The 62,124-nt window shown below is 42.0% G+C and overlaps 2 protein-coding genes across 2 annotated transcripts; one reads left to right on the top strand and one right to left on the bottom strand.

Annotated features, from left to right (window-relative positions):
• Positions 1–5,337: 5,337 nt before the first annotated feature.
• RAB8B (RAB8B, member RAS oncogene family) lies at positions 5,338–42,605 on the bottom strand. The gene is made up of 8 exons (XM_033168044.1): positions 42,423–42,605; positions 18,388–18,448; positions 17,502–17,562; positions 15,544–15,621; positions 14,658–14,747; positions 12,484–12,549; positions 11,769–11,819; positions 5,338–9,226 (listed from the first exon to the last, which is right to left on the bottom strand). The coding sequence occupies exons 1-8, from the start codon at positions 42,544–42,546 to the stop codon at positions 9,134–9,136; spliced, it is 624 nt and encodes a 207-aa protein (XP_033023935.1). The 5' UTR covers positions 42,547–42,605; the 3' UTR covers positions 5,338–9,133.
• Positions 42,606–48,766: 6,161 nt separating this feature from the next.
• On the top strand, positions 48,767–60,727 carry RPS27L (ribosomal protein S27 like). The gene is made up of 4 exons (XM_033167395.1): positions 48,767–48,834; positions 54,443–54,551; positions 58,101–58,211; positions 59,534–60,727. The coding sequence occupies exons 1-4, from the start codon at positions 48,829–48,831 to the stop codon at positions 59,560–59,562; spliced, it is 255 nt and encodes an 84-aa protein (XP_033023286.1). The 5' UTR covers positions 48,767–48,828; the 3' UTR covers positions 59,563–60,727.
• The last annotated feature ends 1,397 nt before the right edge of the window (positions 60,728–62,124 follow it).

Here is a 62,124-nt window from a genome sequence, read left to right as displayed (position 1 = left end):
ACCTACAGGCAAAACAAAACAAAAAATAAAAAGTCCCTTCCAGTAGCACCTTATCAAGACCAACTAAGTTTGTTCTTGGTATGAGCTTTCGTGTGCATGCACACTTCTTCAGAAACATTACATGAAGTCAGTATAGTTGTAGCCAGCTAAAGGGATTCCTTCTTTTGGAAAGGCAGTATATACCAAAGTAATGTCAAAAAAGAACAAAAAGAATTGCCTGAGTGAAGAAAATGAAACATCTCACTTATACACACTGCAAAATGAAATAGCAGAGATCAACAGTTATGCATATACCTGCAGATAATTTATTTAACTGTAGCTACTTGCTCAACAGGAGCAAGATGTGTATTTCAAGACACATGGTCTATTTAGTTTTCCTTTTGAAACACTAAGGGGATGTGGCAGTCTCAAGGAGAAGCAATTTGATACCATCTAGTGGCAGAATCCTATATGGAGCAAAAAGTAAATATATTCTTAACTAAACTTTGACAAATTAGGACTAAGAATTTTGCTGAAACATCTGTTTTGTTTAGTGTATAGTGGAAGAACAAGAACTATTATGATAAGTTTTTAATGTGGCAACGCTTTGCACTTATATCTGGAAGCAAGCCCCATTTACACGCCACTTTCTTCCAAGCAGCTCAAGGTGGCACTCGTGGTTTTCCATATTTTTGGAGAAAAACCTCACTGAGTTAAATGGGACTTAATCCCAGGTAAATGTGCCCCACTGTATTCTTTGGGCATGATGTCTGTGGAGGATGTACACCCCATCTTTCCTCCACAGACATCACCCCCAAAGAATACAGTGGGACACATTTACCTGGGATTACCGGTAAATCCCATTTAACTCAGTGAGGTTTTTCTCCAAAAATATGGAAAACCACGAGTGCCACCTTGAGCTGCTTGAAGGAAAGTGGCGTATAAATGTGAATTTTACCCCCAGCCAGGTCTGAAGCAATATAAAAACAAACCTAAAAATCAAATAAGAAAGATCCCGAGACACATCTAGGATAACCTGGCGTGGGCTCCTTAGACTTTTCACACAGGCCCTTGGCAATCGCAGTGTGTGGAGCTGTGGAGGGTGTTCCATGCCCCTGTATTATCCATGGGCTCCACACAATGGGGTCTCATCTGAACCATCCCTTGCAGTTTCCTACTAGCATTTTAAATTTTCCAAAATGTTTTACAGTGTTGTTGCTTTTTATCCTCAACCACCTTGCAAACCATTTTAACAGAATGGCAGAAATGGACAAATCAGCAGATTTGCAGGTAGTTCATAGGAGGAATGTAAAATTTCACATTGACAAGTCTGTAGGAAAATGGGCCTCTTTGATCCATTTATTATTTGAATGTAACCTATGGGAGATGTCTGGCTTAAAAGACATTTATGGTTCAGTGTTGGACTAGGACCTGAGAGACCAGGGCTCAAATCCCTGTTCAGCCATGAAACCCACTGGGTGAACTTGGGCCAGTCACGGTCCCTCAGCCTAATCCACCTTGCAGGGTTGTTGAGAGGATAAAATAGGGAGCAGCCTAACCAGGTCCACCACCTTGGGCCCCCTTGGAGAAAAGGAGGGATAGAAGTGCAGCCCATCAACTTCTGCAAATTATGTTTTATATTGTTTTATTGTTGTACACGGCCCCGCTTTGATATGTGGTGGTACAGAAGTATTTTCTTAAATAGTTTGCTTTTCTGAATATTATTTATTCTTTTAACAAAATCTGGTTCTAACAAAGGCTGACTAAAGGAAACTCTGCAACGAGCAGGGCAAAAATTGCCGCTTATCGGTTTAGGCTTCACCTCACCTTGGCCGACTGACAGAGGATAGAGGGGGAATTCGATCCAGCACATATTTAAAGCAGAATCTCTCCAATCCACACTTTCCAAAACATGTGAAACATATCTGTCCTTCAACATTTGCACCTATCCTAATTTTCAATGCAGTTCTCCAGCCAACCACATTGCATCTGCTAGGGGAAAGTATGCATAGAAATGGAGATGTTAGTGAAAACAACATGCAAAAATGCATTCTATTAGGGGAAATGGCTTGCAGAGATGTATACATAGTTCTAACTGCATATTTAAAAAAAATAATTTTAATCCAACGAAACAGAGACCGCTTAAAATAAAGGTGTCATGTAACCATAACCATTTCAATTATTTAATAGTATTGTAAAGGATCATCTAGTTCAACCCCAGCAATGCAGGAATCTTTTCCCCAATGTGGAGCTCGAACCCACAACCCTGAGATTAAGAGTCTCATATGCTACTGAGTTATCCCAGCTATATAGTAGTAGTAGTAGTAGTACCTAGTAGTAGTTGTTGTTTACCACTCTTCAACAAAAACAAGACAGTAACCTCCCTCCCACAAACACATTTAAGAGCCATAGAATGTTAATCAGCCGACTGCCTGGCTGAAGAGAAATATTTTTGCTGAGCGCCTAAAGATTTTGCAAGCCACTGCAGAAAAGGCCCTGTTCTCAGGTTGCCACCTTCTGGACCTCTCATAGAGGAGGTACATGAAAGGCCTCAGATTATAATCACGGGGTCCGGGTCGGTTCATATTATTGTCATTGATAAAAATATGCCTTTCGAATATATGCTTGAACAGATATAATTTTATAAATTTTATTACGGGGTCATACTTGCAATAATGTCAGACCTCCTTCCCCTCTGGGACCCCCCCCCCCAGCTAATTAAGTGCTGCTGGAATGGTGCAGCCAGGTAGGTCCAGGGTGCTGTAAATACATAATTATGGGATGGGGTGCTGTGGCCACTGTCTACCTGCGAGGTTACCAATGCATGACTGAAGTAGCCAAATTCTTCCTATCCAGGAACAGGCATAGCTGTCAAACCAACTGAAGTCCAGAACCTTTAACCTTCCTGCTCTGTGAAAGGGTTTCAGCCATAAACTGATGAAACCTCAGCCCCAAACTCCTAATGACCATTCCCCACAGCTTCATATGTTCTGGCAGGGTTAAAAAAAACTGAGCACGATACTGTTAGAAAAGTCTTGAAGCCTACCAGAGTAGGGATATTCCTACTGTATGCAAGCATGCCTTTTGCCACTTCTTTTTAACACTACTCATTAGGCCCAAACTAGGTTAGCAATACATTAATATCAGATAAGCTACTGTTGTGGAATAGAGGGTTTTCAAACCACTGACTTCTGGCAGGCAGCCTTCACCAGCTGGAAGGGGATACTTTGGTGCTGTGTTACAGAAGGGAACCAAACACATGGGATTAAGTAGTAAAGACAGCAGCTTCTCTTACACTTAGAAGTCAGTGTAAATACCGGCACTTCTCTCTACTTCTAAGCTCAACACACAATATTATTCTCCCTACTCAGCCATGAACCCTACACCAAAGGATAAATGGACATAAATCTGATATCAGGAATCACAAGACAGAGAAACCAGTAGAACACTTCAGTCTCCCAGGACATTCTATACAAGATCTCAAAGTAGCTGTCTTTGTTGTTGTTCAGTTGTGTCAGACTCTTCATGACCCTATGGACCAGAGCACGCCAGGCACCCCTATCCTCATGCCAGTTGCTTCGAGAACACTCTCCAACCATCTCATCCTCTGCCGTCCCCTTCTCCTTGTGCCCTCCATCTTTCCCAACGTCAGGGTCTTTTCCAGGGAGTCTTCTCTTCTCATGAGGTGGCCAAAGTACTGGAGCTTCAACTTCAGGATCTGTCCTTCCAGTGAGTACTCAGGGCTGATTTCTTTAAGGATGGATAAGTTCGATCTTTTTGAAGTCCATGGGACTCCAGCACCATAATTCAAAAGCATCCATTCTTCGGCGATCAGTCTTCTTTTGTAGTAAGCTGTCTTACTACAAAGGAATTTCAAAAATAGACTGGAAAGAGAAGTTGCTGAATTGCAACTCATTACCAAACTTAAAACCATGGAGAAACCTGGTCTGAACAAAGACATTGGATTCTTATCTCATTATACAGGACAAAGCTATGTTTAGCCATCTCACCCCTTGCTTTTTCCTGTAAGACCAATTGTAGTCGTTAACAGTCGTCAACAGGTTTCCACACCTATCAGCCAATCACCCATTCCCACCACCCTTCTGAGTAATACCCCTCCCCACTCCCTCACTATATTTAAGGGTCTGGTGACTTCTGTTTCAGTGTATCTGAAGAAGTGTGCATGCACACAAAAGCTCATACCAAGAACAAACTTAGCTGGTCTCTAAGGTGCTACTGGAAGATTTTTTTTTTTTTATTTTTTTTTTTAAATTTTTGACTATGGCAGACCAACACGGCTACCTACCTGTAACTGGAGCCATGAAGCTGTTTAGGTCACTCTCACACTCAACCCAAACAAGATTATTGCCAAGATAAAATGGGAATGCCTCCAAATAAACGTAACAGAAAGAGCAGGGAAGTGAAAGCAAAACAAAATATATTGCTAGGCTGCAATCAAGTACTAGCTATCCTAGTACAGAAGTCTTTCAGCAAGCATGGAAATGTCTGCCAGTTTTCCTTTCCACTCCTTTCCAACTTTAGCCACTTATCTGAGGATTCAGCTGGGCTGCATGCTCCGAGCAGCTTTGTATATCAGTTACCCTGAATGGAATTTGCAAAAGGTTATCCTTTTGTTCACCAAAAGTAACAATATTGCGCTGTATTTCAAACCAGCAGTGACTGTACTAGCAGAATCCTGATATTAATGCAATATAGATGGAGACCATGTTTGTGTCAGTCACCTTTTACAGATTTTCACATTGGGATAAATTGAAGCAGGAAATAGTTCATTCACAGATGAGTGAAGAGAGAAATCTGTAGCTGAGAGGCAGAGTACACGATTTGCACATAGACAGCCCCAGATTCAGTTCTTGGCATCTTCTGACAAGGCTAGGGGGAAAAGCTATTGGAGACACAGTAAACAAAGGATAGGGAACCTCTGGCTCTCCAAATGCTGCAAGACAACTCCCATCAGCTCCAGCCAAGAGTTAGGGGTTGATGGGCATTGCCATTAAACATTTGGACAGGGATGTAGATCTAATATGTGTTACTTTTTCTGAGTGTAGTTCTGAAAATGGTGTGCGATCAGGGTTAAGCATAGATATGCCCTGAATTATTCAACAAAGGGTGTTCAATCAATCTATTCATTTTTGGGAGACAGTTGTCTCTTACCTTTTTTTACTCCCAATGGCATGCATCACGCAAAATGATAATGCACTACAGAACTTGTTTGATCACACTGTATATTTCATAAAAAACTTAACATTTAATTACGTAATTTTATTTGAGACGCAGTTATAAAAGAGTTCACTTGAAATAATACCCTTCCCCCTTTCTTTCTTTCTTTTCTTTTTTTAAACACAGTATCAATACACAGTTAATGATTAAGTTTACAAGTTAACCACATGACAAGTTCACATTATCTGCTGGAGCTTTTCCACCTTATGCTTTTGGAGTACTGATAAAATGTGCTTCACACGAGGCAGACTAATTATGTAAAAATTAGGCTCTTCTGAATCATGCTTTATTTCTCAGAATTTGGTATGTCTCATTAAAATTGTAAGTTCAAGGGAGAAACATGATATTTGGGCAGAAAAAATGTATTTGTAAGGCCATAGGAACACACTACAATTTCCCTAGAAGCTAGGGAAACTTATCTAAGAAGCCCTGTATTGAAATGTATTTTAAAATGAAAGACGTAAGACTAGAATATGGTGACACCAGACTTACTGTTAGTCCCTTCAGTCTTTAGCCTTACAAATATTGCACTCACTCTAAATCAAGCCTTTCCATAATTACCAAACACATTTGCACATTAATCTACTGTCACAAGCCTCTCAGGTTGTTACAGACCAAGTTGATGACAGAATTTAAAAAAGTCTAACACAACATCAATTTTGGCTAGCAGAATTAATGGACTTTATTCATTGAATTTGCAAGTAAGTGAGAAGTGGGAATGCACTTGGGACAGGTAAATACCCCATTTATTTTTTAAAAAACAACACTTCTCAAAAAAAGGCTAGCAAGTATTTTACAAGTATGGTACAGAGAGAACACCAAGTTCAAAAAGAGATTATATTTCATATGCCACACAGGAATCCAAGTCTAACCAGATGTATGAAACTTAAAACCAAGCATTTAAGCTATAAAATGTCAACTGGAGGAGAGACAATGCTTTGATGGATCAACAAGTTTAGCTAAGCACAGATGCATGTTTAAAAATTGCACTCTCTTTTTAGAAAGTCAGTAGTAAACGACAAAAAATTAAGAATGGGAAGAGTGTGTATGCTTTCTGCTCTGGAAAGCGTATCAAGGATTACCCTTCATTTAAATGGGTGAGTTCTGCAGAGCAAGGCCAAATGTGTTGCATCATGAGGAAAAGACAACAGTTGGGGGATCTAAACCAACTATTAGCCAAATGGAAGAATGTTGTCTTTTGCAGGGTTAACACCCAACACAAGACTTGTTCTGGGGTAAGAAATGTTTGCATCAAGCAATGAAGGCAAGGGCAGTCCCATACCAGCATAGTTTGCCTGTTTGCCTACAGCACTCAAGGAAATAAGCTGAAGTGGACAATCAGCTGATTTACACTGTAAAATGCAGTTTGACAAGGCATATTATTTGTAGAAAAATGGGCTAAATCAACCATTATGAAAAGTTTGAAGTGCAGCCATAGTACTGCTGCATAGGCTATACCAACATTTCCTTAAGACTAAAGTTGTTTCCGTATGAAACAAATATTTTCAGAACGTCAGCAGGGAACAGACTATTCTGTCACTAATATTTTGACAGGATAAAGCTAAATATTAACAATATTAACAATGAGAGAAAGTGAACTGTGTGTGGCATCCTTACACCAATCTTAAAGTGAATTTCCTATGGTCTTACTCAAATTATGTACATTTTAGCACAGCTAGAAGTAAGAAAATAGCAAGATTTTTTTTAAAATAAAACAGAGTAGATACCCCAATTTGCTGCTGCTTCAAGAAGCACTTTATATAAATTCAACTAGTTACAGGCTCTCTCAAAGGGAAGTTCATAGAGACTAAATGTTTGCACATAGAACCAAGATGTGAAGTATGATGCCAACAAAGAGGAAACACAAGCAAAGAAAATCTGCCAAAAGGAACCACAGAACTTGTCAGTTTTGGCTTTCAGACAAACCCCCTGAGATACAGATTACAATACAAAGAAGTCAGATGTGAAAAAAGATGGACATTCATCGTGGGTGGAGTCACACTTGCTCCCCAAAAAGCACTTTGTGTTATAAAGCAAGAACCACAACACTTTAGTCCAAGCATGGGACCCACAGCAATCAAGACATATTTGTGTTTTGCTGTTTAATATTCCTGCTGGATACACTCCTCTTTCCATGCATCAACCCAGATGCTGCAATCCAAGAGGTAATTGGAGCAATATTGTTAGGATTATAAACAGAGGGGCAAGAAGAGTGTGCAAAAATTCACAACTCCACAGGAATGTTTTTTTCTAACCCGCCCAACATAGAAACCAATGTTTTGTTACAGAGTGCCAGTGGGCAACCTATTCACCTTGAATGACGCAAGATATGCTTAGAATTATATTGACATTTGACCCTCTAAAACGAAGCAACATTGTGTGCCTATTTGGCTAGCTAATGGGACATGTTTCACAACAGCAGCTCATGGAGCTGTGGTGTCATCAAGGTTGTGTTGAGATAAGTTTTAACTTACAAAGGTCCATGTTTGGCACATCAATAGAACTAAAGCACCTGTATTTAAAGTAACTCAACATTTTATAAATAATTTAAATAGTGGTGAAATAGGCTGGTATGGGAGTCTCAGTTAAGTGAGAAAGGCAGCTAAGTTTTTATCTGTTCTAAATGTCTGAACCAACACCAGTTGCCTCAAGATTCATGGAAGGTCATTATCAGGAGGACAGTGACTATGCTTTTTGAAAAAGGGACTGAAAGCTAGAGGGGATAGTTACACATGTTGTGTGTGCTTTTTCTATTATTAAACAGGCTGAAACAGGAACCTTTATATACAGGAATAGTTGCATTTAACAGAGAACTGAGCGCCTTGCAGTTCAACTGAATACAGCATGAAATAGAAGTGAAATTGGACTGATGTAAGAGATACTGTAAGTGGTTCCAGTACACCTTCTGTACATAGAAATGCAACACCATACATTCAGGAAAAAAAGTTCATTTCCATATAAACAGATCTGTGTATTTGTCAAAAAAAGAGTGGCAAGCCCAAATAGAAATTTTAAGTGCCTGGGGTGTTAAGCTTTCCAGCACCAGGCTACAAAACCACATTTATGTTGCAGACATATTTCTATGCCTGAGAAAAATACTAGGGCCATATTCCAGGCCACCAGGTGTGGGGCTTTCAGCCCTCCTGCCCCTTCTTATTAAGTACACAAGGCAGTATGAGGAGCCACAGTGTTGGTGGGAAGTCATCTAGCCCTACATGCCATCTAGCCCTCCCTTTTGCCTTGACAGAGCACAAGTAAATTACACTGAGTTGAGGAGGGCAACTGGCTGGGGATATAGGAAGCACACAGAGCTCTAAGGGCCTCTCCTCTTATGATGCCCATGAATAATTGTAGGCAGAATTCTATTGGCTCTATGGCGACCCTCTGAGCATGGGTGCTGCATCTACGGCCATGCCCTCTGTATTCAGTGTGGGACCCAATCTACAGCTGGGGGAGAAATGCTAGGGAATGCTGGGGGGGGGGGAATACTACAGCTGGGGGGGAAATGCTAGGGAATGCTTACTAGAACGAAAAGAAAGAAAGCTAGCTGTGCAAAGACAAGTGTTAAGACTGTGCTCTAGCAGGCAACAGAGGGCAAATATGAGTGTGCAAAGAAAAACTGAGCAGCTTTTGAAGCAGGCAGTGAAACAAAGTAATAAAGAAGATTTAGCTCCTGCACATGTGTCTCTCAACTTCACAGCTTCCGTGTTTGAGAAGAGGGAGCCCGACTTGCTGAGAAGCAGAGCGAACCAAAATCCTTTTCTCTCTTGGTTTAGCACACTCTACATTCAAACAGAGCTCTCAGCAGCAGCCTGGTGGTAACAGCTCTGAGGCCAGGTGAGCCTGTGCTTTCAGAGAAGCAGGAAAAGGGTTTTCTCTCTCTCTAGGTATGCTGCAGTCTATTATTAGGAGTTCATCAAAGCAGTGTGCATCGAAAGAAGCTGCTCTTCTTTGATCTGTTTTCCATTATTTTCACTGGTCCACCTGCACCCGCTGAACTGTTGTCATTCTAAGGAGAGACATAAGAAGAAGAAGAAATAAGATGTATTATTGTCGTAGAATGAACAAATCCTTTGGAATTTTTTGCCTCCCCTCCAAACAAAACTCAAATCCAATGAAAAACTAGTACATAAATTGTACATTGTACGACTGTGTACTCAAAACAAGAGGTCAAGCAGTTGCCCACACAGGGCACAGAAGTGCACTTTGGAAAATTTGACGCTCCCTCCCCAGCTCTCACGCTCCCTCCCCAAAGCCAGCTAAGCGAGGAGCTAGGCTCTGTCAGAGTCCTAGAGCCCATATGCCTCCTTCCCAAAGCCCAGCTTCTCTTTTACCCAGCTTTGAGAAGGCAGCACAAGGGCAGCGGTGTGTGTGTGAAAGAGGCATCAAATGTTGGTGAGGGTCGCCAAAAGAGGTATTGAGGGCCATGCACTGGAATGCCCTGCTCTATACACCTCACTGCTCTAATAATGCCTCCTCCTTTGCTTAGGCTGTGTAATTCTGCCCTATCCGGAGTATTTAATCACAACTTACAGAGTTGCAGTAGTTACCTGCCCTCAGAGGTGGATGCCCGTTGCAGCCCTGCATGAGTCACTGTTCTGTGCTTGCTGAAGTTATGCCCGGAACAGAAACTCATGCAGACACAAGGGTTTGTGTGGGTGCTCAGGACCTCTTCAGGTGTAAGACTCCACAATTTTGATTCAGCTAGCGGGCATTTGGGAAATCATGGAAGAATGAATACACCTGCCTCACTGTAGTGAAAAGGAGCTTTGCAAAAGAGCAGCAGCAGATTCATGTGCAAATTCTATTCCTAAAGTTCATGAAAGAGAAGGTTCAGCTTGATTATGCCTCCTGTACATGGGCAGCCTTGCTTTCTTTGTGTCACTACATTTAAATCCTGGCCTTCCTCCCTTTGCAGATTAGGGTGGAAGACAGACAAGCCAAAAAATACAAAAAGGGTGGGGGCCTTAAAAACATCATACAAATTAATTCGGAATTCACAGTGCAGCAAACTAGGAATAATGACTCATCAGACATGTTCAAGTTTCCCCAAAGGACAGATAAGCAAGTGGGTCTTTAGCTGTCAGTACAATCAAGGTAGCACAGGTGGCAAAGGCAGTTCCATGCCAAGGGAGAAAACCTTATCCCAAATGGAGCAATGCCTGAGCAGGACAAATGGGGCCTCTTTCCCCTGTAGGAGGGAATCTAGCTTATTGGGTGGTTTTGAAAACAAACAGGAACAAAATTGCATCCCTTAGCAGTACAAGACAAGTGAAGCAGGTGGGGGAATCTCTAATGCAAAATTCAAAGAGCACTGCATCTGATTTTAACAGAGCACAATGCGGCAGGAAACTCTCCTGAGCAGACCTTTTCCAAAGAAATGGGAACTACATACTTCTGTTTTCTTGGACACTTCCCACGTGTTTCAGCAAGGCTTGTGCAGGAGCATTTCCTGGAGGATGGCGCGAGGGTTCAGACCTGCATGCTCTATTTTGCCACCTCTAATGCACCTAAGATCTAATGTCTTAATGGCAAGGCTGTCTCTGAGTCCAATGCTTAATGGAAAGGCATCATGAAGATGTGTGCACAAGTTCCCATTAAAAGGGCAAATGGTGTAGCACATCATTTACACTGTGGGGGTGGAGGCAGGAATCGGGGCTCCTTCAGATTGTGGTGCCTGACTTGCATCTTAAAGACCCAAATGCAAACTCACTGGCACTTAAGAGAGTCCTCTAAGGAAGACAAGCTGCAGCCATTTGGAAGTGGAAAGCCAAAAGGTTAAACAAAATACCTGTGGGATGTCACCAGATAAGCTCCAGTACCATTGCAGGCCAGTTCCAAGCTTTACAAATGTTTGGCTAGGGGCCTCCTAACTGCAAACCTTGAGAAGAAACTGTGCAGAATGTTCCTTTTGAGCATATGGAAAGGAATGTAATCTTCATATTCCCACTGCCATGTGCAACAATGGCACACTACATAATTTGTTCAAAATGTGCACAAAACAATGGTAAGAACGTCCTTTGTTTTGAGTTTGTTCTATGCTATAATGTTGTTTCCAGTTCCAAATGAAACAAAAAGCATTAGACTGATCAAGGAGTTCCTTTCTGTACAAAGTCAAGGATTCACGATGAAAGGAAGCATCTGGCAGAGTGAAGATGAGCCCAACAAGGACAAGTCTCTATCTCAGCTCCAGACTGAGGAAGATGGGAGCTTGTCACTGCTGAGTTCAGGTTCACAGGTGCCCCCAGCACCTCCCAAGCTCAGCGTATCACAGACAAGTTCCCACCTCTTTGGAGAAGAGAGGTATGTTTGAAAGTACAACAATTTTGCTGGCTAATATTGCCTGGCAAAACTGTGGAGATGGTATTCAACTTAAGTTTTTTTTTTTTTTACTCAAACCAGACCAACTGAAATTAATAAGCCTTACTTAGCCATGTTCATTAATTTGAATGGGTCGACTCACAGTAAAACATAGCTGAACACCACTCTGAATCTCAGAATTTGGTAGAAAATATACTAATTTTGAGATACAAATAATGAGAGAAACCAACCATTTTTTTGTTGAGTTTTGTCATGATATCCCGTGCAAGGGTGAAGAAAGCCTAGAACCAAGGAAAAAGGGAGAGTAATCAGAAACACCCCTGCAAATGAATCATCACATCTTACACATTTAAGAGTGCAGAGCGCTTTTTAAATAAATGAAAAGTACAATAATTCCTTTATTGGAGTTGAAAAATCTTTGTCCCATTAAACTTTTGGTCTTACAGGAACTGGCTTCTAAAAGGGATCTTTGCGACCTCAACATGCCTCAAAGTAAAAGCACTCTTTTATGGGCTCCCCAGAGCACTCCCACTTAATACTATGTTCTTGGCTCAAACAGGTCTTCTCTGGGTCTGAAAGGGTCACTCTGATCACCTGCTACCTGATCTTTTTCGCTGGAAATGCCTGGGATTGAACCTGGGCCCACCTGCATGCAGCAAAGCATGTGCTTTATCACATAACCGATCCCCACTTTTCCCTATGCCCATGGAAGCACTGCAAAAGAGGTACAAAGGACTCATGCTGCTTCCCCACATTACTCAGCAAGGTGTTAGTGGCCATACGAATAATCCCTGGCTAGCAAGGCAAACAAAGATTTGAACCCCACCCCAGAAGACCACACAAGAGCATCTGTGTAAGTATAGGACTTTGTTTAATGCATCTATAACACAACATCAGAAAATATTTTAACCACCAGGTGTTCACCAGGTTGTTAGCTACTCTTACCTCTTCCACATTTATGCTCGATTTTGCACTTGTCTCCAGAAATTTGATTCCATAATCAATTGCTAACTGCAAAGGTGTTAATAAGAACTCATTAGTGTTTTAAAAAGTGAATTTTCAACATGCTTCTAATTACGCAACAGCATGATAAAAAGCAGGAAGCAGAATGTATGGCTAAGTCAATGCTATCTCTATCACCTCCAAGCTGACATTCTTCCACTGGAATCCAAAGGGGCCAATGTGCAAAAGGTCCATGTAGCTGATGCACAAACAGGCTCATTTTCCCTTTAGGTGGCCTCACTTCTTGGAATATCATTTGGGCACCAGTGCTGGAATGGACTGAAGCATCCCGTGGGCACATAGAAGGCACCATGTGTCCCTCTGGGATGCAGCCTCTGCATTTACTTGTTACCTGCTGGATTTTATTTTTCATTTTCATTGATTTTGAAAAGCTAAAATATGCCAAGATGCTAGCATACTACCCAGCATGACAAGCAACACCAAATGGTGTTTTTAACCAGTTAAGGGTTCTTAGAAATGAGTGAGGCTCTAGAATTAAAACTGGAAATTACCTGAGTAACCGGAAAAACCTGAGTAACTGAGGCAATCTGAGATACTGGAAAACTGTCTTCTCTTGCCCATCATCTGCAGAATTCCACCCCTATTCCTTCCACCCCAGCAATCTAACAGAGCAGCTTCCTCCCATTGAACTGGTTTGTAAAATGTTCCCTCCCTGCCCCTTTCCATCACAGCTTTACTCCATTAGCTCCAATGGGAGAGGGATGGAATGGGCAGAATTGGGGCTGGGGTGCCAAGTTACCCTCCCCAAGTTACACACCACAGGAAATGTCTGTTTCCACCCTTTCCCACAGAACCAAATGGCAGAGATGGGGCATTCCTTTCAATTCAGATCAAGATCTGAACTGAATGCTAAAGGCTTGCATTGGTTTTGAAGTCTACTTTAATGAGTCCTTGAAGTTAGTTTTCAAGCCTGCATTAGGCGAACCTCAACATTTTGAGTTTTAATGCTAAAACTAAACAGATTCAAAACTGGTTCAAGACATATGGGTTGTGACCCGGATACAACCACAATAGAAACGAGAATATACAATTGATTTCAACTGGCACCTTTTAAAACTGTTTTCTATTCACAAAATAAGAATTAAAGTTAATGGCTGTCCAGCCTGCATGGTCGTGGGGCTTTGAAGGGTCTCATGTCCTGAATCTTTTGCTTGTTATCTGTGTTGCTGGGTCTTTAGTCTTGGGTATTTAAACTCTTGTGATTTAAACTCGTCTACTTGATGAACTTGATGGTTAGCATATTATGACCTACAGTCCTATTATGAATATTTCATCTCGGTAAGGTTGATTCTGAGATGCTCAAGGAAAACTGCTGTCTCAAGGGTAAAAAAGAAAAAAGAAAGGTAAAGGACCCCTGGACGGTTAAGTTCAGTCAAAGGCGACTATGGGTTGAGGCACTCATCTCACTTTTCAGGCCAAGGGAGCCAGCATTTGTCCACAGACAGCTTTCCAGCCAGCATGACTAAACTGCTTCTGGTGCAATGGGACACTGTGACGAGTGCCAGAGCACATGGAAATGCCTTTTACCTTCCTGCCAAAACAGTACCTATTTATCTACAGTGGTGCCCCGCTAGACGAATGCCTCGCTAGACGAAAAACTCGCTAGACGAAGGCATTCGTCTAGCGGAAGGCTGCCCCGCTAGACAAAAAAGTCTATGGGGCTGCCTCGCAAGACGAAAAATTTTCGTCTTTTTTTTCGTTTTGCGGAGCGCGGCTGTCATTGCCGCTCCGCAAGACGAAAAACCCGCTAGACGAAAATTTTCGCAGAACGAATTATTTTCGTCTAGCGGGGCACCACTGTACTTGCATTGGTATGCTTTTGAACTGCTAGGTTGGCAGAAGCTGGGACAGAGCAACAGAAGCTCACCCCGTCTCATGGATTCAAACCGTCAACCTTCCAATCGGCAAGCACAAGAGGCTCAGTGGTTTAGACCACAGCGTCACCTGCTTGCTCAGAGACCATCCCCAAATCAAAGTATTGAGAAAACTTTGCTTCTGTATCACTCATTGCCTCAAAATGAAAATGGGTGCAAGAAATAAAAGGGCATCAGGAAGGCGAAAAAATATCCAGAGAGTTCTGATCAAACTAGATTTACCTTTTCTCCTTTTTCTTTTGAAACTTGTCTTTTCTCATTCATATCACATTTATTACCCAGGATCATTCTTTCTACATCTGAAGATGCATGCTGAACAGAGGGAGAAACAGCAAGAACAGCCAAGTCACAAAATCTTGATATGCCAGATACATAACAAGAACTAAGCTATTCAGAGGCAACACAAAGCACAAATTCACACATTTTTAATTATATCAGGATAAAGCTAGCCATCTTTTGCTCATGAAGAACTGTCTGATTAATTCATCTCTTGAGACACCACTTCTTCCTTTAACTCTTGTCCTTTAAACTTTCATTGTTTCATTTTACAGAACAAGGACTGTGTCAAAATGCAGGGCCTCATGCTGGTGGTTAAATCAGCACCAAGTGGTAAAAAAGCTTCAGCTATGTGAGAAAATAAATACTGTAAAATTTAGCCCAGAGCTTAACAAAATGCTCAACAACTAGAAAGGGATCTCTAAGTGCCATTATTCAAAGATAAAAATTAGAATATTATCCAACCATGTATGCTCAAGAGTAGATAGACCATCAATATACACCATGGTAGTCCCCTTACATTTTTATTACCAAGTTCTTGTTTCATCTCTATCCCATTGGGGTGCAGGGGATACCCGCATCTAATACTGCCCAAAGAAAGCAGTCAGAATCAATTTATCCTTCCTTCCACCACTTTTTGTGTGTGGATTTACCTGATATCCTGTAAAAACATTTCACTTGAATCCTACCAGTGAATCAAAGTCACTTTGCCCCCCACTTCTCACTGACATGGCAGCAGCTGTCCAGATCACTGTGCAATTTAAGAGATGATGTTGGTGAAATTTCATGAAGCTAGCACTCAAAAGCTGGTTGTTCCCTTGTAGACACATACCTCTTCTATGTTTCTTATCCAGTTTTTAATGTTGTCGAAGGACTTCTCATTTGTGATATCATAAACCAGCATAATACCCTACAAAAAACAACAACAGAGTAAGAACGTAAGTGCTTGGCTGCTGAATTCAAGCCAAAGGACCATCAAGTTCAGCATCCTGTTCTCACAGTGGTCAACCATATACTAACATAAAAGCCTACAACCAGGAAACAATTCCCAATTGTATTCTGAAGCCAACAGCAATGATGTGAGCAGTGTTAGAAATTCCTCAGATGCCAGGCGCATTTTGTGACTGGCATGGGTCCAATTGTGACAACATGGAGATCTCTGGGTGCCAGGCTGGCGAGTGACATCTCCATCTGGCTGACCCCTCCAGCTTTCTTAAGCAGATAAGCAGAAGAGTTTATTTACTGCACCTATATCCCACCTTTTCCTCCAAGGAGCACATGATTCATCCCCTCCTCAGTTAATCCCTACAACAACCCTGTGAGGTAGGTTAAGAGGCTGTGACTGGCCCAAGGTCACCCAGTGAGCTTCATGACTAAGGATTTGAAGCTTGATCTTCCAGGTCCTAGTATGACACTCTAACCACTACACCACACTGGCTTCCTAGAATACTTCTGCTATGGGGCAGCTATAAAAATTAAGTAGGTAAATAAATATGGGGCAAAGAAAATGTCACTTTGAGAAGGATCTAAAATATTTTTCTTGAAGCTTCAATTTGTTTTATTCTGGTTTGTTTTATTTGATGTTTTATTGTGTTGTAAACTGCTTTTGAGATCTTTTGTTTAAAATGTAAAGTGGTATAGAAATGATGACAATAATGATAATAATAACAATAATAATAATTTTATTACCCCCCATAGTGCCTATACATTCTGTTGTGGCAGCTATAGCCTAGGTTTAACGTGTCATTTGGCAATTAGCTTGTATATCTGAATTTTTAACACTGGATGGGTGTTGGATTAAAACACAGCTTTCCAAACTGTGTCGTGACATGTTAGTATGTTGGCTGCAATGTGTTGCATGAATGCTCCCTGTGCTCCTTCCGGGGCTGGAAAGGGGTTAGTTTGCTAGATAAAACTGAAATACTGTGTCACAAAAATGATGCATGTCTAAAAGGTGTTTCACCAACATGAAAAGTTTGGAGAGCTCTGGACCAAAATACAAGATCTTCTGTGAAAAACTACTGCATTTTTCGCTCCATAAGACGCACTTTTTCCCTCCTGAAAAGTAAGGGGAAGCGTCTTATGGAGCGAATGGTGGTCCCTGGAGCTGAATTGCCCAGGGGCCAAAAGCAGATTGTGCTTTTTATTTTACAAAGAGGAAAGGGGGTGTTGAAAGGACCCCGCTCAGCAGCTGATCAGCAAGAGATCGGGAGAGAGATAAGAGTCCCTGCTCCCTTTCAGCCCTGCCCTCTTGCCCAGGCCTCCATTGTTGAATGTGCTGCAGGGGGAGGTTGTTTGTTTCCCCAGCGACATGTGACTGGCTGATTAGATTATCTGTCTGGAAACAGTAGAAACGGCTCCCTTTCCTTAAGATTTTTCAGAAATGTGAGTTGAACCCCATAAAAACGGGGGTTTTCCTCTTTGCTTTTCCCCCTTTGCAAAAGGAGCTTTGCTTTTCCCCCTTTGCAAAAAAAAGCTGCAAAACTTTTAGCTGATCCTCAAAAACACAGGGCTTTTAGAGGAGGAAAACCAGAAAAATATTTTTCTTCTTGTTTCCTCCTCTAAAAATGAGGTGTGCCCTAGGTTCCGATGCACCCTATGGAGCGAAAAATACGGTACTTCCATCATGATGTTTGGAAACAGGATTTTAGAAGACAGATACATGAAACAGCTCTTCTGTAAAGCAAGGCCAAATATTTATCTTCAACAGTGTATACTTGATAATCAAAAGTGAGATGCTGGTATCTTTTTAGAACAGTTGAAAAACTATGCATGAAAAAGAGCACTGACCATGGCTCCTCTGTAGTATGCAGTTGTAATGGTGCGGAATCTTTCCTGACCAGCAGTATCCCTGTAAACCAAAACAGATGTAAGAAATTGGGGGGGGGGATTGGAGAGGAATTCAGTGCTCACACCCCACCCCCATCCAATACTAATGCCCTTAATGAGAACCTTTCAATTTAAACATAAATGAGACAATTCTACAAGTGCCTTGCAACTACATTCTACGTTGGACAAGCACAATTAAGCAAAATGTTACAGCCTCATTCTCAATACATTTGCATTCAAAGTACAAGTTATGCAAAGCTGTATTTATAAGCAAGAAGGTTCTAGATTAGCCTTTCCCAACCCCTTCAAACTACAACCTCCATCAGCCCCAGCCAGTACAACCTGCAAAAAACTAGGCTGAAGGCTGATCTAGACAGCAGTTTTATAGCTAAATCCCTGACACATTTGGAAGCAAGCCTTACTTTTAATAGAAGTTACTGCCAAGTAAGCCCTTACATGTACAGTTTGGTTTTCATCCATGTGCACCATCTCCCCCAACTGTATGCATTTAATTAAATGGTAGTTTTATTAGTGCAATCTTTCCATTCCAAGTGCAGTGATCTCAGCTTCTACCTGTACATTCTCTTGCTAGGAAGGTGGACGATTGGAGCTGATTTTATAATGTGTGAGGAGATCCTCTCATGCTTGTTTGCTGAGTACATACAGGATGCTTCTTTAACAATCTTGGGAGGGAACTAAGTTTGTCTGTCATCACTGGGAGTACCCAGATGTTACAGCCTCTGGTTGTCACATTCAAGGCACTATGATTTTACTAGGAGTGTGAAATTTACAAACATGATCTGAAGTCTCTAGCTCCAGAGGCAAGTTGCATTTTTAAAAAACTTACCATATCTGTAGTTTGATTTTCTTCCCATCTAGTTCTATTGTTCTGATTTTAAAATCAATTCCTGAGGGAAAGATAGATTTGTGTTAATTAGGATTCTGCAGGTTTCTGCTGCTTTGCTCTCAAATTAGATATTGTCTATCATCGTGGTAGGCAGAGAGAACTCTGCAAATACTGAAGTTTAGAATTCTCAGTGTTACTTTATATGAAAGAGGACTTCCAGTCTCACACTTGCTGGGGTCCCGAGAAGTGTGAGTGGAGCTTCACTTTCACAACGGGAGACTTTCCTGCCTCTTCTGTGCAGAAGCAGCTGTAACCCAAAAGTCTTTGGTGGTAGACAGAAGTTCACTCTCACCAATGACTCTTGTTGTTAACAGGTTCCTTGCTGGGGATTGTGATATTTTCTCTGCCCCAGATTTTCCTGGAGAGCCATAGACTCCCCCACCCCACCCTATGGTTCCTACTCTACCCACTTCTAAAGAGTAAAGCCTGTCTGTTGCAGATATCATTCTGAAATTTAACAGGTTTCATCCCCTGAGAAGGGGTGACTATACCTGCAAATGACATCCAAATCTGGCAAAAAAAAAAATTCATTTTTTTTTTAAAAAGGTAAAGGGTGCCTACAACTTGACAGGCTTAATTCACTCTGGATGGGTTCCTCAAAATTTAATCCACTTCTGTGAAACTGGTAATTATATTGCTCTTTTTAAAATATCCATTACAGTGAATGGGAGGGAGAACAAAACTTTGTTTTTAACAGGTTTAATTTGGTTCTGAATAATGAGTAGAATTGGAAAGACACAGAGTGGCTCTGAAACAGATCTGGCTGCTTCCTAAAGCTGCATGTGTAAGTCTAAGCAGTCTTGCTTTCTAGCCATGCAGAATCCAAAAGGCAGTCATTTTACACATCATGAAGTGGCTAACGACCTCCAGTTAAACCTATCCCAAATCCATCCATGGAGACTATTCTCTGCCTACCTGGCTCCCCCCCCCCCCAAATAAAGTGATCAATGCTTCTCAACAAACAGTTCCAAAGAATTCCCAGTGTTAAAATCCATTGTACAAATTTATGTCAAGAGCATGAAGAGCTTGCATTTAATCATACTGAACAGTGTTAGAGATAAAATGTTTAGTATAGCAGAATGAAAATGGAATAAGCTATAGACATTTTCTGTACTGTGACTGAAGCTAACACGGTATTCATTCTGTTGCAATGCAATAAATTTCTGAGCCCTGGACTACTCCAGAAAGATCTAAAATGAGCAGTTAACTTCAAAAAATATAACTGAAGAGTTAACACCGGACAAGAGTCTTGACATGGCTTCTGCTACTAAAGATGGCATTTCACTCAAAACAGCTCACTTTTGTTGCTAAGTTCCACCTTTTCCTGTGTGCTCTTCCTCCCACAACTCTTGACTGATATGTAAAGTCTTATATCCTGCCTTTCATAAACATACTTAAAGCAGTGACCATTGCAATCACAGTAATCAGCACAAAATGGCAACACGTGTGAGTTTAAAGATAATTAATTTAGAAAAACTGAGACTTGGCTTGGCAGTCCACTTGCTGTTGACAACCAATATATTAGACATAGCATTGAGAGCTACTGGATGGCTGTCCTTACTTTCCCACCCCAATTTTAAAGCAATTTTTAAATTGTTTTTATCAAACATTTTCTGAGGTTGCAAAATTACATACATTGTCTTTATTTTCAGATTGTAAAGTCCTTTCTACAGATCAGTTATATTTGATGTGAGACTTTGATGCAGTAAAAGTTTGGGGGAGAAGATAGTTGGGGAGAGAGCGCAAGGTGGTGGGGGGGAGAAGGAGGTAGTAAACTTTCACTCTTTTACATAGTATATGTCAGGGGTCAGCAACCTTTTTCGGCCGTGGGCCAGCCCAGCGTCCCTCAGACCATGTGGTGGACCAGACTATATTTTGGAGGGGGGGAAATGAACGAATTCTTATGCCCCACATATAACCCAGAGATGCATTTTAAATAAAAGCACACATTCTACTCATGTAAAAACACGCTGATTCCTGGACCGTCTGCGGGCCGGATTGAGAAGGCGATTGGGCCTCATCTGGCCCCCGGGCCTTAGGCTGCCTACTCCTGGTAAATGTGCAAGGTTTTTGTGTCAGTTTCATGTCAGTAGGTTCTCTTTCTATTCATTTATTAGTTTTCATTGGTGTTGAGAGAGGTTGGGGGGCCCAGGGCATGGGTGGTTGCCTACAGTTTTGTGAATGAGTTTTGTTTGCATGGGTGGGGGTGAGTGAGTTGTTGTGTCAAGTTAGCCATATTGATTCATATGCTGTCAGTGGGTTCTTGTTGTCTTGTTTATAGCAAATTTGAGAATTTTTAACCTGGAGATAAGAACTATCTACTTAAAACATATTTCTCCTGCACACAGAATGGATTCCATCCCATAGAAAGGACTGGTGCCTATAAGCTTATGTTTAAGCCTACATCTGGTGTGCATAGATTATAAGCAACCTCTAAATTCTCTTAATCTAAATGTAGTGTGCGCCATAACATAGCAGTTGCAATCACTAACTAAATTCCTGTTCAAATTTGAGAAATGTACACAGGGTTCATGGGTTGTTGTTGTTGTTTTTTACACACACACTCTCTCTCTTTATGGGAACAATGGAAAGTCTTAGAACTACTTGCAGCTTTTAATGAGTGGCTAGAATGAGCCACCCGCTGACGTTTCTTTTGTTTCCTCACTTCAGCAACAGGAAGTGGTGAGCTGCTGCACCCATCAACAGCACAGGTCTGGTGACCGACTGCTTCCTGCTGCAGAAGTTGCATGAAGCATGAAATAAAGTGTTACACACTGAACAGCATGATACAGGAGGTTTCAGAGTTTAGCCAGGCAGCAGCTACAGTTATTTTGCATTTCCCATCCCCACTTGTGTGAGAAAGCTTTGGTCGCTAACTCGTAAATTGTGTGCCATGGCTGTAGTGCTGATATGCCATTAGGATAAAGAATAACTAAAAGGCTTGTGCAAGCCCAGGTACCTTCCTACAAAGACATTTGTTTCCTAAGTCTCTGCATGATCCAGCACTCTGGCCTTGCCTACACTAGGACAGATGACACTGCTCTGTCTGCATCAGGTATACTTAAATATTGCAACTACTCATGAGGCAGAGATGCCATATAATTGAACCACCCTGAGAATTAACCCATGCTTCCTCTCTGCAAATCCCTTTCACACCAGGAGTCATGCCCAGAACAGCAGCTGACAGAAACACAATGAGTGGGTGACTCTCTTACGAACACTAAACCTTTCAGTGTGTATGTTTAAGAGTGAATGTACCTCCAGTTTCTCCTCAGCTAAACAGTCTGCCTCAGGTATTGGAAGTCTGGAAAATGCTGATATAAGAAAAATCTGCCCTTATTCCCTTATGGGGTATACAAGAGCCCTTTTAGGTTCTCCATCAGTAGGAGAATATAACAGAGGCCAACCAGAGAAGATTGAGAAGCAAAGTCTTTATTATCGCAGTTGCAACAGGGTGTTTTGTAGGCAAAAGACCTCGAACAAGCTCCTATATAGACTTTTGAAATTGCCCCCCTCCAGCTCAAGACCACCCCTCCATACATTATACACACATCAGATTTACATCACAAATTGGGATGGTCAGAGGAGGTTGTGACGGATTGGCCCTAGGGTGGAGGAGTTATCACCTCCCGGCTCAGAAGGAGTTAATCCACCTTCAACTTAACTGACAGCTCATCCTTTGGGGATGGTCCCTCCCCCTTTAAAAGGAGGGAACAGCTGTTTTGACATGGGAGAAGAGGGAGGGTGTGTGTGGAGACAGGCAGGGGCGTTCGTAGCCCCTTGGCTGCCCGGGGCGGGAAGCCAAGAGGCACCCCTGGGGGGCGGGGCATCGCGGCGCGTGCGTGTGTCATGACGCACGCACGCGCGGCGATGGCCCAGCATCCCCGGGGGCGGGGCATCGCTGCGTGTGCGTCATGACGCACGCACACGCGGCGACGCCCCGCCCCCGGGGATGCCGGGCCGCCACTTCCGGAGCCTCGTTCGTGCAGCGCTGCTGCTCCCGGGGTGACGGAGGGAGCGGCGGCGCGTGGGAGTGGTGGGAGGGGGCGCCGCTTGTCACCCCACGCGCCGTCGCTCCCTCCGTCACCCCGGGAGCACCAGCACCGCACACACCCGTCGAGGGGCGGCCCGCCCCCACCGCCCCTGGAGACAGGGAAGAAGAAGGGTGTGGGGCCAGGATAGTGGTGGTTTAGGTTAGGATTAGTTTAACATGAAACTATAGATTGAAAGATGTTTCTGTATTACTACAACTAAGATTGTGAATGCATGAATCTTTACATCAACTATGTTCTCAAGAAAATAAAGTTCAGTTCTGTTTGATGCCAAGGAGGAATCATCATTATTGGTCCGGCAGGGTATCAAATCTCACAGAGGTGTGGACTCAAGAAAGGGCAAAACTTACCTGAGGAAAGGGAGGTGATAGTTTGTGTCCTAGAGTCACACAGAAAAGTGTTAGATGGTGAAAACCTAGAGTGCCACGAGGTTGCCAGAGTGGTGAGGCAAATCGATACAGTGGGGATCCGAGCTGAGTGAGGCCCTTTACTGTAGGCAAGAGGTTGTTCATTTAAGTAACCCAGAGTAGTGAGGATACCAGGCCACGAAAGATGGAATTAGGCTGTCATTACTAATAAGTCCTTGAAGTCAGAGGGGTTTGTTTTGGGGCAAACTGAGTTGGAGGGAGGGTTGGTTCCACCCATGTACCCTTTTGGACACAATTTTAGTAATTGAGGGGTGGGGTTCGTCACAGAGGTAACCTAAGAATTCTAACACCTTGACCCCTCCCAGACACACATTTCTGCAAAACAAAGGGTTTCCTGCCCTGGCTGGTAGGGCTATGGCCCATCATCTGGCACTCAGGCAGAGGGCTGCTCACCTCCTCCCTCCTGGCAGAGAAAACACTTGGTCAGCTGGGAGTCAAAAAATGGTGTCAGGCCTGTTGCTTCAGACATGTGGCCTTGTTTGCTTGGTACATTAATAAAAATTATTATGTATAAATAAAAGACCTTAATGTTCTTACAACAACGCTACTGAGGAACATTATGCCCAAGCAGAGGCGGATTGACCAAGAATCAAAGTAAAGAGAATGCCACTGGCAGAAGACTTAGGGCACATCTGGACCAAACACAAACAGCAGAATCCACAGGCAAGTTTTCCTGTGCAAGCTACAACTGAAATGAATGGGAATCTGCAGATGAACATATAAGTTCCCTCCCGCATAAGCCCCATTGTAGAATTTTCCAGAGGCTTCTGTCTTGTAGTGATTATGAAAGGGGCTGTGATTTAGATTTTCTGCTTCAGGTATTAAGCTGTATCAAGCCAGGCTAGTCAAGATTTAATGAGATTTTAAGACATTTGCAATACACTGCTCAGATGTCTTTTTCTGCTAAGCAAGATCAAAGATAGATCTATCAAGATATGGGATTATCTTCCCCACTGCAGAAAGTCATTGTCTCTTCAGATGTTAAATTAGGATCTCAAGAAAAATAAGCTACTAATGACTGGTATTTTGAATGGATTATTCTAGTGTATACATCTGCACAGAAACATGACAGCCCTACTGCACTCTTCCATTTTAGGAAGGAGAATCATAAGAGTTTGCAAACCTTTTCTGGATTTGTGTACACATAAGACTAATAATAACCAGCCAACAAGGACAATATTCCATGGACCTAAGGAACTAGGCTCTACTCTACAAAAATTATGCCACAGTAATGCATCTTTAAGGTGCCACTACAAGGCATGTTTCATATCTTATTTGTAGCCACACAGGATGGCTTTTGGTGCTAATTCTCAAAGGTCCAATCCCATCTTGAGCTGTATGACGGCCCCTCTGTCAGAAAGAACACAAGGTTAACACAGTCAAACCTTGGTTGTTGAACATAATCCGTTCCGGAAGCCCGTTCGGCTTCTGAAATGTTTGACAACCGAGGCACGGCTTCTGATTGGTTGCAGGAGCTTCCGGCACTGAAGCGGAAGCTGCATTGGACATTCAGCTTCCGAAAAACGTTCAAAAACCAGAACACTTACTTCCGGGTTTTCGGCATTTGGGAGCCGAAATGCTCCAAAACGGAGGCGTTTGGGATCCGAGGTTTGACTGTACACACACAGACCCACTGGCTATGATATTAGTTAGCTTCAAAACGAAACATGGTTCGAACAAACAGATTTCATTCAGCAGAATTAGCAACATGAACAGGTATTTGCTTTTAAAGAACAGATAAGAAATATAGGTCTACATAGCAAGTTTGTTTCTCTGAAGTACCGGTATCATCTGTTGCTCTCTCCCCCTGCCCCCCACTAAGGGGGCAGCCTCCTCACCATACATAACTCCACACAGTAGGTCCACAGCTTGTGCAGGGGTTTCGTTCTGCAAATCATTCCTAAAGTCAAAATTGTGTATAGTCAAAACCCATTGGGTTCAACGGCAGGTGGGATCACCTGTATGTTTCAGTTATACTTAGGAATGATTCTCATATGCAACACTAAATCCTACTGAGGGGTAGGGCTGAACAATATCTGATTTTTAACATCACGATATATCACTAGCTAAACATCGCGATATTTCAATATACCACGATATGTGAAATAAGGCTGGAGCTATGTAGAAGTGAATGTGGGAATGACCAGGCAACTTACTACTTACAGGTCTAACTTTAAAACAATATGCTTACCTTTAGCATATTGTTACAACTGTTATGTTATTGTGCTGTACCAATAATGTTTAACTTGGCATATTTTTTCCCTAAAATTAAAACTGTAGAAGGTATCAGCAGCATAGATCTCATACCCCCCTTTATTTTGTCACATCATAGGTAAGAGAATGTTCCCTAAAAAATGAATTACATTACTAAACAAGAAAAAAGTGTCACACTTTTAGATATTCAAATATAATTCAACATTGGGTCTTGATTGAATGTGTGAGAGCCTGAGGTTGAGAAAGCTGCTTCGGTCCCAAAAGCAAATACAGTACCTGGGGAGCAAAGGCCAGTGCACGTGCAGGGTGCTTCTTTTTTGTTTGTTTATGTTTTTACTGGAGAACAGGAGGAGGGACAGAAGGAGGAAAGTGGCTCCAAAAGTCCAGACTAGTAATGGACCAGCATTCTTAAGCAACCTACCAGAAAATTGGCTGCAGAGAGATTCTGGGGTTTGTTTGTTTTTTGCCAGCCAGCAAAAAGGCTGCTGCCATAGGCAGAGGAAACTGGAGGTGGAGTTAACGCTGCATGTGGTTTCTCAATCATTTCAGCCACAGCTAGTTCTTGTGATTCACTGCCTGCAGGAGGCAGAGAGGAGCTTGGGCTGAGTTAGCAAGGGCTGCACAGGACGAAGCATAGGCTTCCCCAGCTTCTCCAGTACCATGCTTGATTCACAATAAATTGCCAGGTCTTTTTTTTTTCCTTTAAAGGTTATCACGATCTTCTTTAAATATTGGTTTTAAACAATATACAGTGGTGCCCCGCTAGACGAATGCCTTGCTAGATGAAAAACTCGCTAGACGAACAGCATTCGTCTAGCGGAAGCCGCCCCGCAAGATGAAAAAGTCAATGGGGCTGCTTCGCAAGACGAAAAAATTTCGTCTTTTTTTTTTTCGTTTAGCAGAGAGCGGCTGTCATTGCCGCTTCGCTAGACGAAAAAAACCGCTAGACGAAAATAATTCATAGAACGAATTATTTTCGTCTAGCGGGGCACCACTGTATCATTGATATATTCCACAGGCCTACTGAGGGTGTGTGTGTGCGCGCGTTCATTTTCCATTTTACACATTACATCCATACAAGCCTTAGTCTTACATAGGCTTCCTGACTTATCTTCCATTGATATCCTATTTCAAATTCTTAGTTTTCTTAGGTACAACTCCTTACCTTTTCTCCTTCCCCCCTTTATTATTTCCTTTTTCTTTCCCTTTTTCTTGTCTACTGATTCTCATAGGCTTATCCTACTTGCCAGTTAACCTTGATACCACTCTTTACCGGTAAGTATTCTTCAAAAAGCTCTCACTTGCTTCTTGTTTTCTTTTCATCATAATTTCTTATTTTAGCTGTCAAGCTTGCTAACTCAACAAACTCTATTAACTTTTGCAACCACCGATCCTTTGTCGGAACAATCATTTCTTTCCAAATTTTTTTTTGGCATAAGTTATCTTTGCGGCCACAGTTACAGGTAGGTAGCCGTGTTGGTTCCTTCCAGTAGCACCTTAGAGACCAACTAAGTTTGTTCTTGGTATGAGCTTTCGTGTGCATGCACACTTCTTCAGATACACTGAAGCAGACCCTTATATATAGTGAGAGAGTGATGAGGGGTATTACTCAGAAGGGTGGTGGGAATGGGTGATTGACTGATGGGTATGGAAAACCTGTTGACCTCTGTTAACGACTGCAATTAGTCTTAAAGGAAAAAGCAAGGGGTGAGATGGCTAAAGATAGCTTTGTCATCTTGCGGCCAAAGTTGCATATAAAAATAGGTTCCTTGTTTTCTTAGGTATACCTTCCCCTATAATTGCCAGCAAGAAGGCTTCTGGCTTTTTAGGGAAGGTGAATTTAAACATCTTTCTGAGTTCCTCATATATCATTTCCCAGATTATTATTTTTTTTGCATACTTACATTGCCACCACATATGATATAGACAACCTTCTTTTTCTAAACAGTTCCAACATGCATTGGGTCCTCTCTTGTACATGTTGGTAAGTTTATTTGGCATCAGATACCAGGTGGCACTGTGGGTTAAACCACAGAGTCTAGGGCTTGCCGATCAGAAGGTCGGCAGTTCGAATCCCTGCAACGGGGTGAGCTCCTGTTGCTCGATCCCAGCTCCTGCCCACCTAGCAGTTTGAAAGCACGTCAAAGTGCAAGGAGATAAATAGGGACCACTCTGGCGGGAAGGTAAACGGCGTTTCCATGCGCTGCTCTGGTTCGCCAGAAGCGGCTTTATCATGCTGGCCACATGACCCGGAAGCTGTCTGCGGACAAACACCGGCTCCCTTGGCCTATAGAGCGAGATGAGCGCCACAACCCCAGAGTCGGAAACGACTGGACCTAATGGTCAGGGGTCCCTTTACCTTTAGCTTACCATCTATATACCATTTTGAAGATGTTCTCTTGAATTGCATAGGTGGCCGAAAATTTTATCGTGCCCTTCCATAGTTTTAACCATGCCGAAAGTTCAATGTTATATCCAATATCTGACACCCAGTGTATCATTGCCTCTTTCACTGATTCATCTTTAGTTTCCCATTCAAGTAGAGTTCTGTCTACTTTCAATTTTTTCTGTCATTTCCCAATATTATTTTCTCAAATTCCGATCCACCTTCTACAAACCCTTTTCCTTTGTCTCTTTTAAAAATCTTGTTTATTTGGAAATACTGGAACCAATCTCTGATGAGTCTTTTCAAAGTCTTACGAGTTATCGTTAAATTCAAGGAGGTCTTTTTATGTTCCCCAGTTTTCCTCCATGTTCAATTCTTTTTTACCACAACCGTATCCATTGGAGATATCCAACGTTAGATCTTCCTTTCTAACAATTCTCTCTGTTTTCCCCAAACATTATACACACTCCTCCTGATCACCTGGTTTAAAAAACCCTTATGTACTTTGATCTTATCATAATACAAATAGCTATGCCATGCAAACCTTAGGTCAAATCCTTCCAAGTCCAGAGTTCCTACATCCTTTAATTCCACTCACTCCTTTATCCACACTAAGCATGCACCCTCATAGTAAAATCTCAAATCGGGAAGTGAGAAACCCTCTCTATTCCTCTCGTCTATTAGTATTTTATACTTAATCCTTGGCTTTTTGCCTTGCCATATAAAATTTGTTAAGTCCTTTCCCCATTGTTTAAAACAATTAGTGTTAGCGATCATCAGCAATGATTGAAATAAAAAAATCATTTTTGGTAATATGTTCATCTTAATTGCCAATATTCTTCCCATCATAGATAAATTCATGCGGTTCTATTTTTTCATATCCTTCTTTATTTCTGTCCATGTTTGTTATCTTGAATAAGACTTAAATTGTTAGATGTAAGCCAAACTCCTAGATATTTTACTTTATTCTCTTCTTTGATTCCTAATGGTTCTCCTTTGCCTTCTTTTCTGTGTTTTTAATGATCATCTAGTCCAACCCCCTGCAATGCAGGAATCTCAGCTAAAACAGATGGCCATCCAACTTCTGCTTAAAAACCTCCAAAGAAGGGATGGGCAGGGATTTTTTTTGAAAATGAAAAGAAAGAAAAACCCTGAGTGGATCATGTTGGCTTTACAGTCCAGGGATTAAAATTTGACATGTAGAGACATATCTGCAAATTGTTACATGTGTATATGAGCCTTTTGTGAAAGTGCTGAAAGGTGTAAATGCGCCAAATCTGGACTCCAAGGATCAAATCCAGTGCCTGGAATTTCCCCTTTTTTATTCCCTCTATTACACTTCTGTAATTAAAAATATGTTTACACTAGCCTCTAAACTCCTGAAGTCTGAGATTGCTCAGCCTCCCTTCTTTAAAGTTGAAAGAAATATTACGGTAAGTCTTGCTTATGCACATCCTTACTTGTGCAAAAAAACTAGAGATTAGGAGCATGCCCGCAATCCTGGTCCTGGAGAGTGGAAGGGAGAACAGCATACACATGATGACTCTGAGGTCACAAGCTCCATGCAGAACCTCTGCCACCACCACCACTTGCTCCAAATGTGTCAATGTCCATTGCCTCAATTAGCTGGTTTACTAGTTCCAGAAGATCCATACAACTGAACTTGTACCATCATGAGCAGACATTATAAAGGTCTGAATTCAAAAAGGATTAAAGGTGAAGTATGATAGGCTCCATAATTAAGCTTGTCGTGGATAAGGAGAAAGAGTTTGTGCACATTTTCTATTCTTGTGCACTTTAGGACTCATTAACCAGGTCAAAGCAAGTATAGCAATGCTGGCAGGTGCTTCAAGATTCTGCAGGTAGGTTTCGCCTGTGGTAAGACCCTCCAGAATAAAGCACTAAAATAACTAATTTGAGAGTTTCATATACCGTAGCTCTTTACAGATCTCATTTTGTCAAAAACGTCCCAATGACTAAATTAGAACAAAACCTCCAGAGCATGTCTCACATGTTCTGGCAGGGGCATTAGCATGAATAAAATGCTAAATCGCTTACTGCAATGGAGGAAGCATTTCCTCGCAGCTCAAGATGGCCAAAGCCTCATTGGATCTTTAGGTTCAGGGTCAGAAGAGGCCCTTCCCCTGAAAAGGTCCTTCTACATTCAAGGTGACTCAAATTGGCAATGCCTTGTTCTGTAATGTTTTGAGATATTAGGAAGATGACTGGCTATATCAAGTTCATACTTCTATTTCAAGGCATACAAAAATATGCAGGGGAACAATCCAATATCATTTATTTTGTGCATTTAGTACCAAAGGTGTACATATCAGCAGCAGAAGCAGTCACTAGCTATGCTAATATACACAAAACTGTGGCCATGTGGAATTGCTATGATAGCAAAGTCAAATTAAACCAATTGAAGTGTTATTGTTAGTCTCAGTGTCCCTTTAAGAAATAAATTGCTAACCTAACTACTTACAGAAATAGTCTCTTCAAGCTATCAATCATGTAATTGTTACAAGCCACTATCCTAAGTCAAACAGCAAACGTCCAACAGTTAGATCATTGTTCAGGGAAATTCAGGCATGCAAATAACTTCTCATTAAGATGTATAAGGATTTCACTGTGAGAAGTCCATTGCATAAGCAGTATGGAATGCAACCATATGAAGTTCATAGGGCTAACAGGGAATTGAACGGAATTCCATTCCAGCAGAGAATGAATTTTCACTTTTAAGAAGTGCTCATTTTCAGACGGACATGTGCTGGCTGTCACTGGTCTTGGAGGCTCTCCTCCTTTAAACCCAGCAGAAGTAGCTCCTCACCCCCCTTTAGTAAAGCTATGAGCAGTGGCTAAACAGATCAGATTAAAATATTATCAGGAGGAAGACCACCTCTCCAGCCCACAAGTCATTCCTATTTAGAGCCAGATTAAACAGAGAGCCTGGCTCATCTATCCTCTTCCAAGCAGTCCTAAAATCCCATTCAAATCAACAAGAGAGCAGCACACTGTAGACAATCCCACTCTTCCATTTTTAACAGCTGAGCTCCAAAAACAACTCTGAAATCCACCTTGCTTGCAGCAAAATCCAGTCACAGGGATTTGAAACAATTACATTTCATAATTTAAATCTGCAAGAAGAAAGGCAGATTTAAATCAAGTTTCCTATTGATATACTTCACATTTTATTTTAAATGGTGAAATCCAACTACAGTGGTACCTCGACTTCCGAGCGACTCGACTTCTGACGTTTTCGACTTCCGAATCAATTCCGGAAGCGAAAAAATGGCTGCCGCTTCCGAAATCTTCGAGTTACGAAGGGAAAGCGGTGGCACGATACCTCCACTTACGAGGTTTTCAATGCGGTTTTTTCAACTTGCGAAGTTTTTTTCCGTTCCGAGATGGCGCCTTCGACTTACAAAGATTTCGACTTACGAGGGCACCTTCGGAACGGATTATCTTTGTAAGTCGAGGTACCACTGTAATAGGCAACACTAATTTACAACTAAATAGGGCATTAGTTATAGAAGAGGTAAAGGAGATATTTTGTATAATTTTTAAAGACAAGTTTATTTTTTACTAATTTTAGACCATAACATTGCTTAATAGATTTTAAAACGTATCTATATAAAAAATTTCATTAAAATATTATTATATGGAATCTTACAACCAGAAGGTATCACTGGGTGTGGAAAAACACCCTGTACACTAGACAATTCCACATTTCCTTCTTTCCAATATTGCTCCTGTCTGCTTTTCCCTCTGCCTTGGTTCAGCCGTGCCATCACAAAAAGAAAGGAGCAAACAAAAATGAAATTCCCATGGTTGATGGTCAAAGCAAGGGCAGATAGTTACTGCACAGACCAGAGCAACATATGAGGTAGAAATGAAATGCCTACGGTATGTTGAGTAAGTAGGCTGTAAATATTTATGTTTGGGCAATGATCAAATTGGTTCTTAATTTACATAGGAAACCATCTTTAAATTCACTGCATCTAGCAGAGGGCACTGATTCAGTTTAGAGTTTGGTTTGGTTCACACAAAATTTAGTATTGCATGAGAAAGCCATGGGTTTGTGCACTGAGAGGAGCATTCTTTATTTGGAAACTGTGGTTAGTGTTAAACTATGTTTCATTCAAAGAAACCAAGATTATTAACCATGATGTGAAGTTAAAACCAGACACTTTTGATCTCTAATCTAGACCATGCAGGAAGAGGAGAGCAGAGGGGGAGTGTTGTAGTTCTGCAATGCTCATTAACTGTAGGGTCAATGTGCTTATACAGGCAACAACCGATTTGCGCATACCCCCCCCCACACACACCAGTGTTAGAAACTCAGATATATAAGCTAGGCGCCAAAAGGCTCCTTAAACCAAGGTTGCAGTTGACAAAATGGAATGTCTAGCTGCCGTTTCAGGGCAATACGGCTCTAAAGTCTTATTTTTCAAATGAAGGACTGGCTGTGATTGATTATCTGTTAAGCATCTGGCTAGTTCAGATGACAGCCTTGAGCTAGATTAAGAACTTTGAGAACTTTAAAAAGAAAAGTCACTTTATTCAGGGATAATCCACATATATATTGACTTATTCCAACCTCTTTTTCTTAATGGTGACATGGACCATTAATATCATAAAAATTTTCTTCACAACTGTGAGCAGGGCAATGGGGTGGGGCAAATGAAAAGCTACAACAATTAACTATAATGTTTACTACTCCTGCTCAGGCTGCACAGAAAAAGCATTTTGGTTCCTGAAATTCAGTCCAATTGTACTGTACAGATAAAATATAACTGATAGAATTCTACAGGATGTGGTATTAGTGTGCAAAAAAAAAAGTCAAGATCCAATGATCCCTAGGCATGCACCTCCAGATGGTGGAGATGTCAGGCGCCCATGCTGGCACCCAGGCACCTCTCACTTGGTTGCAAGTAGCTGATAGGTGCAAAACATGCCTGGCTAATTTTGAAGATTACCCCACGTGTTGGCAGAGTGCACATAAGCCCATTCCGTCTCTGCCCCACCCCCTTTTCCAGCCACCTCTAGGTCACCATGATGCACAAGTCAATTGGACATGCATAAATCAGTTGTTCCCTGCATTCAAATTAATAGCATTAACAAAGTTATTTCTAAAGAGAATCCTACCTAGCACATATATATGTAACAGGCGTGTGTGTGTGTGTATCTATTTGTCTAATTGGCCCATAAGCCTCAACTTTACCTGCAACCAAGACCAACTGTGCTCTCTCTCTGCCCCCTCACTGTTCTCAACTGAGATTCAAGCAAGCAGGCTTAGGATTGAAACCTAAAAGTTCTTCATGCCCTGGCCATTATCTAAATTTGGATAATTTAAGCCACAGTGGATAAAGTCACTTGAATATTACCAGGTAGATACAGAAGAAAACCCAAAACCTAAATAGCAAATCAGGGTATTGCCTGCCTTAGGAAGGCTACAGAAATCCTCTAGTCACCTGTTGGTTAAAGTCTTACAAAATGCTTATCTTACTAGTTAAGTGGCAGATTTTCTCCAATAGTTCATTTTGTTCTCCATACTAATTTCTCAGTTTTTAAATTTCACTTCTGAATGCAAATGAATTACTGCTACCTTATTATTTTGCCTCTCAAAATATGTCATCCTCAGAACTGTCCCAGTGGCATGTTGTTCCTTGCATGGCACTCACAAAGATAAAGTAATTTTCTTTTTAAAGTTCTCCTAATGTAATTCCACAGCACAACAAATCCAAGCCAACAAGCAGCTGTGATAAGGCAATATTTATGCACCACCCCACCTTTAATGTTAATCTATTCAGACAAAAGGAGAAAGGGAAGCAGAGAAGAAATTCTTTCTCCCTTTTCTTTAGCAGATTTGAGAAGAATACAGCCAGTTCACTTGTTTTCCTTCCCCAACTAGAATGTTCTAAAGTTCACCTAAAAACCAAATCACACCACAAGTGAGAATGCAGACAAATGTCAACTCAGTTAACATTAATGTGCCCCAAACAAATAGCAAAACATGGCTTAAAAAGATACACTTTAGGTTGGAAACGATGTTCACAGTTTATCAAACTGCAAACCTGCTAGCATCTCTCAGGCAGCCAGATACAGTATTAAAGTTCAGTTCAATATAGTCAGGTGTACACTGCAGTTATACAATGGTAAATCACTGGAGGCAAACCTTACATTCTCTAGCCTTTAGCTAGAGTAAAAGCATTCCTTGTCTGCACAGAAGCCACACATAGAGTAATGCAAAGCAAAATCATTCCCAGGTACAGTTCCTAACTTATGTTCCTTTTTAAGGGTTGAAAGAAATGGGAGAGAAGCAAATAACTGGGAGGTTGGATAGTCCTGAGTAAGACTGTCTTCAATACTTAATATACATTTTGTTGCAAACACTGCATATGCTAAGGAGTCTTGATGTTAGGAAAGTTACTTAACTACAGAATTCCATAGATAATGATGAACTGGAGAATGCTATCTGCTAGTCCCCAAGAAACAGAAGTCTGCCTGCAATCAGAGGTTGATCTAAAGTTAGGGTAGAGTGCTTTGCTTTGAAAACTCAGCAAGGAGCTTCAGAAACACACATTCAACCCACATCCAGCCATCAAATAACAACGTGAAGAACACAAAGGCATCACGGTATGGCAGCTGCCTTTCATATGGCTCACAGTAAGTTCCTCAGAGCATATGCTATTCAGTCAGAAGTTGCACTCATTCCTAAAGTCCTTAAGGGTTAATTGATATTTAAGTAAGACATTTGTCTCCATGTCAGTCAAATGAGACAGCTTCATATAAGAAAGCTCCATCTGCCAATTCTGAATTGGGATGATGCCTTCAGACATCTGTCATGTGGAGAGACAAAAGGTGCAGACGCTTCTCCCATTGAACCCAAGCCATTTCACCAAAAGACCTGTCAACACACATAAAAGGGAAGAGTTGCAGTGTTCACACTTCAATAGCACAGAGGCATTGCATCTATAAGCATAACGCGGAAGCCGTTTTAAACTAGCATTTTAACATGGCTGTGGAATGGTAAGCTATTTAAGGTACTTTACTACAGAAAGCCAAGATAAGCCATTGCAAACAAAGTGGCCTAGCCTGCCCCTCCTCCCACTTCCATCACCCCAGGCCTGGCACAGAATGTTTGGAAGCTTGGTGTGAAATGGATGAAAACTCAAAACTCAAAACATTTTCTCTCAGAAATAATTAATTTTAAAGACAAAGTATCAAAATAATACTGAGCAAACATTCAAATGATACTAATAAGGATTTTTATAGGATTTGATTCAATTACTAAGCAAGCAACATTCTAAGGGCTATGTTGGAAATGTATTCCTAAATGCTGCACAACATCTTCAGGAATTTGATCCAAGAGCGCAGTCTGGGAGTCTGCCAAATATCTTGTCTCTGTGACATAGTCATAAAGCCACCAAGCATCTAAAATGCCTCCATCTTCTGCACACAGCGAAAAACAGATGCATATTTGAGCATACAACCACAGCAACAATCATGAAAAATAGTTGAGAAGCTTGTTTTACTTCATGAGTTTTCCAATTTATGAAGTCCATCAAATGCAAACTGAAAGTTCAGAATCAGCAGTTGACAGATTGTTTTCATACAATTCTGAGAGGAAAATCTTGACTTATTAGATATGATGATACAATACACTACCAAAGAGTTGTTATAAGTTTAAATTAAGTATGACACTATCATACTAAACTGGAATTTCTAAAGCAAAGTCTCTATATTACTACAGCTCTCCTTCATTTTATATTGTCTTCCAAAATACGAGGTTGGGGTTTTTTTGTTTATTTGATAAAGTATTAGAAGCTGATGCTCCAATGCAAAGGTTTATCTTAATCAAACAAACTAAAGGCAGACAGAATGAAACCCAGGGGCAGAAAACTCTGTAAAAAAAAAATCAATATGTTCCAGTCGTTTGACATACAAACAGCCTTTGTGGACACACTGCCAGATACTGATATCATCTTGGATAAGAATGTAAATATTCCAAAGTTTGTTTCATAGTCAGCAAGTTTCTGCATTGAATTTGAACTCCTCCCAGCTCATAAGAGAGCTAACCCACAAATTTGCTATGTTAATATTGCTGGCAGAAGAAATCCAACAATCTCTGGAGAGAACAACTCTCTCACTGGGTATTATAAAACCCAACACATTTAATCTGACAAACATCACATAGCAATAGATTAATTCAAGCCTAACAGAGATCAGAACTATGATACTGTAGTCAAACATGTGTGCCTCTGTACCCTGATATATTAGCAGATGGAAAGTATGTCTCTGAACAGTGGTGGCTGCGGGGGATCACAAGCTATTGGACCCTTGTTCTGCTAAATGCACTTCTCAAAGACCACTTTGAAAACAGAACGATGGGCTATTTGGGCATGTGTTCTGATTCAAAAGTTATCTTCTTATGTTCTATTTATCATGCAGCAACAATATTGTTTGTTTCTTCACCCTAAGGTCCCAGGGCAGGTTACAACATTCAAATACCACATTGAAAACAGTTTGATACCACTTACAATAATAAAAAATAAGATGGGACCTAAAATATATATACCTGAAGTGTTAAAAAGAATAAAGAGGTGCATCTCCAGCATCTTCTATAAGAAGTATAATGAAGGCGCAATACAGTGGTACCTTGGGTTACAGATGCTAAATCGCGCTTTGCGCATGCGCAGAAGCGCCGAATCATGACCCATGCATGCGCAGACGCGCCGCTGTGGGTTGCAAACGTGCCTCCTGCACGGTCATATTCGCAACCCAAGGTTCCACTGTACACACCTTTGTGGGGAGGAAATTTTAAAGCTTAAAGGCTGCCACAGAGAATGCCCTCTCCTGGGCTGCCACCACCCTGAGCCTCTGGGTGCAGAGGAATTACCAAGAGGACGCCCTTGAATTTTGAAGCTCAAAGCTAATGTGTCATGCTCTTACAACCCTGCCTATTTCCCTTGCACTTTATTAATCTGTAGCAATAATCTACTTTTGTATCTCTGCAAATGGCTATGTTTATCGGAAACATAACTGAGTCAAGTACTCTGTAGTCAGGATTTTACAGCTTCCTTGAGTGGAAATTATTGCCATTACGCAGTTCTCCTCTAAAGGGGAAGTGAAATTTGACAGATCATGTACAGAGGCAGCTTGCTTAAGTCACTATATAATTGCATAAAATCTCTTGAAAGTTGATCAATGGTTACCACCAAATAAGTATAATATGCAGGAGTCCATTCATACATTCAGTTGTAATTCATCAAGTACTGAGCAGTCAGGTGACTTACTCACATGTGTACACTGTCTTTTAGGCTCCCAACAAAATTTTCTAAACAGCATACCAGTAGAGTTTGGGCACAGTCTGGAATTAAGATAAATTAAGAAAAAGAACAACAAAATCTTAAGTGAAGTCCTTCTTAGCTGTCCAGGCATCTGGAACATTTCTAAAGGCAGCCTCATGCCACATTGACGGTGCTGCCTTTAGTGCATAGAAAACTTACAAATCTAGACATGATGGCAAATTTATCCAGGAAACCACTGACCTTCAATTAATAAATGTCTCCACTCTTTTTGAAGACATTTAAAATATTTAGGTGGCATAGTAATGCTCTAAGATTATACCTCTCAGAGGAATTTCATATACAGCACTAAAAATGCCTTGTAGTTTCGTTCCTGTCTGTGCAAGTGAGAATTCTATCTTATCCGAGAAACCAGCTAAATAAATAAACTATTTAAAGTCAAATGCACATTTCAGCAATTGGAGGCGTTACTATCAAATTGACAGACATGAAAATACAAGCACATGTGACATGAACACAATCAGCGTACAAGAACAATCTCAAAGTGTTGGAGCTTCAAATGCCAATGTATGTTCCTATCCTGACAAAACATAAAGCAGCAGGGCCAGAGAACCACAGAGCCTCAGAAGACAAGATGACTCCAGCTTATGCTTGGTTTCTTGCAGCTAGTTAGTGCTTAATATGACACCCAGCTCGAGCAGTTTTTCTTGTGGTTTCTTCCATTTCCTGACCATTTTAGTACACTCAGCATTCAAAAACTTTAGTTAGCAAACAGTTACTATGACAGTTGCCTGAGAAACAAAAGAACACCCTACCTTGAATCAACTGTTTCCCCACAGGGAGCTCAGCTGAGGAAGGCTTGTTTAGGGTGCCATTATTAACTCAATGAGTTAATAATGCCATGTCTCCTCTGTAATAAGCAGAATCTTTTGGGAATTTCAACCCTAAGAATGGGCCCATTGAAAGTAAAAACCTTTCATTTGGAGAACACAGCAGTCTGTTAGAACAGGCCAGTGGCCCATCTATTCCAACACCCTGTTCTCACAATGGTCATCCAGATGCCCATTATGAGAAGTCCGCAAGCAGAAACTGAACACTAAAGCACTCTTTGCCTTGTGATTGCCAGAACCTGGGATTCAGAGGTATACCGGTACTTCCTCCAACAGTAGCTAGAAGTCATTGGTAGCATTATCCTCCATGAATCTGTATAATCCTATTTTAAGGCCATCCAAGTTGATCGCCATCATGACATGTTGTGGGAGCAAACTCCAAGAAAGTGCCATAGCTTAGAGGTAGAGCACATACTCTGTATATTAAAGATCTGAAATTCAATTCCTGGCATCTCCAGGTAGAGCTGAAACAGGCTCCCATCTGAATATCTGGAAAGCTGCTGCATGAGCTCAATGGTCTGCTTGGTATAAGGCAGCTTCCTATAAAGCAGGCATGTCCAACAGGTAGATCGTGATCTACCGGTAGATCACTGGACGTCTGGAGTAGATCATCGGTAGATCATTGGCTCCCCCCAAAGAAGCCGAACAACTGTGGCTCCCCTAAAAAAAGCTCAACATTTTACCTCCTCCCTGAAAAAAACTCAACAACTTTGACCCGAACCGCCCTAAAATGGGCCTTCCTCCTTCTTAAAAAAAGCTCAACAACTTTAACTTTACCCCCCCCCCAAAGGGGGCAGATCACTGACAGTTTTTAACTCTGTGAGTAGATCGCAGTCTCTTGGGAGTTGGCCACCCCTGCTATAAAGGAAGGGGCTGAGCGGCCTCAGATATTACTGGAACTACAGCCATGCTGACTGGGGCTGCTGAGAATTGTAGTCCAGGACCAGCGACATCTAGAGAGCACAACCTTGGGCATTCCTGATCCCAATAATGTGGTCTTGATGTCTTGCCTGCTTGTGATTTATTTGTCTACTGTTTGGCAGAACTGTTTGTAATGTTGTTTTTAAAAAGTATTTCAAAAAACACCTGTAAAATGCCCTAGCACTGAATGAGTTGCAGTTTCAAGGAAAGCTGCCTGATTCATTGAAATTACAGTTTGGAACTGGTGACTTCTTAGCAGCTACTCGAACAGTGAAATGAAAATAGTACAAGTTACAACCAAGTCCTGCAGGTTGTTCCGAGGTTCATTAAGACTGTTCCTACTCCCTTATCACTTATGGTAATCTATTACCTCTGGTCATGAAAATGCTCTGGCATTACATCAGTTTTCATTGTTTAAATGCTCTGATGTTTCTGCTTTAAAGCAGGGTACACGCCAGTTTTTAATATTGTATAACCAACAAAAGACATATTAATACCTTAATGAAAAAATGTTACTCTATTCTTACTTTTCAAACAATAGATTACAAGCACCACTATGTCCTGTGCCTCAAACAGCTGGGCACAGTTACAGTCCAATCTCGTGGCCAGCCATGGGGATGCCCCTTGCAAATGACCTGCTTGACATCAGTTCTAGGTAAATTGTTAAATATAAAATTTACGAAGCTTAAGAACAAGTCTTTCATCAATATGGCTTCAGCAAAGGTAAGTCCTGTCTCATTAACCTTTCAGAGTGACAAGAAGCATGTGAATGGAAGCAATCCCCATATGGATCAATAACTTTTAATAACAGGAACGAATGAATGAATAAATAAATGTGCAACTCTCACAATGGAGGGATGCAAGTTGTAGAGTCATCAAAGGATATTTGGCAGGATCAATGCTATTTTAAAATTCATAAATTACCTACAGTGTCACTGTGTGGAGGGCTCCAAAAGGAACTCTCCAATTTTGGGGGAAACGGGAAATAAAATGCCAATTGTTTAACTCAAGGTAAATAAGTCAAGTGATGTATACTGGGGGGAGGGATCAAAATCTGAATTTCACATGCATGCAGCAGTAAGCTAAACTGTGAGAATGTGAATGAGCATAAGACTGAGGTCACTGCACTCCTCCCATGCTCCTGCTGCCATCATGATACCCAAGGCTATACCATGGTTTGGCTTAGTGTTATATACAAACCCTGAATCATGGTTTATCTCAGTCCAGACAAACCACAAGCATAATGAAGGTTTGTTCTCAGCTTACTGCTTACAGTTTCTCTGGGTGAGACAACCCACAAGCCCAGATTCAGATGTAATGTTAAGATGAACCATAGTTCAGTCCTAGGTAGCGGGGCAGGAGTAGAAGTACTGGGACCACAGTCTTTGCTTCAGGAACCTGCACAATTGTTTGTCTGCACTACAGTGTCATGTGCAGCAGCTGCAAAAAGGGCAAATTCCATGCTAGGAATCGCTACAAAATAAATTGAATATAATACTGCCAATATTGTAAAGTCTTTATACAAATATTATGATGCAACCCTACTTGGAATATTGTATACAGTCCTGGTTGCAGTACAGTGGTACCTCTAGTTGCGGACATGATCTGTTCTGGGGTGCTGTTCACACCCTAAAAAGTCCACAACTAGAGAGGCGCTTCTGCGCAAGCGTGGAGCACGATAAAGTGCCTCTGCGCATGCGTGAAGTGTGCAGAACACTTCTGTGTGTGCGGCGAAAAGATGCAACATGAACTTAACGCAACACGAGGTATGACTGTAAATCAGAAAAATACATTGTAGAGCTGGAAAAGGGCAAACAAAATTATCAGGGGGCTGCGACTATTTCCTCAAAAGGACAGGTTACAGCATTTGGAACTTTGTTGTTTATTAAAAAAAAAGCAAGTAAGAGAAATCATAGTAGAGGTATATCAAATTATACATAGTGTGAAGAGTTTTCCTTTCCCCCCTTCCTCTCTCATAACACTATGATGTCTTCACATCCTGCTTGTGACAGCATAGTATTAAGCAGGTAGCTGAGCACACTATTTAGCCAGTGAGCTACAGTTGTTGTTGTTGTTGTTGTTGTTGTTGTTGTTGTTGTTGTTGTTGTTTTTTAAAAGGAAACAAGACTCAAACCTTGGCCATATAATGTATTCTAAATCAGACTCAGAACAGTCACCTAGATGTTACAAGTTTCTATTAGAGGTAGCCAATATGATGTCCTCCAGATATTGTTGGACTTCAACTCCCATCAGCCCCAAGTAGCATTGCCAACAATATCTGGAGGGTACCATGCTTGCTACCTGCATCAATGCACAAGTGTTCCAAGTGTTGCAGGGGGAGGGAGCAGACAGAACAAATTAACTTGTGAACCTGGACTTGAGCATATAAAACACCTAGCAATATGGGCATCCTGAGAGATAGCACATAAAGGATAGTTGAACAGTAACTAGCAACCACTCATGATATGTGTAACAAAAGTATCAACTAGTGGTAAACTTCAAATCCATCACTATCTTCCCCATTTTGGCTATCAGAGTAAAAATTATTCCAGTGGTCCACTGTATCAGAGCTCCTGCACAACTAGACAAGTTCCCATGACCAATTTAAATTGCTGTTCACCTAGGTCAGATTCTCCTTCCCTTTCCTTCACATCATGCCACAACCGTACATTGAGGGCATATCTTATGTCATTTCAAATGACATAATTTCTGTACAGGACTGAACAGTTTTAGGCACTTTATAAATAATGATAGTGGAAGTCAGTGCAAGGGTTCCCACTAGACCAACAGCAGTTTCCACCTCCTCTCTCCTCCCCAAAATCTGCTCTAGGTCAGGAGCACACACAGAAGAGCTTGCAGGAGGATCATTTCAACCTTGCCTCTTAACAGTGTGACAAATTCCTCCCTATGTCCCCAAACAAGTGCCTATGCCAACCCTCCGCCCCGCCCAACGGGGGCCAAGATGACATTTGAGGATGTCGACACTTCTAGGCGTGTCAAACAGGTTAAGAGGTGCACTCAAAGAGTGCCAAAAGGGTGGCGGGGTCGTTGGAAAGAGTTCTTTCCAAGGCAGTCGAAAGTGGGTTAGCCTAACGGACTGTTTCTCTCCGGGGCAGGGTAGATGTGCGTTCGTGCGCGCGTCTTCGGGGGCGGGAAGGGGCCACCTACAGCTCTCCAGGGTCCCGTCCCAACGCTACGGCGGCGAGAGCATCCCCGCCTAAAAGGCGCCCTCCGCCCTCCAACCACCTCAGCGCCCCCATAACAAAGCGGTGAAGGGGTGGCGGCAGAAGAGCGGAGAGGAAGAGAAGAAACCCGCGTCACGGGCCGGAGACTCGCGCAGGGCCCGCTCCCCTCACGCCCCCTGCTCCGGATAAACGCCTCCCCGGCCCCGCCGAAGCCGAAGCCCAATCGCAACATAACGGGGACCGGAAAAGAGGCGGAATCGGAGGGCGGGGAGGATGTCGCGCGAATAAACCCCCACCATTCTACAATCAAAAAACGGTCTGAGGGACAAGGCGGGGGGTGGGGCGGGAGAGAGGAAGGGAAATGGAAACGGAAACCGGCTCGCTCGCTCGCTCCCGGCGACGCCCGCCTAAGCGGCCCCCGCCGCCCCCCGAAGACCCAGCCAGCCGGCCTCCCTCAAGAGGCGCAAGTGGGCCGGGCCTGCGCTCCGTGAGACGGGGAAGCCGCCCCCCGCCTCCCGCCCACAGGCGTCTGCCTGAGGAAGCGCCCCTCAGGAGGAGGCCGAGGCCGTCGCCGCCGCCGCCCCGCCTCACCGATGGTGGAGATGAAGGTGGTGTTGAAGGCGTCCTCGCTGAAGCGGAAGAGCAGGCAGGTCTTGCCCACGCCGGAGTCGCCGATGAGAAGCAGCTTGAAGAGATAGTCGTAGGTCTTCGCCATCTTCGCTCCGACTGGCGGCCGGGAGCCGGAGGGGAGGGGGAACTAGCAACAGGGAGGGGAACAGGAAGGGGCGGGGCAGCGGGGCTATCGACGCGCGCGCCGCCGGAAGCCCCTCCTTCTCGCTCCCTCCAGCGTTCGCCGCCCGCGCAATGGCCTCTGGGAGTCGTGGTTTTTTTCTGTTGGACTTTTCCAGTTTTTCTCGTAGGAAGCGATCGCGATCGCCCCTGTCGGCCCCGTTGAAATCCCAGCCTCCAAAGCTGGAGGGAGGAGGCCTAGCCGGGATGGACGGCGGGCAGTGCTGGGGATTGGTCCTGGTCCACACTGAAGCCATACTATTAAGTACATATTATTTAGTAATATATTGCAAAGTCAGAAATGTCAACAAACTGCTAATTGCTGAATAGTTGTTGTCCAGTTATATTTTGGAGGGGGAAATAATAATTAATAAAGTCATCAGTAAAAGTGTATACTTAAAATAATTTTGATCTGCATTGTCATTGCACTGTTGTGGTTAGATTTGTTTCCTGTGTGACACTTTGAGTGCAAATGTATTTATTTATTTAAAATGTTTTAAAAATAATAATAATTAAAAAGCAAGTCCCAAAAGTGGCTCTCAGAATGGTATAAAAAGAAAACGAGTCCCTGTTTTCAGGCCTATGATTGAAAAGACATGATAGAAGAAAAATTGATTGGAAGGGAGGAGGAGAAAAAGCAAACTCAGTCACTGTTTCTTACTTACATGATTCTTAGAAGTGCCATTTACAAAAGAAAGAAGAGAAGGAGCCAAGAGTTGTTGGTCTTGACTTTCTTCCAAGCCAATTTAAATATAGATTTAAAAATTATTACTACATTTTACTATTATAATTTTTCAACCCCTCATCTCAACACCCTGTACAAGGGAACTGTCCACACCACCCTAGATCTGGTGCTGATGTTGTGGTATACAAATGACTTTGAACATGTCTCTCTGCAAAGCCTGTTGATTTTTCAAGAAATGCAGTGTTCCAAGAATGTCAGCACCAAAGCTCTCTGGGGATGATGTCTGTGCACTTCCCACAGAATCATAGCATTTTCAAAGTTTGGTTGGCTTTACAGCACCACAGCACCTACACATATGCTCCAACATTTCTCCAATAAAAAAGGAATGTCCTACTCCATAACAACAACTTTATTATTTATACTACCCATTTGACTGGATTGCCCCAGGCACTCTGGGTGGCTTCCAACATACTGTATATAAAAAGATAATAAAACATTACAAAAATTCACTATACAGGGCTTCCTTCAGATGCCTTATAGTTACTTATCCCCTTGGCTCGGGGGTTGCATACCCTCCAAAATTTCTCCAATGAAAACAGGGAAGTCCTAAGGAAAAGAGGGACATTCTGGGATCAAATCAGAAACCAGGACGGTTTCTGTAAATCTGGAACTGTCCCTGGAAAATAGGGACACTTGGAGGGTCTGTGAGAGCAGAGCATCTACAGGTCCAGAGACAAAAGAAACAAGCAAGCCCATTTATGGAGGGAGGGATTGTTTAGGCCAGGGATGGAAAGCCTACAGCCCATTCATCACTGACCACAAGTCATGCTGGCTGGGGCTTTTAGGAGTTAGAGTTCAGCAACATATGGAGGTGCCACAGATGTTCTTCTCCTCAAAAGAGAGAGATAGGCGTGTTTCAGTTTGAAAGCAATACAGGAGACCTGGGTTTGCATCCCCACTTAGCTCACTGGGTGACGTTGGGTCAGCCACAGTCTCTTAGCCCTTCACAGGGCTGGTGAAGGGAAAAGCCATGTACATTACCTTAAGCTCCATGGAGGAGAGGTGAGGTATACATGCAATACAGAGCAGGAAACAGAATGCATTTAAAATTAGGAATAAAGTGTTTTGCACATCATCTTGGACTCTGGATCTTTGCCTTATTCCGAGTTGTAAACATGTACGGTAATTGAACTAACCTTTGTTCCTATTATCTTTTGCGTATGAAAATGGAATTGTGGCAAATGAACTTTTTGTCAGCCAGCTCATTTGCTGTGTAATGTAAGATCTTGTGCCCTTTTGCCTCTGGTTCACTGTATGTTAGTTATCTGTGTCATTGTTCAATTTCTATAATTTTAAAAGACTCTCTCTTTTTAAGTTAAGAGATAGTGGCTCAGCCTGTTCATTTATAAACAAAGAGAAATGGTAATTGATTTCAGAAGGCACTCTTCTGTTCTGCCACCACTTTCCATTCTTGGTAACATGGTTGTAATAGTAGAGTCCTTTAAGTTCCTGGGCTCCATAATTTCTTATAACTTAAATTGGTCAAGCAACATCAATAGTATTATTAAAAAGGTACACCAGAGGCTGTATTTCCTGCGTCAACTAAGGAAATTTAAATTGTCCCAGGAAGTGTTGATTCAATTCTACAGAGGCATCATTGAAACTGTTCTCTGTAATTCTGTAACAGCTTGGTACGGTACAGCCTCTAAGAGAGACAAGAAAAAGCTCCAACGAGCTGTAAGAATTGCAGAAAGGGTAATTGGTGTTAGCTTGCCTTCAATAGAGACAATTTATGCTACCCGAGTAAGGAAGAGAGCAGAGAGAATTGTAGCAGATCCTTTACATCCCAGGCATCATCTGCTTGATTTACTTCCATCTGGACGTCGCTACAGGACTTCATAAACAAAATCGGCCAGGCACAAGAATAGTTTTTTCCCTTGTGCCATTAAATTGTTAAATTCGTAGTTGTATAGCTTAAGGGGAGGTAAAATATGGGTGGGGTTTCTTTACTTCTTTGTATTGTGAGAGGAACAGTGTCTGTATGTTTACATTGCAATGTAGCCGAAACAAATTCCAAGTATGTTGGAAAATGTACTTGGCCAATAATAAATTATTCCTATTCCTTTTTTTTTTTTAAACAGAATTTATTGACATTTTCACAAAATAACACAAACCCAACCCCCACACCTACAAATATCAAAACAAATACAAATACATATAATGTCAGGATTCTTCTTCTTATCTGTATACCTTACTGGAAAAAAAAAAATTTCTAGTTCCAAATCTTGACGTTTGACTTCCCCCGCCTATACACCTTCGGTTTTAAAACAATACACTATTTGCTTAACAACTTTTCTCTATAAAAATTTAACTTTACTTAAAAACGCAAAAACACCTTTATCTTAATCTTTGCATTGTAACCTAAAACTTAACCAAATATTCTTACAGCTAAACTTATTTCTTCTATCATTTATCATGCTGCTTTTAACTTAAATTCAATATCTCCTTACTTATATAAAATAAACTTATAATTAACAGACTTCCCACTCCGATTTCGGATGCCATGGCAGACCATCTATATTATACATTAATTAGTTCAACCCACTCCCCTTCTGTCCATTATCTTCTCCTGTCTTTCACCAGAACCGAATCTCCTATTATATTCTTCTAAATGTCCACAGATCCAGGTTGCAACCACAACAAACCCTGCATCGAGCTCCAAGATGTTCATCCTCTCCATTCTGAGTTTCTCCGTGCCTTTGTGCCATACTTCTTCTTCTTGTAGAAATCTTAATTCTATGTCCCTCGACCCCGGGCTGCCACCTCGGAGTCTGGATATTAAAAATCTTTCCGTTCCAGGGCTGCTGCCACCCCCTGAAATCGGCCCCTGTTCCATTCGGATTTGCTCAGCCATCTCAAACCATCCTTCCAGCTCTTTGCAAAAGTCTGTTTCCATTGAATAAAACTTTCGAAAAGCCTCCTCTGTGGAAAACAAATTCTTTCCATTTATAATCGCACTCAAGGCTCTTAGTTTTCGATCAAGCAGTTCCAGTTGAAAGACAGTAAGCTTTTCCTCATCCTCCCAGTCCTTCAGTGCCAACGTAAGCGCAAAGTCCAACATCTTCGGGGGGGGGGGGAGGTGGGTATCAAGTTACGTTTCCTGTCTTTCCTTCCTTTGTCTCAATTTTTTCCTACGCAAGTCCAAATCGCCGCCATTTCTTCCGATGCCGGGGTATAAAGACCAAAACTTCAAATGGAGATATTTTTTCCTCAGTTAACCCCCAAAAGGAGATCTCAACAGACTCAACTTTCAAATTCCAAATACTTTCAATTGATTATTGTAGCAGCAGTCACTTAAAGAGTTAATTTCTTTCACCGCCAGAAGGGAGAGAGGCGGGCTGCCTGTTCTTCTTAATCCCAGAGCTTTCCCGCAATACAAAGAGTCAGTTAATTACTCACAGCTTCTGGTTTCTTAGCAACTCCTTAATGACAGGTAGAACAGAGACGCTCATCACAGACTTTGCCGCAGCATGTAAACATCCCGGTTAGGGCATTTCCCCTCAAGCCCGGCTCCGTGGTCCCTTCACCCCCACTCCCCCTTTACAGGGGGCGCGGGGGAAGGGTTCGGAGCACAACGGGCACTGCCGGGGAGCCCAGGGCACGGGACGCTCTTCCCGCGCCCCAACCGAAGCCCCGCTATGCGGCTGCAGGGCTCCTGACCCCCGGGATGAACTGGGTGCTTCGCAGCCGAAGCAGCCCACGACCATCCATCATGGCGCCAGCCGCCGGAACTAAATTATTCCTATTCCTATTCCTATTCCTATTCCTAAGAGGAAGTGGTCAAGGCAATTCTGCTTCTTCATTTCAGTGCCCAAATGGGGGGTTGGGAGTAATTAAATAGAATTTTTCGAGTGGTTATTGTAAGACTTAATCAGATTACTGCTAAAATGGTCTGACAATGGAGCACTAAAACTAAATAGGTTAATTGTTTTAGACAAACATAAATAATCAGATTAGGGGAAACCACCCCCACCACTATGAATAATGATTTAAAAATAACTTAAACCCTCCCCCTCCCAAAATATTGGGCTTTCTTGGTTAGGAGGGAAGAGAACTATTGATGTACTATATCACAATCCTATGCATGCATTTAATGGGGTTTATTCCCAGGAAAGTGTGTATGTGATGTTCAATCATGTCAAAGCACTGCCTTTTTTTCCAAAAACACTAGGCTTTGATAAATGTTCAGACTGGAATTACCTATGAACAAAATTAAGTTATCTCAGTTTCCTCTATATTTCTGCTTTGCAAACCCTATCCAATTAGGAGCTGGAAACAGACTCTTAAGGCAGCTGTACTATATCTTTCTGCTTTGTTTAGAGAGATGGTTAGCTGCTTGCCTCCTCTCTTTCCTGGGCTGATGGAACCACAGAAGAAATTTTGTTCTAGTCCTATCAAAATGTGTTATAAGAAATAGAGACCCCTTAAATCTCTCTACTGGAGTATTATTTAAACCACAGAGCCTAGGGCTTGCTGATCAGAAGGTCGGTGGTGGTTCGAATCCCCGTGACGGGGTGAGCTCCCGTTGCTCAGTCCCTGCTCCTGCCAACCTAGCAGTTTGAAAGCACTTCAAAAGTGCAAGTAGATAAATAGGTACCGCTCTGGCGGGAAGGTAAACGGCGTGGGGGAGAGCCAGTTTGGTGTAGTGGTTAAGAGCGGCAGACTCGTAATCTGGGGAACCGGGTTCGTGTCTGCACTCCTCCACATGCAGCTGCTGGGTGACCTTGGGCTAGTCACACTTCTCTGAAGTCTCTCAGCCCCACTCACCTCACAGAGTGTTTGTTGTGGGGGAGGAAGGGAAAGGAGAATGTTAGCCGCTTTGAGACTCCTTCGGGTAGTGAAAAGCGGGATATCAAATCCAAACTCTTCTTCTTCTTCTTCTGCTCTGGTTCGCCAGAAGCAGCTTTGTCATGCTGGCCACATGACCCAGAAGCTGTACACCAGCTTTCTCGGCCAGTAACGCAAGATGAGCACACAACCCAGAGTCGTCTGTGACTGGACCTAATGGTCAGGGGTCCCTTTACCTTTATATGTAATATGCATAAATGTGCTCCATGATAATGGCAATGTCTTTGCATGGGGCCAGCTTTATTATGCCCAGAGTCCTTGAAATCTGCTTTTCAATTGACAAAAAAAGAAATATGGAGGACGAATGGCGGCTAACGGTTTGAGGTTGAATCCTGACAACACAGAAGTACTGTTGGGGAGGGGGAGGGGGTTCACCGTGCCTTCGAAAAGCCAAAACACCCCTCTCCAAACCACGGAGCTTTGGCTCCTAGATGGTCTCGAGGAAGTGGGCGTGTCCGCAGACACGAGAGGCGGGGCTTCTCGCGTGCGTCACGCGCCCTGTGTTTGTATCTGCGCGTGTTTGGGGACGCGGGGAAGGAAAGGCTCGCTCTCGCTCGCCTCACGCGGAGGCCGCTTCCGGCTGGAAGGGAGGAGAAGCAACGGCGAACCAGCAACATGCCCGTGAGTGGGTGCCGTACTGAACGCGGGCGGCGGCGCGTCAAGGGTTAATGGGTGGAAGGGGGCAGAAAGAGGAGAGAATCCCCCTCGGCTCTGCCTGTCAGGGAGCGGTGGAGGGGGCGGGTTGTCCCATTCCCTAATAGGTGGGAAGGGGTGTGTGGGATGTTCCACTCCGTTTATGGGCGGGGGTGGAGCAGGACATTTACGGTGTGGGGGGAGTGTAAAAAAAAAAAAAAGCACTTGCTGCTTCTACTTTCTGCGCACCCTCGTAGCAGTTTATAGCCACACACAAACACTTCGCTACGATCAACGTCCCCGCCCCCATGACAGGTCAAATGCATTGATCCCAAACCCAGCACCGGGATCACCAGACCCTTTCCCTGGAGAGGAATTCCCGGTGCCCACGGACTCCTTGCCACAGGCCAGCTGCGAAACCAGGCAGCTCTTTCTGCCTCCCCACCACCACACTCTTCCCCTTTAATGCGATGTGGCATATGGATTCCTAGCCAGGCAGGGTCCAGCTGTGATGTGAAGCTGTTACTCTTTACCTGTGTGGATCACAGTGGTGGAAGCACCAGAGCTCCCTGGAGTCTCAGAATTCAGTGTCAGAATAGGGGTGCATATAGGAGGAATATAGCTAAATAACTGAGCAGATGGCCTGGTGGTGCAGGGAGTATGTGGCCTCCTTTCACTTTGGCATCTAGCTCAGGTATTTTACAGTTTTCTAGTATGCTTTTCAGTTTAATTTTCCCATCCTGCATTTTGAGGCACTTGGTGCAGGCAGATGGTAATCTTCAAAGTTATTTTCCTTAGAGTCAGCTTATTCCTTTCATCATCACCTTTCACAGGCACCTACTGGTGTTACAGTGGCTAATTTTAGAATCCACAACAGGCTGTCCAAGGAGAGACATCTCTCTCTCTCACCCCCCCCCCCACCTTTTAGTTATTCAATGCACTCTTTCCAGGATCTGGGACTTCTTCTGTTTACAATGAAGTCAATATAGTATTGAGCAAATTCAGCACACAAAGGCTGTTGCCATATGGTGAATGCTCTAACCCAGTGGTTCCTAATTAGCTAATAACTTAGGACCCCCTATTTTTCAAAAGCCAATGATAGTTACCTTTGCAAAGCAATTTTCTGAACAAAGTATGGAGTAGCATCTAATAAGCAAAGGATTTTAGGTATACTAAAAACCAGACTAGAGCTGAGTGATACCTGCTTTTCAACATCGTGGTATATCAGCAACTAAACATCACAGTATTCCAATATATAACAATGTCTGAAATTGGAGATTAGCGTGGGGGATGAGGGAAGGAGCAGCCATGGTGATAGGATGGGTGGAGGGAGGAGAGGAAATGGAGTCACATCAAGCTGCCTTCAGCGAAGATGCATATCCACTGTGGCTACTCCTGCTTTCCTGCTGACTAGCTCCGCCTCAGTACCAGGGGAAGGTAGTGCCATGGTGCCTTGAAGTGAGGGTGATAAGCTGCCCTGTTCTCAAATCAGCAGCAGTTATCAGCAGTGTTATCAGCTGAGAGTATTGTGTGATATCAACAGTGCCTTGATATATTGCTGTGTGTTGTCAGGTCAAAATTCTTATTGCGGTGTGATTTCAAAACCAATTTTGGCCAATATATTGAAAAATCACACAGTGCTAATACAGACCATACAGATCCCCAATACAGATCCCCTTCATGGATCACTGCCTTGTCGTGGCGAAGGGGCTTGAATTACTCAGGGAAGCTATGGACAGGTCAAGAAGGACAGGTCATAGTGGAGAGTTTGGACCAAACGTGATCCACCTGGAGAAGGAACTGGCAAGCCGCTCCAGTATCCCTGCCAAGAAAACTCCATGGACAAAGACAACAGGCATATAAAAGATATGACGCTGGAAGATGAGCCCCTCAGGTCGGAAGGCGTCCAACATGCTACTGGGGAAGAGCGGAGGACAAGTACAAGTAGATCCAGAGCTGATGAAGCGGCTGGGCCAAAGCCGAAAGGACGTTCAGTTGCTGATATGCCTGGAAGTGAAAGGAAAGTCCAATGCTGTAAAGAAAAGTATTGCATAGGAACCTGGAATGTAAGAACCATGAACCTTGGTAAGCTGGATGTGGTCAAAAATGAGATGGCAAGAATAAACATTGACATCCTAGGCATCAGTGAACTAAAATGGACGGGAATGGGCGAATTCAGTTCAGATAACTATCATATCTACTACTGCGGGCAGGAATCCCGTAAAAGAAATGGAGTGGCCCTCATAGTCAACAAAAGAGTGGCGAAAGCTGTACTGGGATGCAATTTCAAAAATGATAGAATGATCTCGATACGAATCCAAGGCAGACCTTTTAACATCACAGTAATCCAAGTTTATGCACCAACTACCAGTGCTGAAGAAACTGAAATTGATCAGTTCTATGAAGACTTACAACACCTTATAGAAATGACACCAAAGAAGGATGTTCTTCTCATTATAGGGGATTGGAATGCTAAAGTAGGGAGTCAAGAGATAAAAGGAACAACTGGCAAGTTTGGCCTTGGAGTTCAAAATGAAGCAGGGCAAAGGCTAATAGAGTTCTGTCAAGAGAACAAGCTGGTCATCACAAACACTCTTTTCCAACAACACAAGAGACGACTCTACACATGGACATCACCAGATGGGCAACATCGAAATCAGATTGATTATATTCTCTGCAGCCAAAGATGGAGAAGCTCTATACACTCAGCAAAAACAAGACCTGGAGCTGACTGTGGCTCAGATCACCAGCTTCTTATAGCAAAATTCCAGCTTAAACTGAAGAAAGTAGGAAAAACCACTGGGCCAGTAAGACTCAATCTAAATCAAATCCCTTATGAATACACAGTTGAAGTGAAGAACAGGTTTAAGGATTTAGATTTGGTGGATAGAGTGCCTGAAGAACTGTGGATGGAGGCTCGTAACATTATACAGGAGACAGCAACGAAAACCATCCCAATGAAAAAGAAATGCAAGAAAGCAAAGTGGCTGTCCAATGAGGCCTTACAAATAGCGGGGGAGAGAAGGCAAGCAAAATGCGAGGGAGATCGTGAAAGACACAGAAAATTGAATGCAGATTTCCAAAGAATAGCAAGGAGAGACAAAAGGGCCTTTCTAAACGAGCAATGCAAAGAAATAGAGGAAAATAACAGAATGGGGAAAACCAGAGATTTGTTCAAGAAAATTGGAGATATGAAAGGAACATTTCGTACAAAGATTACCACAATTAAGGACAAAAGTGGAAAGGACCTAACAGAAGCAGAAGACATCAAGAAGAGGTGGCAAGAATACACAGAGGAATTATACCAGAAAGATATGGAGGTCTCATACACCCCAGGTAATGTGGTTGCTGACCTTGAGCCAGACATCCTGGAGAGTGAAGTCAAATGGGCCTTAGAAAGCCTGGCTAACAACAAGGCCAGTGGAAGTGATGATATTCCAGCTGAACTATTTAAAATTTTAAAAGATGATGCTGTTAAGGTGCTACACTCAATATGCCAGCAAGTTTGGAAAACTCAGCAGTGGCCAGAGGATTGGAGAAGATCAGTCTACATCCCAATCCCAAAGAAGGGCAGTGCCAAAGAATGCTCCAACTACCGCACAATTGCACTCATTTCACACGCTAGCAAGGTTATGCTTAAAATTCTACAAGGCAGGCTTAAGCAGTATGTGGACCGAGAACTCCCAGAAGTGCAAGCTGGATTTCGAAGGGGCAGAGGAACCAGAGACCAAATTGCAAACATGCGCTGGATTATGGAGAAAGCTAGAGAGTTCCAGAAAAACATCTACTTCTGCTTCATTGACTACACAAAAGCATTTGACTGTGTCGACCACAACAAACTATGGCAAGTTCTTAAAGAAATGGGAGTGCCGGATCACCTCATTTGTCTCCTGAGAAATCTCTATGTGGGACAAGAAGCTACAGTTAGAACTGGATATGGAACAACTGATTGGTTCAAAATTGGGAAAGGAGTACGACAAGGCTGTATATTGTCTCCCTGCTTATTTAACTTATATGCAGAATTCATCATGCGAAAGGCTGGACTGGATGAATCCCAAACCGGAATTAAGATTGCCGGAAAAAATATCAACAACCTCAGATATGCTGATGACACTACCTTGATGGCAGAAAGTGAGGAGGAATTAAAGAACCTTTTAATGAGGGTGAAAGAGGAGAGCGCAAAATATGGTCTGAAGCTCAACATCAAAAAAACTAAGATCATGGCCACTGGTCCCATCACCTCCTGGCAAATAGAAGGGGAAGAAATGGAGGCAGTGAGAGATTTCACTCTTTTGGGTTCCACGATCACTGCAGATGGTGACAGCAGTCACGAAATTAGAAGACGCCTGCTTCTTGGGAGAAAAGCAATGACAAACCTAGACAGCATCTTAAAAAGCAAAGACATCACCTTGCCGACAAAGGTCCGTATAGTTAAAGCTATGGTTTTCCCAGTAGTAATGTATGGAAGTGAGAGCTGGACCATAAAGAAGGCTGATCGCCGAAGAATTGATGCTTTTGAATTATGGTGCTGGAGGAGACTCTTGAGAGTCCCATGGACTGCAAGAAGATCAAACCTATCCATTCTCAAAGAAATCAGCCCTGAGTGCTCACTAGAAGGACAGATCCTGCAGTTGAGGCTCCAGTACTTTGGCCACCTCATGAGAAGAGAAGACTCCCTGGAAAAGACCCTGATGTTGGGAAAGATGGAGGGCACAAGGAGAAGGGGACGACAGAGGATGAGATGGTTGGACAGTGTTCTCGAAGCTACTAACATGAGTTTGGCCAAACTGCGGGAGGCAGTGAAGGATAGGCGTGCCTGGCGTGCTCTGGTCCATGGGGTCACGAAGAGTCGGACACGACTGAACGACTGAACAACAACAACAACAACAAATACAGACCATAAAATGTGTGATATTACCATGCAAAAAATGACACAAATTTAGTTGGAGTGGCAAGGGATGGGGCTGCAGACCTCCTGGGTGCGTTCTCTGTGGACCCCTAATTGGGAACCATTGCTCATACCCATAAGTGTTCTTGTGATGTTAGTTCTTGGTGGAAAATGTGGGAAGAGGTAACTAGAGGCAGCAGTGGGCACAGGCTGGATGACATTGTGGATTGTAGAGTGAGGAGTAGAAAGATCAGGCTTGGAGATCTTGGGGTCCCCAACTGTTGTTTTGGGGGATTGTGCCCTGTGTTGTTGCCATTTGGATTTTTGTGCCTTGGGCACCTACCGTAAATGGTTTGGGGAGCCCTGAGAGAAATACCCAATATAGGTGGACTAGGATTAGGGAGACAAGGGTTCAAATTCCCACTCATTGGGGCTGAAGCTCACTGGGTGACCTTGGGACACTACAGTCACTGCCTCTCAGCCTAACCTACCTCACAAAGTTGTTGTGGGGATTAAATGTATGCCACCTTGAGGCCCTTGGAGGAAAGGTGGGATATAAATGAAATAATCCTTGCAGGAAAAAGTGAGATATAAATAAATAAATAAAACGATAATTAATAATATTCAGTAGAAAACACCCCTTTCAGCAAATTTAACAAACTCTGCTTTGTTGTACTCATGGCAATAACTCCCTAATATCTCACACAGCTGACCAGAGACTTAATTCACCCATCCCTAGAGGAGGAAAAGAGAAAACACAAAAAGAAACGTCTGGTCCAGAGTCCAAATTCCTACTTCATGGATGTCAAGTGTCCAGGTAACTATTCTTTAAAGTGTTCTTTCCTGTAAAGGACCACAGAAAACTTGTAGTAAGACAGCCTTTGGCAATATAGGTTTCCAAAACACCTGGAGGACACCAGATTGGCAAAGACTGCAATAAGAGATAATGGCCTGCCACTTGGATTTACGTATTAACCTCTTCTCCCCTGGAGTAAAAATACTGAAAAGGCACATGCAGTGGATCTGTGTAAATTTCTTCATTACTTTTATCATTTATCGGTTCCCGGGGATAAAAAAAGAAGCAGATTCCTCGAGAATGAATTGTAATTAATCCACTTTTTGCCTTACCTGCTTCAACATCCCAATGAGCAACAAATAACGCTGATTTACTGAAGAATTAATTTACTCCTGAGTCCTTAAAAAAATGTTCAGTAGTCTTGCATACTTATCTAGTCCCACTGAACTTGGTGGGACTTACCCCTAAGCATAATGAGGTTTCTTATATTGTTCAGCCTGCTGCCTACATATCTAGTTTGTGCTTTTGAAATTGGCTTTTTAAGGCTAAATTGGCTAAGGATGAAAATGTTGTATCTGATTTGGGCATGTAGCCGGCTTCAAACTTAATAAACAGAAGACCAAAGTGCTGACTAAAAATATGAAAACAGAACAAATACATGAGTTACAAGAACTTACTGGCCTCAACTTTGCTAAGAAAGTAAAATATCTAGGGATCAACCTCACTGCAAAAAACCTGAACCTGTACAAGGACAATTACGAGAAGTTGTGGACTGAGATAAAAAAAGACTTAGAGATATGGACAAGATTGAAACTTTCACTAATGGGCAGAATAGCTGCTGTGAAGATGAATGTCTTACCAAGGATGCTGTTTTTATTTCAAGCCATTCCAATTTTAGATAAGTTGGACTGTTTCAAGATATGGCAAAAGGACCTATCAAAATTTATATGGCAAGGAAAAAAGCCAAGAATTAAGTTTAAGATTTTAACGGACTCTAAAGAGAGAGGAGGCTTTTCTTTGCCGGACTTAAAGATTTATTTTGAAGCGGCGGCCTTTTGCTGGTTGAAAGACTGGTTTAAACTGGAAAATACTGATGTGTTGGATCTGGAAGGCTTTGATAACATGTTCGGTTGGCATGCTTATCTTTGGTACGACAAGGCTAAGGTCCACAAGACTTTTAAAAATCATATTGTTAGAAAAGCCTTGTATCAGGTTTGGTTGAGATATAAAGACTTGTTAGAGAGAAAGACCCCTAGATGGATTTCACCGGTCGAGGCCAAGGCCTATAAGAGACCTAATATGTCTGCAAGATGGTTGAGATATGCAGATATATTGCAGCAGGAAGGTGAAGCGTTTAAATTGAAAGGTTATGATCAGGTAAAAAGCGAGGTCACCGACTGGCTGCAATACCATCAAATTTATGAGATTTTTAAAGCAGACAAGAAGATTGGTTTTCAAGTTGAAAAATCAAAACTGGAAACAGAGCTAATTGAATCGAATTCAAAAAACCTTTCCAAAATGTATAACTTGTTGCTAGAGTGGCATACGAAAGATGAAATGGTTAAATCAACAATGATAGATTGGGCAAAGGATGTGGGACACAACATCATGTTGGAGGACTGGGAAAGACTGTGGAAGGAAGGTATCAAATTTACAGCTTGTAATAATTTAAGAGAAAACATTATGAAAATGCTTTATAGATGGTATTTAACACCAGTTAAGATTGCTAAGATGAATCCGTCAATGACCAATATGTGCTGGAAATGTAAATCAGTGGAAGGTACCTTTTATCATATGTGGTGGACATGCCCAAGGGTTAAAGCCTTCTGGGATAAGATTTACAATGAACTTAAAAAGGTAATGAAAATTACCTTTAGTAAGAAACCAGAGGCTTTCCTTTTGAGCATGACCAACGAACAGATACCCAGTCAAGATAGAGTATTTTTTATGTATGCCACAACAGCAGCTAGAATTTTATTGGCAAGAAATTGGAAGGGTGAAGAGATCCCAACGGTGGAAGAATGGCAGATGAAGTTAATGGAATACATGGAGCTTGCCGAACTGACCGCGAGAATCCGAGACCAGAGGGAGGAGAAGGTGTCGAAGGATTGGAAGAAATTTAAGGACTACTTAGTTAATGGTGTAAAATTGAATATCTGAGCAGAACTAGCTGTTGAACAGGCTTTAGCTAGATAAACTTAAGTTAAAGTTTTGGTAAGAATTTTACAGTATATGATACAAATAAGAATGTCTAAAGATTTGAGAATAGACTAAGATCTATGCTTTTAATAAAGGAATCTAAGGACAAATAAGATGGTTAATAGTTATAGCTACCTAAAGTATATTTGGATTAACAATGCAGTGGAGGGTGTGGGGGAAGTCCTCTATGCCTAGAAGATAGAATAAGAACGAGATAAAGATAAGTGTTTAGACAGGTTTGTATATGTTTTTCTTATGTTTATTGTGTTTTTGTTTGATTTGTTTATTGTTTATTGTATTCTGTATTTTCATTGTATTTGTGTATGTTTTGTTCTTTTATATATGCATATGGAAAATAATAAAATCTTTTTTAAAAAAAGAAAAGAAAATGTTGTATCTGACATCCTCTCACTTGCTGCAGCAAGAGGACAAATCTTTACCTTCTATTTGCCAGCTCTTCAGGTATTTAAAGAGCATGATCATGTATTGTCTTCTCCAGGCTCAACAATACCCAGTACTTCAACCTTCCTCATAGGAGTCATTTCCTATACCTTGACCATCCCCACTGTCCTCCTCTGAACTCATTCCAGTTTTTCTTAAAGTGTGTTTCCCAGATCTAAACACAGTACTTCAATTGAGGTCTGACTAGTGCAGAACAAAGTTGATGTCACTTCTTGTGACAATAGTTTTTATTAATATAGCTTAAAATAGCATCAGTCTTTTTTCAAGCAGTTTAACACTGCTGACTCATGTTCAGCTTGTTGGTGACTACAATCCCACCATCTATTTCTACAATTAATTTAACAGTAGGGCCAAACGTTGTTTGTAAAATCATACATGCACCCTTTGGTTTTCTTAAGGTGTGAGGCTTGTTGCATTTCTTTGAAAAGTTCTATTTTTGTTTTTGGAACTGTAAACATCTGTGGTCTGTGTGACACCATTAAGAGGTCTTAAAACACATATACAAAAACCCATTTTTTCTCATGGGCTTAACTGAGAAACTCATTAAGTTTAAGAGTCTCTTCCTTTCTCTTCATAAATGAGCACTGTATCTGAAATACAATGACTGTCTAACCATTGGCACACACTCTGAGAACAACTTCAGAACATTTCTATTTTTATGAAATTAAATACAGAGGAAGAGATCCAGATTCAAGGCAGCTCTCAGTTATGGACAGCACTTGGTGGCCTTAAAAAACCCAACTCGCTTGTACTAATTGTAACACAGAGGGCAAGAAACTTAGAAGACCTTAGAGGGCAATGCACATTATTTGACATCCCAGTCTAGCATTAGGTAATATGTTGGACACTCGGTGTAGTATCAGTGTGTATGTCCATTGGAATGAAAAATATATGCTTTTAAAAATTCAGGATGCTACAAGATCACCACGGTGTTCAGCCACGCTCAGATAGTGGTGCCCTGTGTAGGATGCTCGACTGTCTTGTGCCAACCAACAGGAGGCAAAGCCAGACTCACAGAAGGTAGGGGAAAACACCTTGCTCCTTTAATCAGGCTTCTTCTGTGTAGATACACCATTTATGCCATGACCTTAATATTCATTAACACAGGCAGCTTATTCTGCAGTCTATGTGTTGAAATAAATTGTTGATTTTATCTCCTAATGTATTTGTAGACTTCAGTATTTCCCAATCTGCTGGCTGGGACTTACGGGGAACATACGGTGGGCACCAGATTTGGGAAGGCTGTTCTAGAGCCATGGGGATTACCCATAGTTCATTGATTCAACACACGCATAAAGTATTAGCTTCAGTCCCTGTCATCTTCAATTAATGGCTTTTTGGTAGCAGAGCCAAGAAAAACCTGTGCCTGAAACCACGAACAGAAGAGTAAATATTGGGGTAGATAGATCAATGGTCTGACTCTGTATGTGGCAGATTGGTTTGCTCAGTTCTGCACAAAACAGCTTTAATGTTAACGATTGGGCATGCATCTGGAAATATACTCAAACATCTTTAACCATTGAAGGGTAGGGTTTTTTTGGCGGAATTTAGAGCACAACATTAAAATTCTTCTCAGAAACAAAGTGGGGCATCAGCACTTGAGGAAAAGCATATAATAAGTCTATAAGGCAGGGCCTTGGATGTAGGGCGTGGCTGGCTAGAAAACTCAAGTTTTCTGGAATGCTAACCAGTCCACACACACTTAGCAGAAATTGCCACTGGATGGAAAGTTAGCGGAATACACCATTTCTTAAAATTCTGTCCATTCTAGTGTGACTAAAGTTGAATCACAATGCAAGGGTTCTTAAAAACCTAGATGAGCAAATGGATTCAATGTTAAATGAGGTTTTTAACTGGCAGAATTGCAGCTTGGCAAAATTCCCAGAACCATTAAAAGTCCTGAGGTGCCGTTGAAGTTAAAATTCTTAACCGAAATATTTCCTAGTTGTTTAGCTACTCTGCATTTCAATAGGTAAAAATATTCTAAAGGTAAATTAACGCAGTGCAGTTCAATTATGGGAGATAATGCACTAGGATGGCATGGTAGGGGACAGTGAGAGTTAAATTTCTTTAAAGGGAACTGAGAATAAGATATAAAGATCAGTCATTTTGGCAGGGGGTGGGGGGAATCCCTACAGGGAGACGAGAGAATATAAGCATTAATGCAAGTTTCCCAATGAGAACAATTTGACAAGGGAAGCTCTGCACACTTGGATATTTACAAACACAAACATCTGCTGGTTGTTTTTTTTTTTTAACAAGTAGGAGCTTTGATTTTCATGTCACTGTTTGCAGTCTTTATAAGCTCTTTGGAGCTCATGTACGGTGCTGTTTCTTTCCAGGTTGCTCATTTAGAAGAAAGCAACACTGAAGAATTCCTGTGCTGCTGTAAATGATACCACTGGAAGCCTTATGTTTGACAGTGCTGCTTAATCTAGCAAGTTAATTATGTCTAGCCATGGGGTAGGGTTTTGTGCAGATTTTGTGTATATGTTTAGGGGTAACCAAACTCTATTTTTATAGCTTTTATTATACAATGAACCTTGAATGAATAAGGCTGTTAATTGTGTCATTTGAATGCATTTAGTGCATTTTTCTTCACAGTAACAACCGGCTGATTACTATGGTGAAGAAATTCAAATGCCAGTCTTTAAAAAAACTTCATAAGAAGGGAACAGTTTTTATATTTTAACCCTGCTGGTTTTGCAGCTATAGGGCTTAGTCTTCTCGGAACTTCTGATTTGCAAATCTCCACTGAAATGAATAAAAGCTATGCAAGAAGAAACATACCGTAGCTTACTTGGGAAGGACTGTAGCTCCATGGATGAACATCTGCTTCGCATGCAGAAACCCCCAGGTTCAATACCCAGCACCCATAGGTAGGGCCGGGAGAGACTCCTGCTTGAAACCATGGAGAGCTGCCGCCAGTCAGTATAGACAATTTATGTTAAGATAGATAAGTAATTCTACTTCCAGCTGCGGGTCCTTCGCCTCAATCCCGATTCTCCTCAAATGATTCGGGATGTCCCTCCCCGTTTCATGGCTGCAAAAGATCAAGATTATATATTAAACTCCATTGTTGTGCTCTGGTCTCAGGAAAAACCCACAAGGATTCCACCTTTCCCCTCCATTTTCACCTTTCTTCTTATTTCCTATAGAAAAAGAGCACCAGTTCAGAATCAGATCAATGCAGGGGAGATAGGTCTATGAATGCTTACACTCTTGCTGTGAAGCCAGCAGAGGTGTCACAATGTGGCATGAAGATTAGGCCAACTAGGCCACAGGAAAAGGATTATTACTGAGCCAAGTGGAACAATACAAGGAACTCAGTACAAGGCAGCTTCCAAGGTTCCTATTGGTTTATTGTTTTGGTAGTCTTGCCCAGGAAAAGTTCACAAAAGAAGCTGATCCTATTTCCTGGCTGGTCAACTAACTGGACAGCACCTGACAAACGTTTTCAGAACTGCCCTGCGTTGTTGTATGCCTCCCTGATGATACGATGCAGTGCCCTTTTTAACTTTTCTGATTTTTTTTTTATGGGGAGACACTGTAGTTCAGTGTTAGATCACATACTTTGCATGCAGACAGCAGGTGAAGGAAAAGATTATGGAGAGCTTCTCTGCCTGTCAGAGGAAGCAGCAGTGAGCTAGTTGGGTAAACAGGCTGACCTAGTAGACAGCAACTTCTAATGTTCTTGTACTCAAAATGACCATTCAGTTGGGAGAGCATGGGACTCTTAATCTCAGTCGTGGGTTTCAGCCCCAAGTTGGGCAAAAGATTCCTGCATTGCAGGGGGTTGGACTAGATGACCCTTGGGATCCCTTCCAACACTACAATTCTATAGACTGCTTTCTGCCATCTTGAACTGCTGTTTATAGCCTGTACTGGGTAGTCAGCAGAATGACATGCACTTCACTAGTTCTGGTCAGTAGAGCTAATAATGGCCCACAATACCAAAACCAGAAATGCAAGTTGCTGCAAGTAGTATTAAATTGTGGATTGGTGTTGCGGCAGTTGCATTTTTGACTGGTTAGAGTATTTTATCAGGCATTAAGAGAATTCACTGCAGATTAACTTTAATCATTATTACTACAGCCTGTGTCTTATTCCTTACTTGGTAATATTAAAAACGTAAGTCTCAAAACCATCATTAGAGATACACAGGCCTCCTTCCAAGTTGGAAGAGTCTTAGTTGATCAGTAGTTGTCTCTTTCCTCAACTAAAGCTGTTTTGTGCTTTTTATGAATTTGTCTGCAATAAACTGCTTGATATGAGATCTGAAAGTGTGAGCTGCCTTACTGGACTTCTTAAAAAGTTAACCTGTCTTGCTTTATCCAAGGAACCGTTAATTTAGGTAAATGTATAAATTGTAGTTACACATTCATTTGTGAACCAATTCGTGTATGTTTAGCCCCAGCAAAGAAACTTTGTGCTTCTTTAGGGGCTATTTCAAAAGTTGCAAGATGGCACACTCTTGTGACTAACAGTGGATGGGCGTCTTCTTAAAGAAGCTTCCAGTTAAGGACCGTCCCCCCCACTGTCTTGCTTTCCCCTCCTTCTACACCTCTGTCATCCTCATGCAGTTTTTAGACAGCTGTTGTCCCAGATTCCAGAATTTACACCTCTTGCCAAAAAGGGGGCAAATGCAATTGAACATGACGTAGCACCCACAGCCACTTGAACTTTGTCAACAACATAAAGTATTTATTGGTTAAGGCATACAAAAAGGCTAGTCAATAATAAAAGGATCCAAATAGGCATTTTACATAAGCATAATTAGTTCAGCCAAATTTCAGATCGCTGGAGGAAAGGCAGGGGCAGGAGACAAACATTTAACATGATTTATATAAGGGATCACTGAGACAGATCAATCATTTAGCACCTAGGCCAGCCCTCCTGAACCTCATACCCTTGATGTTTTGTACTACAATTC

This window comes from Lacerta agilis, chromosome 13 (assembly GCF_009819535.1).
Source record: "Lacerta agilis isolate rLacAgi1 chromosome 13, rLacAgi1.pri, whole genome shotgun sequence".
NCBI classification, from domain to species: Eukaryota; Metazoa; Chordata; class Lepidosauria; order Squamata; family Lacertidae; genus Lacerta; species Lacerta agilis.
This window is presented reverse-complemented; position numbering and strand designations above follow the sequence as displayed.

Excerpts from the sequence above, each read along its gene's own strand:
- RPS27L (XM_033167395.1), top strand. Across the intron at positions 54,552-58,100 it reads CATGGATGTCAAGTGTCCAG|GATGCTACAAGATCACCACG; the intron begins GTAACTATTCTT and ends TTAAAAATTCAG. Across the intron at positions 58,212-59,533 it reads CAAAGCCAGACTCACAGAAG|GTTGCTCATTTAGAAGAAAG; the intron begins GTAGGGGAAAAC and ends GTTTCTTTCCAG.
- RAB8B (XM_033168044.1), bottom strand. The coding sequence starts at position 42,546 with ATGGCGAAGACCTACGACTATCTCTTCAAGCTGCTTCTCATCGGCGAC. Across the intron at positions 17,563-18,387 it reads AAAATCAAACTACAGATATG|GGATACTGCTGGTCAGGAAA; the intron begins GTAAGTTTTTTA and ends TTTGGTTTACAG. Across the intron at positions 11,820-12,483 it reads CGAGCATAAATGTGGAAGAG|GCTTTCTTCACCCTTGCACG; the intron begins GTAAGAGTAGCT and ends CCTTGGTTCTAG.